Source organism: Erinaceus europaeus, chromosome 4, assembly GCF_950295315.1.
Source record: "Erinaceus europaeus chromosome 4, mEriEur2.1, whole genome shotgun sequence".
Classification (NCBI taxonomy): Eukaryota; Metazoa; Chordata; class Mammalia; order Eulipotyphla; family Erinaceidae; genus Erinaceus; species Erinaceus europaeus.
Genome location: NC_080165.1, coordinates 151,246,179 through 151,318,267, shown reverse-complemented (window position 1 = coordinate 151,318,267; position 72,089 = coordinate 151,246,179).

Sequence of the window (72,089 nt, the reverse complement as noted above, 5' to 3'; positions counted from 1 at the left end):
CAAGAAATGCAGGGGACCTGGCGTAATGACCAACAGTGAAAAATATAATAAGTTTTAGAGAAAATAACGAAAGGAGGACTGCAGGTCCTACCTGGTACAATGGCACTGAAACTTCAGTAGTGGGCAGGATAATGTATAAGTAAGTGTGTGTATGTGTGTGTGTGTAAGTGTGTGTGTGTGTGTGTGTGTGTGTGTGTGTGTGTGTGTGTGTGTGTGATCATACTTACCAAATCACAACACCAAATATCCTGAACCAATGTTAAATCCATTGCAAATTTTGAAAAGAAGAGCCTAGTGTGGACTTGAATCAATAGGAAAGTTAACTTTTTTAGAACTTGGGCTCCTGCTGAGGCAGAGATTCAAAATGTACCTCTGACTTTAACATTCCTTGGTGGTATGGAATAAGTAATGTGATAGCTCTGTGTCTAATTCAAAAAGCAAGAAGTATTTTGGGCCCTTAGAGAAACTTATCTCTCATGCTCAACTATTAAAAACTGAGCGTGTTTGGTTTAAAAACCTAAGATTTCATTTCCCTTGAATGTGTAAAATAAAACTTAATACAGAAACCACAGACAGAGCAGCAAAAGGACAGACAATAAATTCTGTCAGATTGAGGGCTGAATACCAATTCTACTGCTTGATAACTGCATGTGTCCTCATAAGGTCTAGCTGCTTACACCCTCCAAAAGGACACGAATTACACCTGTTTTGTAGCATTGGCCTAAAATTTGAGATGATACAGGTGGAGTGCCTGGTACCTTACAAAGGCTATTTTATTTTGCTTATAATTTATTTATTATTTTTCTTTATTGGGAGGATTAATGGTTTACATCTGACAGTTAAATATAGTGTTGGTACATGTGTAACATTTCTCAGTTTTCCATATAACACTCCAACCTCCCCCAACCTAGGTCCTCCTCCACCATCGTGTTCCAAGACCTGAACACTCCTCAAAGGCTAGCTCTTAGTGTTAGTTAGATACATATGGATTTTAAATGTCATGAAAAAGGCCTAATACTTGTGTAGTCTTATAAATCTTCCCTGCATAATTGTTTGAAATCTATAATCATTCACAAATACCCATTTCACCAAATGCATATTATGGTGCAGTATGTAGTGTTAGATCACAAAGAATTATTACCTTAAATCAGACTTTTCAGGGGTTTTACCTAAACGTGTGCTTTCTGCAAATGTTACAATGTGCGAGGACACATATGCAAGCCTCACAATGTGCAAGTCCCCACCTGCAAGAGGAAATCTTTGAGAGTGGCTAAGTAGGGCTGCAGGTATCTCTCTCTCTCTCTATATATATATATATCACCTCCTTCCCTCTCAATTTCTGGCTAACCAATAATAAATAAATATAATTTAAAAATATAAAGAAAATATGTGCTCTCCACATTCTCTGATACCCAACCCCTCCCCAGAATAGTCACAAAAAATAATCTGTCATGCATGATGGTACATGCAGAAGTGATTGCCACCTTCATCCGTTCTAGGGAATGTTTGTAGACTCGACTACTTAGGTGAGAACCAAAACCAGCCAGAACATCATCTGTGGAGAAAGCACAATATCAGAAAGTAACTGTGCACAAACTGAGTCATCATGTGAGCAAATTGCTCCTGACTAGGTGTTTCCAGGAAAAAACATCACACCACTGATTTCTCTTGAGGTTTGGCACTCAGAAAGTTGGTTTGTCTTAATAAACTTCACTCAAAGCTAAATTACCATGCTAACTCTGAGTATGGTTTTAACTAGAGGCTGTAACATAATTCTATCAGCCATTTTATTTAACTGGGGTGGGGGGATTTGGAATATTTTAAATCACAAGCAATTTTCAAACAGCCTACAAAAGTATTTCCTGCGAGCAATTCTAGAGTAAGTTCACATGATTCCCCATCTATCCTGAGTGTGTTAGACCATCACTGCAGCACAGACTTGGAGCCTCAGACTTAGACGACGCCTACAGTCCCTGGTTCCCTGCTTTCTAGAACTGGGAAATGCTCTGTGCTCTCTCTCTTTCATAAAAATAAAATAAGATAAAGTAAATAAAACTTAAGAAATAAATATTTTAAAAAAGAGACTAAAACTATCAGAATCACATAACTACATCAGCAAGTGACTTGTTCAAGTTTGCAGAGCTAGTAAGTGAGAGAACAAAGATTTGAAAACAGGCCAGAAAGTGTTCTCAGTTACTGTTCTGTGATGCTAAAGGATCCAGAGATGATGTAACGAAAGGCAGATTCCCTTTTCTCCTGTCCTGGCCATTGTGGTGATTTTCAATTTGGGCATCCTTCTACACATTCTGTTTGTTGTTATGATTCTATCATTTCTTCCACCCTTTTAAGGTGGAAAATGCTTTTTCACCATTTACTCATGAACATGCTTATCTGTGCATTGCTTATTTTGAAGTCAGATTATTCCATAGTTGGCTCAGACGATCTTAGTGACATGTCTGCCGGGCTAGCTTCACGGGTGAGAGACCAGGAACTCATGGCAGCTTGGTAATATAATTCTTTATTAATGCAGGAGCCCCAAAGTTGGGTGTGAGCACAGCAGGTTAAGCCACGTGGTGCCAAACCGCAATGGCCGCCTCCCACTCTGCACACCAGCCCTTCTCCAGGTCACGACACGGGAGAGAAAAGAGAGTGAAACCAGGAACAGAAGTGGGTTTTATGGGATAAAAACCAGAAGTGGCAAGTCGGGAATGGTAAGGGCTAGAAAAGGGGGTGGAGAGAGGCAAAAGGCATGCTGGGAAGGTGGAAGCATCCTTAGCAACTGTTGTGATGGTTTTAACTGGTGGGAATTAGCAATACCCTCAGGGGATAATGTGGTGGGGATCTTTCAGGCAAAACAATGACTATGTAAATAGACCATAGCATCAGCAATGGATCATGGAGCAGAGCAGGGGGGCTGGCTTTAAGGCCTGGCACATGTCCATAACATTCTTTGAACAATCCCTTCCTTGACATCACCATATCCCAGTGTTCCTGCCCAGTGTAGAGGTGGTTCCTTTGTTTGATGAACTATAGTCAAGAAACCTACATGACGCCATTAAACCTACTCCTTCCTACTGATGTCATTGCTTCCACACCTGGGTGCATGTGGGTCCAGTAACAGAGATCATTCTGACAGATGCCCCTTTAGATTGTTTAACTCCATCAGGGGCTGGGGGTGTTCACCCAATAGAGTGCACATATTATCATGCATAAGGACCCTGGTTCAAGTCACCTACCCCCACCCGCCAGGGTAGAGCTCTGTGAGCTGTGTAGCAGTACTGTGGGTCACCTTCCTTTTCCCCCTGCCCTACCCTCTCTGTCTGCCTAAAGGAAAGAAAAAAATGGCCCCTTGGAACAGTGGAATCATACAGGCCCTGAGTTCTATGGATAACCCTGGTGGGGATAAAAACAAGCAAACAAATACAAACTTAACCTTCCAATTACAACTTAAAAAAAAACAAACTAGGTTGTCTTACCTTTGTTATATTAACCTCTATAACTATTTTTAAGTAGAAGAGTGGCAGAGAGGAAGGTACAGGGAGAGATCAGAGCACTGCTCAGCGCTGGCTTACAATGGTCCTGGGAACTGAACCTGGCACTGAAGGTCCACATGGATGGGGTCTTTTGCATAACCATCCTGCTGTCTCCTCAGCTCATAACTGATGTGTTTTGCCACCACGCTTATTACTGTGTTCTCTCCAGTATCCAGGCATCTCCTCCCACTTCCCAACACATCCACCACAAATTCATGGATAAAAGGTTGAAAGGAAAATATATTCTTCACTCTCCATCATTAAGTTGTGTGATTCTCGGAATGTGGTCCAGTGCCAGCCAGCTCTGTCCAGTGCCAGCCATCCCCGTCCAGTGCTAACCAGCCCCGTCCAGTGCCAACCAGCCCAGGTGCCACAAGACTGAGGGCCAGGGCTTTCGGCTGTCAGGGCTGGTCGATTCAGCAGGTGGGCCGTTAATAGATTCTTAGCACATTCGTCACTTTACTGAGATGACACTGGTTTGCAAGATAGTATATTTTATTTTATTTCCTCATGTCACAGTGCCGGAGAGCAAATCAAGGTCTCAGCTGTACGTGGCCACTAGGGTGCATTCGCAGCAAGACTGTGCTCTCCCATGGAACGTCTCCTAGACCCATACACGTATTTTGACATTTCGAGAGGTCTCCATTCTGTTTTCCATAGGGGATGAAGCAAATCACAGCAGTTTAAGTATTTTGTCGTCTCCACACTTTCACCAGCACTAACTACAAACCCACTGCTCCTGGAGGCCATTTTCCTATTTTTGTTGCCATCATTGCTGTTATTATTGTTATTGCTGTTACCGTTATTGTCATTGGATAGGACAGAGAGAAATCGAGAGAGGACAGGAAAACGGAGAGGTGGGAAAGAGAGAGAGACATCTGCACACCTGCTTCACCACCTGTGAAGCGACTCCCCCGCAGGTGGGGAACCGAAGGCTCAAACCGCGATCCTTACACCAGTCCTTGCGCTTTGCACCATGTGTGCTTAACCCGCTGCACTACTGCCCGACCCCCCTCCAAATTATTTTGATTTGCATTTTCCTGGTAATAAATGATAATGGGTTTCTTTCCTCATGTGCCAATTTGGCACCTGCTTATCTTCATAATAGATTGGCACAGATTTTTGCTCAATTTTTTTATTGGGATATAACTGACATAGAACATTATTTTCAGGTGTAATAAAACTAATAACTTAATTATAAAAAAACTAGACAGCTCAGTTTAAAGAAAAAGACTAGAATCTTTCCCCAAACACAGAGATGACCTCTAAGGACATGAGATCACTTAGCCTAACCTAACATCAAATGGAAGTTTTCTCACCAGCTACGATGAGCATTTACAGTAACTAGAAAATTGGTTTTCAATAAAAGTAGTGTGATTTGAACCTAGAAAATCGAGAGGGGGCAGGCAGTGATGCACCTGGCTAAATGCACACACTACAGTGTGCAAGGACCCGGGTTCAAGTCCCTGGTTCCCAACCTGCAGGGGGAAAGCTTCAAGAGTGGTCAGGCAGGGCTGCAGGAGTCTCTCTGTCTCTCTCCCTCTCTATCTATCCCCTGCCCCTTTCAATTTCTGTCTCTACCCAATAATATATATATATATATGTGTGTGTGTGTGTGTGTGTGTGTATGTATATATATATATATTTATTTATTTATTTAAGGGGCCAGGTGGTGATGCACCTGGTTGAGCACACATATTACATGTGCACAGGACCCAGGTTCAAGCCCCCAGTCCCCACCTGTAGGGGGGAAAACTTTGCATGTGGTAAAACAGGGCTGCAGGTGTCTCTCTGTCTCTTCCCCTCTTTATTTCCCCTTTACCTTTTGATTTCTGCCTTTATCCAATGAATAAATAAAGATAATAAAACAAAATTTAAAAAGAAAGAAATACTCAAAAATGCCAGACTAGCTTCGCAGGTGGAGACAGACGACCAGGGACTCATGGCTTAGCTGTACTCAGTATCTCTTTATTCATGCAGGACACAGTACAGTCTAAACCAAGCTAAGCTAAACTAAAGTAACCTAAAACTCACAATCTGTATATACTAACCAAGTAGGGCGGAAACAGGATGTGACGTAGAGAGAGTGGAGCGAAAAGTGGTGCAAATCAGGGTGTACTACGAGACGGGGTGGAGCAAAAACACATCATGAACCAGTGGGATTAAACCAATGCCCTGCAGGCAGGGCGGTGCTTAGTTAACAGTGGTTATGTAAATAGAATACAGTGTTAAGCAGGGGGGCTTAAACCAATGAAACAGAAGGAGTTTTAGAAGCATACCAACACAAAAAGAAAGAAAATCAAGAGGAATTTCCCCAATTACGTAAACCAGAGGATTTAATTGGTTTCATTGCCACTGAGATGTAGAACTGGAAGTAAAACAAACTATTAGTCACTCAGCAAACAAGCGCAGGGATCTAGCTGAGAACACAGTGCTTACACTCACCCACAGAAAGCCAGTTAGAAGTGGGGCTGTCAGTGGCACAGCCTGGAAAGCACACAGGTTATCAAGCTCCAGGTGACCACGGTCCCCAGCTACAAGGGAGGGGGGAAGCTTCACTAGTGGTGGTGCAGACATCTCTCTTCTCTCCCACCTCCCCATTTCTCTCTGTCTCTATCATTAAAAATCACCATCGGGAGTGGTAGAATTTACACCTATCAGTAAGCCCCTCAATGCTAACACTGGTGGCAAATAAATAAATAAATACAGGGGGAAGCAACCGATTCAAATAATTTATCAGTCCATTGTCAAGATTACTGTTAAAATCAGAAAGAGCGCATTGTGTGAAATGGAAGTTCCCGTGCAAGGATCTGGGTTCTAGCCCCCCACCCACCGCTCCCCACCTGCTGGGGGAAGTTTCACAAGCAGTAAAGCAGGTCTACAGGAGTCTCTTTTTCTCTCTACCTCCCCCCCTTCTTTCAATTTCTCTCTGTCCTGTCCAACAACATAATAAAAATGATAAAAATGGCTGCCAGGAGCAGTGAATTCATAGCACTAGAACTGAACCCCAGCGATAACCCTGGAGGCAAAAAAAAAAAATCAGGAAAGGTGTACAACTAAGTGTGACTTGGTAGCTAAAATATTAAAATACTATGGCAAACATGGTCGTCTTAGAATTTCACAGCTACGGTGAAGCCCAGGGAAGCCGGAGCAGGACTAGGATCAGCACCCATCACCTGGCTTCTGATGTTTAGCCAGGTGGTGTGTAGCACCCTGCAGGTGAGAAAGAACTAAGGGTCTAACCAAAGGCTGCCTAGTGATATTCATAGTTATTCATGGGAATATGGAGCGTGTCCTCAGAGAAACATCAGAACGCAATGTTCAACTCAGTGCAGTTAGAGGCAAAAAAAATTTCAGGTAAAATTTTTAATCTATTTCATAAAGGATAACCACTTTGGGGGAATCTCAGACCATAACTTTGGGAGACAGAGAGTTAAAATGCCTCCTGATGTCACGTGGGCCCTCATATCTCAACTGCCTAATTCACAGCTTGGGGAGCCATGACTTGCAAACCCAGGTACCTGGAGACATGCTCTACCATTAAGCTGGGAGTTGTATTCCCTCTGCAGTGAGTAGGGAATCTAAAGGAGAAATGAATGGCAGGGCACGGCCTTTACTCAGGAGAACAGAAACTAAAGTGGCATGCGGTGTAAGGAAGAGACAGTTAATCGTGGCAACACTGTCTGTGCCAAACTCCCAGGCCTGACCACAGGATGTCTTATTCACTTAGAGGCATCAGAAGCAGCAAGTGAGACTTAAGAAATAAAAGAAGGAAGCATGAGGGAAACTTCCTTCCGGTGTATTGCACAGGTCATAGGGCTCTTGGGGGGGTGGTGACAAATCTGGTCAGCACACACGTTACGGTGAACAAGGACCCAGGTTCCAGCACCGAGTTCCTCCTGGCAGGGGACATCTTCACGAGTGGTGAAGCAGAGCTGCAGGTGTCTCTCTGCCTCTCTCATTCACTATCTCCCCCTCTCAACTTTCTCTGTCTCTATCCAATAATAAACACAAATAAAAAGATCACAAAGATAAATTGTACGTGTGAATGGGGCCGGGCTGTGGCGTACCTGATAGAGAGTACACATTACAGTGAGCAAAGACCCAGGTTCGAGCCCAGTCCCCACCTGCAGGAGAGAAGCTTTGTGAGTGGTGAAGCAGGGCTGCAGGTGTCTCTCTGTCTCTCTCACTCTCTATCTCCCCCTTCCCTCTCAATTTCTGGCTGTCTCTATTCAATAAATAAATAAAGATAATAATTGTTTTTTTTTAAGTTGTACACGGGAAAATAACCATTTTGTAAGTCATTATTTCTCCAATAAAGAAATTCATGAAAAACAAAATACAGCTGGAGGAAAGCCACCTTCCTAAAGCCTCCTTCACGACTAAAGAGCCCAGCTAGCTGTGGAGCAAAACGCCTTTACGAGACTGTGGATATACAGTGGTCTCGAGCCAGGCTGGCCAGCGCTTCCCTCTGCCTGTCAACACCAGGGGCTAAGCACAGTTCTGGACTCATTTTCCCTTCCATTGGAGAAACTGGTCAGCAGCAGAGTTCCTGTGGAATCAGTAAGAGAAAGATACCACAGGCAGCTGCAAAAATGCCTACTGCTCTGAAGAAGTATCTGAGGAATCCACTTAGAGACTTTTCCCCACTTGTTCATGCAATGACAACCTCAATTTTGTGTGCTCACTTTTACAAAGGAGGGGGAAAAAACAGCTGAACCTATCTCCTCTAATCACTTCTTACCATGTGCTGTATCACGGACTTTCCCAGGTGCCGGGTTAGCTTCTAGGGCGGGAGACAGATGACCAGGGACTCATGGTTGAGCTTGGCAGCAGTAGCTCTTTATTGATGTGGAACACAGTATAATCTAAGCCATTCTATCTAAACTAAACTAAACTAACTATATTCACAATCCTGTCCAAGTAGGGTGTAAACCGGATGTGATGTAGAGAGGGTGGAGCGAAAAGAGATTGGTGCAAATCAGGGGACGGAGCAAAAAGACATCATGAACCAGTGGGGATTAAACCAGTGTCCTGCAGGCAGGTCAGTGCTTAGTTAACAGTGGTTATGTAAATAGAATACAGTGTTAAGAAGGGGAGATTAAACCAATGAAACAAAAGAGGTTTTTAGAAGCAGAATTAGAAGCACACCAACACCCAGGAAGATTCCCCTAAGGAATGTCTACATAAGAGGTGCTGAACACCCAAGGTCCAAACCAGGAAATCAGAGACGGGCTCTCTCTGTGCCTGTCTCCATTCTGTTCAGACAGGCAAGATGATGACCCCCACATTGCCTGGCTACCAGTGTCTGAGTGGTCTCAATGATAGCCCCTTTACAAGTGTTCCCCTAGTGCTATTTACCCAACAGAAGCTGAAGCTGACCTAGAGTTCTCAAAGCTACTGAAGTAGACCACCTTGTTTCCCTTCTGACTCTTTGGTTTTGCTTTGCCAGCTGACTGTTCCTGGAATGTCATGGAGCTTCAACCCAAAGTGCTGGGGTAGAGTGCTTCAAACTGGGTTTCCCTCAGAATCTGTGCCCCTCAGTTTCAGTTCATTTTCACCCAACTTCTCTAATGTCTCTGGTCAATCGAGCTGATCTCAGTATTCACAGGAAACTTGCTTAGGAAACTCGGGGAAAACATAAAAGAAAAAAAAAGAGTATGTCTTTGCTTGCCTTTGCTAGCGTCTGTGTAAGGGGCCCTCATGCTCTTCAGAAGGAAGGCTGGACCCTTGCAGACATGTTGGCACTGACACAGCTTAGGACTAAATGAGAAGCTTTCACTTTTTTCTTTCCTTTTTTCCCCTTTTATTTTTTTTAATGTTTTATTATCTTTTTTTATTTATTGGATAGAGACAGTCAGAAATCAGAGGGGAAGGAGAGAAAGAGAGAGAGAGTGAGAGAGAGAGAGAGACCTGCAGCCCTGCTTCACCACTCAAGAAGCTTTCCCCTGCAGGTGGGGACTGGGGGCTTAAACTCAGGTCCTCGTGCACCATAGCATGTGTGCTCAAACTAGCTGCACCACCACTTGCCCCCTCCCCTGCCTCCTATCTGTCTCCCTCCTAAAATTAGCTAAAACATATTGGCTCTGCCTCGGGTTACCTAAGTTATTTACATTCTATCATCTAAAATTTAAAAACACATTATGTTTCTGTGTCCAACAGCAAGGGAAGAAAGAGCAACAGAAAGACATGATAGGGGCCAGGTGGTGGGACACCTGGTTGAGTACAAATGTTACTATGTGCAAAGACTCCAGGTTCGAGCCCCCGGTCCCTACCTGCAGGGGCAAAGCTTTGTAAGTGGTGAAGCAGGGCTGCAGGTGTCTCTCTGTCTCTCTCCCTCTCTATCTTCCCCTTTCCTCTTGATTCCTGAATGTCTCTGTCAAAGATAATAAAATAAAATTCAAAACAAAAGAACACTATAAACTGGAGTTGGCATCTTGCACCAAAGTGAAAGTCTCTGGGGTGGGTGGGGGGAGAGCACAGGTCCTGGAAAAGGATGACAGAGGACCTAGTGGGGGCTGTATTGTTACGTGGGGAAACTGAGGAATGTTATGTATGTACAAACTATTGTATCTATTGTCAACTGTAAAACATTAATCCCCTAATAAAGGAAAAAAAAGAAAAAAAGAAAAAAAAAACCTGACATAAGAAACCAAACATGGTTATCAAAATGGTGGCAAAAGCCCTCAGTTTGCCATCAGGTAACTTGGATATAAATCCAGGCTCCATACCTTGGTTAGTTCTTGTCTGTAACTTTTGTTTCTTCCCTTAAAATGTAGTGATTTGACTTAACACTTGGGATTACTAATTTTACTGGGAAAAAATATGTGAAAATGTTTTGTAAATAGTTGAGCAATACACAAATATTATCTTGGTGTTTAGGGATTTCTCAATACTATTCTTATTAAAATGTAGACCCATAAAGTCTTAAGATACCAAGCAAAAATATTCCTTGTTGATTGCTATGCTTAAATTTAATTGTCTGCAGATGAAAAGAAGCCCCACTGCTCTAGCACATCCTTTACTGAGCTTCCCTGTGAGCTGGTCACCAGGAATCCCTCCAGCAGCCAGGAGTGCTCCTTATGATTCCAGACAGGATGCATTTGCCCAGAGATTTTGCAGCCAGTGGCTCAAGAACTGAGACTAAAATCAATAGATTCCTCCTCTCTTGAGCTTCTCTGCTCAGGGCAGTTTGCATTCACCACCTCTGCATTAAGACTTTAATACCTGCCTCATTTCACAGAAATTCAAGATCTCTTAACAATTTAAATATACCAAGTGGTGCTCCTTTAGACAAATGTCACTTTGTGCATCAATTAATCTGTTTGATTCAGATTACTTTGAAGAAGGCAAAAGCCTGATTGCTTACTAGAGACACCAACACATCCTCTGGCCCTTCCCAGCCCTTGCTTTCCCCTGGAATGCTTTTTCAGAAACACTAAAGTGACTCAGGCTCACACCCACACACAGATGTCCTTGCAGGGCACTTCCAAGTCACAGGCCACTTCAGGATATGTCATTAGAGTTCGGAGCTCTAGTAGGCTGGGTTTGCTTCACAGCGGTAGACAGAGACTCGAGGACACACAGCTTGGTAGAGAAGCTGTATTTCTTTATTCAGGAACAACGATTAAAAAACTAACCCAAACCAATCACCACACAGATCTGTCCTGCATCCTTCTCCTCCAGCAGCAGCGGCAAAAACTCAGGAAGTCCGTAGGGGCAGGGGGCAGGGGGCAGGGGCAAGGGGGCATGTGAAACTAGCAGGGGCCAAACCACCACCTCCCAGAGGCGGGGGTGGGGGGACCAAACCAATGTGAAGCATAGCAACAATTCCCCCTTTTCTTTTTAACTAAATGACCATAGTATCAGGAGTGTGGGGTGAACAGAAACCTATATCATGCAGGCATTTTCAAAAAAGAAACTGGCACAAACATGGAGGATCATGTAAGCGAGCAACAAGAACCAGTGTGCTGCCAAGGGAGGCCTGAGGGGGGCCATTTTTTGCCTCTGTGGGCAAAGCTTTATCAGCTAAAGAACCTTTGCTGTCTCTGTGGGCTTTTGCCTCGATGGGAATTTTTTTTCTCTGTGGGCATTACCTAGCATGGGTGGCGGGGTATGGCCTAGAGTCCCAAGGCAGCTGGCTGCAGTCAGTCTTTGTGTACCAGTAAGTTCGATAGAAGTGCCAGTCCAAAGCAGATGTCCACTGAAGAATTGCCAGGGGGTGAATTGTTGTACGTCTGTCTTGATGGGGAATGTCAGCCATTGGAATTCTGCTTTTCTGTAGAGAACTTGACCGCTGCAATTAACTTACTTATGAAATAAAACTTGTAGCAGGTTAGTTTACCATGATTGATAACTCTATTACAATTGGAAGTCTTTTTTTAGTATGATTTTAAGGTTGTTTAAAGTTTATACAATAAAATGTGGAAAGGTAAACAGAAGAACCATGGGGAAAAAAAAGCCTCAGGCATGAGAATCATTAGCATAACCATTGTGTACTCTACCATTTCTAATTGAGAGGGTAATCGAGAGTTTTACATATCAACAAGTCTATTTAACCTTTTGTTACACCCATTTAAGATGGAGACACACCCTAGGTGTGTGCAGGTTTTTTTTTTTTGACCAATTTAGTTAAAATATATTGATTTTTAACAAATTTTTACCTCAGACTTTAAATGTAAGTTAATTTTACCTTTATGAGAACTATGTTGAAAACCTTTTTCACTTAACTCTGTCTGGTAAGAATATAGCCTTAAAGTTACATTTTTAACCTTAAAATTAATGTTTACCAAACTTTAAACACACGTAAACATGGTCTTCAATACACAAGGAGAGAAACCTTTGTTACGAAGACATGTCATTTTAAACACAAATTTAGATCTGTACTGTCTTAGCCGTTTGGGGAGTGCGTTGTCTAGCGGTGACCTCTTGCACAACTTCAGCTCAAGGAATTGTAGGTTGCAATCTCTGGATGAATTTCTGCATATTCTAGCTTGTCTGCCTTCAGACCAGAGCTGGGGATCTCGGCCAGGGGGCCCAGTTTCGTCAGGGAACCCGCGGTCTCCAGGTGGTCCAGGATCTGCCCAGACTTCATAGCAGGAGTGCGGGAGGGCCAGCCGTGCAGAAGGCACAGGCCAAGGTGCCCCCAGGTGGTGGCCAGGATGAGATGCAGCCCTGTCCGCCATGTATGCTGCCCTGCTCCCAGCGGCCGAGCAGTGTGGAGGGAGCCCGCGCCTAATGCCCTGTGCCATGTGGCCGGCCAGCTGGCTCTTGCAGGTGGGCGTCGGGCGGAAACCACAGTGTGGCACAGAATGAAATGTTCCAGAAACAGAGAAACAGTCTCTTGAAGAAAGGGCAGAGGCCTTTGGAAACCTCTTCACAAGCAGAAAGGAAGGCCATTGTAGATAGGTAGGCAAAGTCTTCACTTATCTGGGGGGATGCGCAGGTCAGGTTCACGTGGGCGACATTTGCCGTTAGAGTTCGGGGCTCCAGTAGGCTGGGCTAGCTTCGAGGTGGTAGACAGAGACTCAGGGACACACGGCTGGGCAGAAAAGCTGTATTTCTTTATTCAGGAACAAGGATTCAAAAACTAACCCAAACCAATCACCACACAGATCTGTCCTGCATCCTTCTTCTCTGGTGGCAGCGGCAAGAACTCAGGAAGTCCGTATGGGCAGGGGGCGGGGGCAAGGGGGTGCAAAACTAGCAGGGACCAAACCACCACCTCCCAGAGGCGGGGGGGGGGGACCAAACCAATGTGAAGCATAGCAACAAGGATCCATGACATTCCGCTATGGGTTTGCACAGACTGCCTAACCCCTGTTCTGCCTTTCTCCTCTTCTCCATGTGTCCACTTCTTCATTTCTAAAAAATTAGATCTATGATCAGCTCTCCCAGGGTGCTTTTCCCATACCCAGGAAAAACCCAGGTTCAGCACATCAGAGGACTTTGTGAACTTGCTTTCCGTAACATTCAGCAGGGTGTATCATGACTGTTTTATTATGTCTGTCTTGATCATAGTCTGCTGGTATAATCGGTACCAAAGTTCCCCTTTTGTGTCAATCGTTGCATTGGATTCAAACAATTAAAAAAAAACTGATTAAAATAAAGGTCCTTGGTGCATCGCACCAAAGAATAAGACTTTGGGGTAGAGGTAGGGAGTGGGTCAGGTCCTGGAACACAAAGGGAAAGGACCCAGTGAGGGTTGCATTGTTTTGTGGAAAATTAGGAAATGTTGTGCATGTGCAATCTACTGTATTTTGCTGTCAACTGTAAACCATTAATTCCCCCAATAAAGAAAACAGAAAACAAGGTTCTTGTCTTTGAGAAATTTACAGTTTAATTCCTGAAGAAGCACGCAGATAGCATGGGTGTGAATATCTTAGTACACTGGTGTATATTCTGGTAAGCTAGAAAACTGAGCAGGCTGCAGGCTGGAGAAAAAGAAACGTTAAGCTCTCACACACATATATTAAATGCTCATAAGTGCATAATTATCATTTCTGTAGGAGATAAATTATAAAACTGTCATCCCCAGTCCACTTCTTCTTTTTTTAATTTTTATTTATTCCCCTTTGTTGCCCTTGTTGTTTTTTATTGTTGTAGTTATTGATGTTGTCGTTATTGGAAAGGACAGAGAGAAATGGAGAGAGGAGGGGAAGACAGAGAGGGGAGAGAAAGACAGACACCTGCAGACCTGCTTCACTGCTTGTGAAGCGACTCCCCTGCAGGTGGGGAGTCTGGGGACTCGAACCAGGATCCTTAAGCCGGACCTTGCGCTTTGTGTCACTTGTGCTTAATCCGCTGCGCTACTGCCCGACTACCCCCCCACACACACATCTACTTCTTCCTTGAGCTCCAGAGCTGTGCACCTAGCTACTGCCCAAGCACCTACACTTGCAAAGTCTCATCATATATTAAACTTAAAATAGACATATCTGGAATTCAGCCCCATACCTTTTCCTGATCATACCTTTTCCTGTTCTCTTTCATGCCTTATTACTTCTTCAGTTTCTACCTCAACTAATGATACCACTTTAGATCCAGTTTCACACAGCCATTTGTTCTATGAACCCATTACTGTGACTTTAATCAGACTCACAATATTTCTTCACAGATCAGTGGATAGTCACTCATTTAACCCTATCTTAATTTCCCTCAGCCTAACCTACATATGACAAAACAGAGACTTGCTGAAAATAAAGTTATGCCACTCAACTGCTAAATGAAAAAAAAAAAAGATTTTCATTGACTACCACTCACTTTCAAAATAAGTTTTTAAAATTCACTGTCAGAATCCTCCCATTTATTTTTTAAATTATTCTTATTAGTAATTTAGTAATGATTAACAAGATTGTGGTAAAAATACAATTCCATACAGTTCCCACCACCAGAATTCTATATCCCATCCCCTTCATTGGAAGCTTCCCTATTCTTTGTCCCACTGGGAATATGGACCAAAATTCTTTATGGGGAGCAGGAGATGAGAGTTCTGGCTTCTGTCATGGCTTCCCCACTGGACATGGGTGTTGGCAGGTGGATCCACACCCCCAGCCTGTGTCTGTCTGTCCCTAGTGGGGCAGGGCTCTGGGGAGGGGAGGCTCCAGGACACATGGGTGAGGGCGTCTGCCCAGGGAAGTCAGGATGGCATCATGGTAGCGTCTGCAACTTGGTGGCTGAAAAGCATTAAGATATAAAGCAGAACAATTTAATAATCGGAAGTGTAAAGTTAAGAGTATAGCAGATGTAATTTGGTGTCTTCGTGTTGGAAGGAGCTAGAAAGTCTATTATAGGTATATGCCAAGGAGGACTATGACCTTACTAATTTTTGATTGAACTCAACAGCTTACATGCAGGTGGGCTAAGAGTCTTGTCTGGGGAGATGGTGTCAGAGTTAGAAATAGGACTAGAAAGCTGGATCAGGGCAGGGAGCAGCTCCCAAGTACGGGGAAAGTATGTAAATATCAATAACTGTACCCCCCGTCTAGCTGACCTAGGGCCCATATAAATCCATACTTATCACAGGAGCCTATGTAACCTCTGCATTCCTGTCACTCTGAACTGGCAGTCCTTGGTCACAGCTGGGAATATTCTAGGCTGCACTCATTTCAGGACCCATCTTCTTCAAGTGGTAGAGTAGGTTGGCCAAGACTCCCTCTGGAGAGCAGGACAGTTTCTACCACTGCTGCTCTGCCTTAAAAGCAAGGCCCTGTAGAGGCCCACAAGAGGGTTTATGATATTGTTCCTGATGTTGGTGACCAGTGATGGTGGAGACAGACATCGGTTAGAGGTCTAGGCCCACCATATTTATGTGAGAATCCCAGGATTCCCTGACTAGGGTCCCAGATGATGGGGTGGCCTGGTAGTGACCAAAAGCCATCATTAAAGGATGCCTGTCTCTTGTCCTTCACCAGCGTTTGTAATTCTTACTTTATCTGACAAGTTTAGCCTTGGAGTGACTGAGGGAAGAGAAATAGGAAGTAGGTGAGAAGGGTGTCTAGGTCTAAGCAGACAGTATTTGATGAAGTCCTTTATGGTGTCTTTCCGGGTCTTTCTCCTTGCTCGCTGCACGTACTGACTCCCTGCAGACTATTGTGACCTTTTTCTTCAAGGTGTATATTTCCCCAGCTTATGGACACCTGTGCACATGTGCCCTGTCTCATGGCCCTGCTCTAGTGAGCCCTCCAATTCAAGCCATCTCCATTATCTTCTAGTCAAATGCAGTTACTTAGATACCCTCCTTCCAAAAAACAAAGAAACCTTTTGAACACAGTGTTTGCAAGCATTGTAACTTCAACCTTGATCGTAAAGTCATATTCACTTCAGTTCAATTTAAATTTCCAACCGGAGAGGTTTATGTATTTCTTGTTAGATATTCCTTTGCATTGTGTGTTTGCATGTGATGATATTAGCATCATGTCTCAAAATCATTGAAGTTTCTGTGTCCAGGCAAGTCTACGTGTCCTTTCTCTCTGTCTTACCTCACCCTTTTCGTTCCCTCGCTTCATTACAAGTCCAAGTACATTGTAGGTGTAAGTATGTGTTGAAGGGATGAACAAGAGTGACTGCTGTGTGAACATATCAATGTGACATAGTTAATGTTTCCAATCAGTTAAAAGGATCACATTCACTAAGCTAATACATTGTGCCAATCCCGACGCCTGCATTATCTAATTGGTTTAATTATAGAAACAAACGGAAACATTACTCATTTCTTCAGAAGGTAAAAGTGGAGTAAGAGTATAATACTTCAAATATAAACCAAGATAAAAATAAAACAAAAAGTGGAAATAGATGATCAAATATGAATTAAAGCAAACTCTTATTTGGCTCTTGTCTCATGAAAAATAGCATTGTGGTGAATGAGTTTCACATTTGAGGTCTGTAAATTTCTCTAAGTTTTCTAGAAGATAAAATATACTTTGGGTTACATAGTATTCCTTAGTTTATTTTTCTTTATGACTCTTTAAATAAAAATATTTTCTTAGATCAAAATCCAGGCTTTTGCTGTGGGTCATAGTTTGTAACTCTATTCTATTTGGTTATATTTGAGTTACAAGTAGAAAATTTACTGTGACCAAAAATCACTTTAAGGTCTGACTTTAGGGGGTCGGGCAGTGGCGCAGAGGATTAAGCACACATGGCGCAAAGCTCAAGGACCGGCTTAAGGATCTAGGTTCAAGCCCCTGGCTCCCCACCTGCAGAAAGGTCGCTTCACAGGCAGTGAAGCAGGTCTGCAGGTGTCTGTCTTTCTCTCCCCCTCTCTGTCTTCCCCTCCTCTCTCCATTTCTCTCTGTCCTACCTAACAACATCAATGATAACAATAACAACAACAACAAGGGCAACAAAATGGGAAAGGATGGCCTCCAGGAGCAGTGGATTCATTGTGCAAGTACTGAGCCCCAGCAATAACTCTGGAGGCAAAAAAAAAAAAATCTGACTTTAGATGAGCTTAGAGTCATAAATTCTCTAAGTGGCTACCAGTAGTAAATTCAATAATAAATTTAGTCAAAAGCAGTCCTGAATCCAAAAATTTAAGCATATTTTTCTTTCTCTTTCTTTGCTTCTTTCTTTCTCCCCAATTTTCTCATCGCCAGGAGGGCCTCAGCACACCAAGTCTACTTCTTCAGACAGAGAGAAAAAGGCACCAGGGCACGAAACCTTCCCCCAGTGCAGGTGGTCAGGGCTTTAACCAGCGTCGAGAGTGTGAAAAGGCAGGTGTGCTATTCATATGAGTAATTTTTCTGGTCCCCAAATACTTCATCCCTCAAGAAAAATATGTCTGGATAGTATAGTTGAGGTCTTAAAGGTTATCGAATCTACCTATCAAATGTTGTGTCCAAGAATTATTTAGCAAACTAATTTCAAAATCTGTTTTCATGTGGGGCCCTTTTCTGTGTCAATTTGACCCTTAACAAGTCATGAATTAATAGTCTCCTTTAACCTTTGACACTCTGCTAGTAGCCTTGTCTTCAGCCTACATTCTAATGTCCCTATGTTCTTTCCCAAGCACTTTGGTTGAAGCACACCACAGCCACAGCTTCTGAAAGCACTAGGGAAGGACCGCTGAGGGCCTTAGTGCTGTGGATTCCAGAGAATACATGATCCTCACTGCTCTAAGAGCATCTGAAATGATGCAGGACCTCACAGTATAATGCAGATTTATAAATCATAAAAGAGGTTGTATAAATAGAAGAAAGTGTTAATTTATTGTAAGAACTTTTGGAAGAATTTTTGGTTAATAGAATAAGATATGGACTAAAGACTGAGAATTCTGGAAACATACTACTGAAAAAAATATGCTAGCTGAGCAACCAAAAGAAGGACATATCTAAGCTGAAGCCCTGCCCCCAACCCTTCCCCACTAATGAAAGAGAGAGGCAGGCTGGGAGTGTGGATCCACCTGTCAACGCCCATGTTCAGCGGGGAAGCAATGACAGAAGCCAGACCTTCCACCTTCTGCATCCCACAGTGACCCTGGGTCCATACTCCCAGAGGGATAGAGAATAGGAAAGCTATCAGGGGAGGGGATGAGATGCGGAGTTCTGGTGGTGGGAATTGTGAGAAGTTATACCCCTCTTATCCTATGGTCTTGTCAATATTTCCATTTTATAAATAAAATTTTAAAAAAAGAATTTAGGTCCATACTCCCAGAGGGGTTTGAAAAAAAAAAAAAAGGAAACTCCTAGTGGAGAGGATAGGATACAGCAGAAGTCTAGTGGTGGGAATTATATGGAATTGTACCCCACTTATCCTACAATCTTGTTAATCATTATTACATCACTAATAAAATAATAAAAAATAGAAATAACACTGCTTTGCTACTACTACCACTACTACTACTACTGCTACTACTGCTACTACTGATAATAATAAACTTAAAGAATAGTTTGACTCAGTTCAGTCCTTCCCCTCAATTCCACGTGCAACAATCAGTGATACATAGTATTTAAAAGATGAGACAATTCAGTGCTATCAGGATGGTTTTCATATGTGAGATAAAGCAAATAAATCAGTACAACAAAAGTAACTCTTGTACTCTATCAAAAGTGTTATGGTTGTCACAGGAAAAGTGGCAGAGGGGAGAGGGATAAGTCACAGAGGGTGATTTCCACAGTATGGTGAACTTGGCATTTGCTGAGGGGTGCCATGGACCTTTATTCCCCACTTTCTGGGGGGAGGGGTTTGATGATTTACAATATAGTTGTTGAAAAACATGATAGGTGTCTGTGAGATATTCTCTCCCTAAACTCGAGTCTTTTACCATCATCAAGGTATTGGGAGGCATATACACATAGAAATGTAGGAGACGGTACTCTTGAAATTATATGGTATTGTAAATCAAATATAAGCTTCTTCTTCTTCTAGCATTTGCCAAATATAAGCTAATATAATTTATTTAAAATGAATATAATATTGTGGTTCTCATTTAGTAATTACACAGCCTTCTTAAGCTGGCATTACTAAAAATTATTAAGGTAACAGATTTAAGGGCACTTTGAAAGTCTACAGAAATGTGACCTTTAGACAACAGGATATAACCAAAGACCCAGCCCAAAGTAGCCTTCCACTAATGCCCCAACACTGAGTTCCTGACCCTCAGCTAGGCCGGCCCTCACCCACATCCACGTGGCCACCCTCTCACCCCCATTTCTTAATCTTTCTCATAGACATATTACAAGAAACATCAAATGTCTTGAAGGAATCAGAATTCTTGTTACCATAGATTCTTGATTTTGATTTATAATTGAAATCGAGCCTGATACTCAGAAACCTTACGGAGACTTTGTGAATAAATCTGTTTATCATGCACCAGCTACTTATTTTATTTTATTTTATTATTTTATTTTATTTTATTTTATTTTTGCAGATGTTCAGGAACTGGCCACTCGAGCATTATCTGTGGGAAGCTGGCCAAGGCTGCCATTGTCTCACTGATGGAGACGTCCCTATAAGCTTACCACTTTCAGATTTTAAAATTCAGACTGGCACTCACCCCTCTTGGGCATTCTATCACCTCTCTGCTCCTTCCCCAAAGATTCCTTTTCAGAAGCTCTCCAAATCCTGTGACCTCGGTCCTCCGCTTGACTAGCTGACTAGCTCAGGAGAGCAGCCGGACCCTGGCCCGCCTTCTCACTCTCGTCACTGCTCATCATCCTCAGTCACAGTCATCCCACCCCTGCAAAGCTCTGTTAGGGCAGAGGAGCAGGAGACCATGTTGTGTTGAAGAAGCTTTGCCTTCACTCTTATTTGTTCAACTGCTACTACCAATCCCAAACAATGGTTCTCATTTCTTGTCCTCTTTACTAAATTTTTTAGAATATGCGTTTTTTTTTCCTCCAGTGAACTTTTCTCTATTATTTTAATTAAACAATAAAAAATTTCATAGAACAGCTTGGTACAGTTTTAAACAATAGAGAGGTTTATTGCAGCAGTAAAGAACGCTATGATTTAAGTACAGCAAGATGGGCAAAGCGGCAAATATAAGACCAGGCCAGGCCATGAGTCTGTAAGTTAGTTACCAGCGTTCAGCCATACATGCACAGGTCCCAGGAAAATCGGCCATCGTGTATCCCTGGCATGGGAGCAGGCACCCAGCACCCACAGGAAGAGAGAGGCTGGAAAAGAGAGAGCCCGACTCCCAGCAGATTTGAACTTAAGTCCGGCAGCCTGACCTCAGCCATGTGCTAATCATGTTTATCAGCCTTAGCCATGTGATGATTACGTCCCAAATTCCAATTCTCGAGCTGTGTCACAACATTCTAATAAGATCAGATTTTATGTGCTTGTCTCTAGAAGTTTCCATCAGCAAAGCACTCCATGAACCATAGGAGCTGGATTCCTCAGACAGGCACCGACCTCCACTGAGAGGAGCCATCAAATGCACCCTGCTCCCTTCCTTCCCTCATCCTCTTTCTGCTCTACACTGAGATCAGAAGATCCCATGAGGCTCCTGAGGGCATGTTCAGCTGATTCTTCTATTTGGTTATTTCTGTTTCCCACCCAGACTCAGAGAAGAGGGGTCAAAAATAATCATTAAGAGTCATATTCACTTATAAGTCGGGCAGCGCACCTTACAGACCATATACAAAGGTCATCGTGAATAAGTATATAGTAATGACCAATCAAAGCTGTCGTCGTAACTGGATTTCTTTCCTGATTTTCCCTGTTGCTCGTTGTTCATAAACTCTGGGAAACAAAGTGAGTATTTGCACTAACGCATGTAAGACCAGAGAACGTCTCCAGAAGGGAGATATTGCCAGAAGACAGGTCTCCTATGACTTCTGTCCTCCGACTGGGCCTCAAGCACATGAGTACTGGGAGAGGGGCGGAGTAGGGCCTGGGATGGAACTGCTCTCCCAGTTAAGGTCCTACGCAAGAGTAAGTTCCCTCAGCCTGAAGGAGAAAGGCAGGGAAGCAGTGTGGAGGAGTATCCCCTGCCACAGCAGGGAGGGAGTGATGGCAGGGAAAATGTCTTCACTAGAACGCTAGTTCTAAACTGAGCCCGATACACTTTCCTTGTTAAGTTCATTTTCAATTTATGGTATGAACATTATTCCAAAGGTATTAAGGGGGGGTGGTTGGTGGTGGACCAAATAGAACACACTTTTTTATGTTTATTTTATTTATTTATTTCCTTTTGTTGCCCTTGTTGTGTTATTGTTGTAGTTATTATTGATGTTGTTGTTGTTGTTGTTGGATAAGACAGAAATGGAGAGAGGAGGGGGGAGAGAAAGACAGACATCTGCAGACCTGCTTCACCGCTTGTTGCCGGGATAGCCTGAGGGTGCTTCTTCCCGAGCAAGTGCTCTCTGGGTTGGAGAGAACTCAACTGGAGCCAACCTAGGCTGCTGCGTGGGAGAGGAATCAGGAGCTCGTGCTGAGCTAATGTCGCAGGAGATACACTCTGGGACTCTCGGAGCCGGAAAGCAATTCCAAGTGTTTTTACTCAGAAAAGCAGCTTGTATATATACTCGCCAAGTAGGGTGGAAACAGGGTGTGACATAGAGAGTGTGGAGAGAAAAGTGACTGGTGAAAATCAGGGTGTGACAAGGAGAGGGGGCAGAGCAGGTGAGAATTCTACCACTGAACCACCAATGCCCTGGAGGCAGGGTGGTGCTTGTTAACAGTGGTTCATGTAAATAGAATGCAGCTTTGAGTGGGATCAAACCAATGCCCTGCGGGCATACCGGTGCTTAGTTAAGCAGGATTAGAGACAGAAGCTTTAAACCGGGGGAGCTGGCATGCTACCCAGCAGCTTGTGAAGCAACTCCCCTGCAAGTGGGGAGCCAGGGATTGAACCAGAACACACTTGTTTACCAGGCTCTAGGACACAGGTTCAAGCCTCTGGTCCTCACCTGTCAAGGAGAAGCCTCACAAGTGGCAGAGCTCTCCTGCAAGCATTGCCCTTTCTCGCTGCATCTTTGCTTCTCCTCTCCATGTCTGAATCTAGCAAATACAAAAATAATCTTTAAAACATTTTTTAATTAGGAGCTTTTTCACATTTTAAGTGATGTGTGTGATGTGTGTAGTAGTACTAGTAGTAGTAGTAGCAGTAGTAGTAGTAGCAGTAGTAATAGTAGTAGTAGTAGCGGTAGTAGTAGTAGCAGTAGCAGTAGTAGTAGCAGCAGCAGCAGCAGTAGTAGTAGTAGTAGCAGTAGCAGTAGTAATAGCAGTAGTAGTATCAATAGTAGTAGTGGCAGTAGTAGTGGCAGTAGTAGTAGTACTAGTAGTAGCAGTAGTAGTACTAGTAGTAGCAGCAGCAGTAGTAGTAGTAGCAGTAGTAGTAGTAGCAGTAGTAGTAGTAGCAGTAGTAGTAATAGTACTAGTAGTAGTAGCAGCAGTAGTAGTAGCAATAGTAGTAGTAGCAGTAGTAGTAGCAGTGTCAGCAACAGCAGCAGTAGTAATAGTAGCAGTAATAGTAGCAGTAGTAGTAGCAGTAGCAGCAGCAGCAGTAGTAGTAATAGCAGTAGTAGTAGCAGTAGTAGTAGTACTAGTAGTAGTAGCAGCAGCAGTAGTAATAGTAGTAGTAGCAGTAGTAGTAGTAGTAATACTAGTAGTAGTAGCAGCAGTAGTAGTAGCAGTAATAGTAGTAGTAGCAGTAGCAGTAGCAGCAGTAGTAGTAATAGTAGCAGTAGTAGTAGCAGTAGCAGCAACAGCAGTAGTAGTAATAGTAGCAGTAGTAGTAGTAATAGCAGTAGAAGTATCAGTAGTAGTAGTACTACTAGTAGTAGTAGCAGCAGCAGTAGTAGTAGCAGTAGTAGTAATAGTAGTAGTAGCAGCAGTAGTAGTACTAGTAGTAGTAGCAGCAGTAGTAGTACTAGTAGTATTAGCAGTAGTAGTAGTACTAGTAGTAGTAGCAGCAGCAGTAGTAGCAGCAGCAGTAGTAGTAATAGTAGTAGCAGCAGTAGTAATAGTAGTAGAAGTAACAGTAGTAGTAGCAGCAGCAGTAGTAGTAATAGTAGTAGTAGCAGAAGTAATAGTAGTAGTAGTAACAGTAGTAGTAGCAGTAGTAGTAGCAGTAGTAGTAATAGTAGCAGTAGTAGTAGTAATAGCAGTAGCAGCAATAGCAGCAGTAGCAGCAGCAGCAGCAGTAGTAGTAGTAGCGGTAATAGTAGTAGTAGTAGTAGTAGTAGCAGTAGCAGTAGTAGCAGCAGTAGTAGCAGTAGTAGTAACAGCAGTAGCAGCAGTAGCAGAAGTAGCAGCAGTAGTAGTAGCGGTAGTAGCAGTAGTAGCAGCAGTAGTAGTAGTAGTAGTAGTAGCAGTAGTAGTAGTAATAGTAGTAGCAGCAATAGCAGCAGTAGCAGCAGCAGCAGCAGTAGCAGTAGCAGTAGCAGTAGTAGTAGTAATAGTAGTAGCAGCAGTAGCAGCAGCAGTAGTAGTAGCAGCAGTAGCAGCAGCAGCAGTAGCAGTAGTAGCAGCAGTAGTAGTAGTAGTAGTAGTAGCAGTAGTAGTAGTAATAGTAGTAGCAGCAATAGCAGCAGTAGCAGCAGCAGCAGTAGCAGTAGCAGTAGCAGTAGTAGTAGCAGTAGCAGCAGCAGCAGCAGTAGTAGTAATAGTAGCAGTAGTAGTAGTAATAGCAGTAGTAGTAGCAATAGTAGTAGTGGCAGTAGTAGTAGTAGTACTAGTAGTAGCAGTAGCAGTAGTAGTAGCAGTAGCAGTAGCAGTAGTAGTAGTATGTTGGTCTGCTTCTAATTCTGCTTCTAAAAACCCCTTCTGTTTCATTTGGTTTAATCCCCCTGCTTAACACTGAATTCTCTTTGCATAACCTCTGTTAACTAAGCACCACCCTCCCTCCAGGGCATTGGTGGTTCAGTGGTAGAATTCTCGCCTGCTCCGCCCTGGCTCCTTGTCACACCCTGATTTTCACCAGTCTCTTTTTGCTCCACCCTCTCTACGTCACATCCTGTTTCCACCCTACTTGACTAGTATATATAAGGACAGGATTGTGAGTTTTAGTTTAGTTTAGTTTAGTTTAGTTTAGCTCGGCTTAGATTGAGCTGCATTCTGCATGAATAAAGAAATACTGCGTACAGCTCAGCCATGAGTCCTTGGTCGTCTGTCTCCCTTCAGTGAAGCTCAGCACAGCAGCAATAGTAGTAGTAGCAGTAGTAGCAGTAGTAGCAGTAGTAGCAGTAGTAGCAGTAGTAGCAGTAGTAGCAGTAATAGTAGAACCAGAGATCGACTCAATCCAATCAGCAAGGTCTTCATTCTACCACTGGAACACTTTCCAGGCCATCCATTTTATTTTTTTTCATTTTTAATTTTAAAAAAGAATGGCACAAATTATAAGAACTTAATAACTACGTACAGAAATAAAATACCCATACCCAGAACTCTCAATGTTCCTTTTCTCAGAAGCCAAAATGCATGGCCACTTAACTCTGGTGCAAAAATTTCATATAAAAATAATGACCAAAAATAGCAATATATGGGTTTTCCTGCCATGGATGTTCTAAAGCAATTTTCAATTTTTCATAACTTCATTTTAATACATATATTTTCCCCCAAATTACCCAAGAGAGCTTTCTATACTATGCATAGGCACAAAGAAAGTTTAAATGCAAAGTTCACACATTTGGAGTCCAAGACTGGGGAGAGCTAGAGGATGTGGGGCTTTTGAAATTGCTTTTAAAGCAGGAAAAAAAGTGCATTTAAAAAAACTTCACTTGACTGTGTCTTTTATTTTCACTTGCCTGCTCACAGCCTCCCACTAAAGCTGAGTTCAGACCAATTATAGCATCTTGATGTGATTTTAAACCAACTAGAGACCATTTTTGAGAAGTAGCTGAGAGAAATTGAGGCCCCTTGCATATTGTGAGTCTGAAAAATTCCAGTAACCTTTAGGTACTCCTAGTTATCTCCAAGAACAAATTCTTTATTAAACGGAGAAGGGAAACACTCTGACTGTATATATTCCTCTGTCTCTCCTTTCCATTGCTTCCTATTCTCAGACTCTAACTGGAAATTCACCTAGAAAAATACTTTCTTCCAGAAACCACAGTATGATATTGAGTAGAAAAGCAGACCAGGAGAGTACTCAGTCTCCCTGAAGACGAGCATTCACACACTCACACATATACACCAAGGAGAACTCAGTCTCCCTGAAGATGAGCATTCAAACACTCACACACATAAACAAAGGAAAGTACTCAGTCTCCTTGAAGATGAGTGTTCACACACTCAAACACACACACCAAGGAGAGTACTCAGACTCCCTGAAGATGAGCGTTCACACACTCACACACACACACACCAAGGAGAGTACTCAGTCTCCCTGAAGATGAGTGTTCACACACTCTCACACACACACCAAGGAGAGTACTCAGTCTCCCTGAAAATGAGTGTTCATACACTCACACATACACCAAGGAGAATACTCAGTCTCCCTGAAGATGAGCGTTCACACACTCACACATATACACTAAGGAGAGTACTCAGTCTCCCTGAAGTTGAGTGTTCACACACTCACATACATACACCAAGGAGAGTACTCAGTCTCCTGAAGATGAGCAATCACACACTCACACACACACACCAAGGAGAGTACTCAGTCTCCCTGAAGATGAGTGTTCAGACACACACACACACACACACACACACACACACACCAAGGAGAGTACTCAGTCTCCCTGAAGATGAGTGTTCACACACTCACACACATACACCAAGGAGAGTACTCAGTCTCCTGAAGATGAGCAATCACACACTCACACACACACACCAAGGAGAGTACTCAGTCTCCCTGAAGATGAGTGTTCACACACTCACACATACACCAAGGAGAGTACTCAGTCTCCCTGAAGATGAGTGTTCACACACTCACACATACACTAAGGAGAGTACTCAGTCTCCCTGAAGATGAGTGTTCACACACTCACACACATACAGAAAGGAAAGTACTCAGTCTCCCTGAAGATGAGTGTTCACACACTCAAACACACACACCAAGGAGAGTACTCAATCTCCCTGAAGATGAGCGTTCACATACTCACACACATACACCAAGGAGAGTACTCAGTCTCCCTGAAGATGAGCGTTCACACACTCACACACATACACCAAAGAGAGTACTCAGTCTCCCTGAAGATGAGCGTTCACACACTCACACACACACACACACCATGGAGAGTACTCAGAATCCCTGAAGATGAGTGTTCACACACTCACACACACACCAAGGAGAGTACTCAGTCTCCCTGAAGATGAGCGTTCACACACTCACACACACACCAAGGAGAGTACTCAGTCTCCCTGAAGATGAGCGTTCACAAACTCACACACACACCAAGGAGAGTACTCAGTCTCCCTGAAGATGAGTGTTCACACACTCACACACACACCAAGGAGAGTACTCAGTCTCCCTGAAGATGAGCGTTCACACACTCACACACACACACACACCATGGAGAGTACTCAGAATCCCTGAAGATGAGTGTTCACACACTCACACACATACACCAAGGAGAGTACTCAATCTCTCTGAAGATGAGAATTCACACACTCACACACACACCAAGGAGAGTACTCAGTCTCCCTGAAGATGAATGTTCACACACACACACACACACACACACACACACGTACACACACATGCAAGTCTCATTTTGTTAGTATGGGCTGCCATAACAGAACTCCATAGAAATGGGTGGTTCAGACAGGTGTTTGTTCTCACAGGACTGTGGACTGAGAACTTCAGATGAGGATTTTGCCATGGTGAGCATAGGTTTAGCAAAGACTCTCCTCCTTGCTTGCAGAGAGACATCTGCATTTTTGCCATCTTCACCTGTGAGAGAGAGAGGGGGAGGAAAAAGAGAACTCTAGGGTTTTTGTTGTTGTTGTTGTTTGTTTGCTTGTTTTTTGTTGGGTATCATGCCAGCTCCCCGTCTTAAAGCCTCCGTCTCTAATCCTGCTTAACTAAGCACTGCCCTGCCTGCAGGGCATTGGTCTGATCCCACTTAAAGCTTCGGTCTATTTACATAACTACTGTTAACTAAGCACCGCCCTGCCTCCAGGGCACTGGTTTAATCCCGCTGGTTCATACTCTCTTTTTGCTCTGCCCCCTCTCCTAGACACACCCTGATTTCCACCAGTCTCTTTTTGCTCCACCGTCTCTACATCACATCCTGTTTCCACCCTACTTGTCCAGTATATACACAGCTGCTCTTCTGTTTGAAAACACTTGGAATTGCCTTCTGACTCCGAGAGTCTCTCCGGCAAATGGCACTCTGAACAGGGATTGGCAGTTTTTCTCCTTGTGAGTTTTATAATCTAAAGAAATCACTTCCATCATGGATCCCCTATGGCATCATTTAGACTGAATTACATCTCAAAGACTCCACCTCCTGATTCTATTACATGGGGGGGTTAGAACTTCAGCATGAGAGTTCTCCATTAGTCTGGGTATTGTTTTGATAATAAAAAGCCTGTGATAGTTATGATTCAAAGAGCTGAATGCCTCCATTCTCATTCCCCTTCTCCCCACCATTGCTTTGACAATGCTCAGCCTTCTGTGGTTTCAGGTAAACTGTTTAACACTTGTTCTGTTTCTTTAATGAAGTTTATAATACTGAATAGAAACTGCACTGAAACTGTTTTTGGAAAGAAGATAATTTTATTCATTATTTTTTAGCTTACTGGGTTTTTATTATGTAGTATATAGGGTTCATTTATTTGTTGATTTCTACTGGAGCATTGCTCAGCTCTGATTTACGGTGGCACATGGGAATTGTACCTGAGACCTCAGAGCACCAGGCATGAAGGTCTCTTTGCATAACCATTATGCTATCTTCTCCCACCCACGAGATCATTTTAATGATGTTGATTCTTCCAGTCTACAAATATGGGACATCTGTCCATTCCCTTCTATCTTCTATCTGTTTGTAATGATTTCTAGTTTTTAACTTGCAAGTATTTTGTCTCCTCTGTTAAATTTCTCCCCAAATTTCTGATTCTTTTTGATGCTGTTATATCAATAGACGGGATTGCTTTCTTGATATCTTATAGTTGATTATTTGCAAACAAAAGCACATGATTGGTCTCTAAGGGAGGAGATGGATACACATGTGCTTTGTGTTTTCTGGAAGCCAGTATGATGAGACTAGAGGTGCTGACAGCTTATGGGGAGAAAGACAAATTCCAGGTTACATCAGTAATATCTGCTTTAAATTTTGAGTATTTCACCTGCTAATTCTCCACCTGTCTTTGAGATTTAGGAAAACACTAGAAACATTAAATATTAACATGGGTTTTAAACGCGTGTGATATAAAGACAGCAACACTCTTCCATGTTAGGAGGTGTGCAGAACAATTTCAGATTACCTATTAAAACATATCTGTGTGGACCTGGCTCAGGAACTGTTATATATCTATCTATCTATCTATCTATCTATATATAGATAGATAGATAGATATAGATATATATAGCTATATATAGATATATATATACACACAATTACACATTTGCAATATATGTTGCAACAGATAATATGAGGTTACAATCTTGCAAAATATAGGTTATCTCTACCACCCCCATCTAGGCTTGTATAATTCTCAAATCCCTGCTTCGTCCACTCTGTACTGCTGCAAATTGTCTATGGTTGAAGGCAAAAGTGGGAGACTTTTCCTGTCTAAGCTTTTTGCAGTCTCTGTGGGTGACACACAGTATCTGTGTTCCGAGACTGGGGAGGTCGTCCTTGAGTGTGCTGATAAAGAATGGGGAAGAGAACAGGAGGGGCAAGGTGTGCAGGAATAGAAGAAGCACTAGCTGAAGTGGGGAGCAGGGGAGGGCTGAGGGTGAGTCCAAGCAAGAAAGGCAGGGAGGGTCGCAGGCCTCCTGTGCTCACAGAGTCTGGGGAAGGGCTGACAAAGTGTCGCACACTCCACTTGGACAGTGTGATGTTTTGCCCTGTGAGTGAAACAGGCTTCTGCAGCCAGACTGACAAGATCCTTGCTTCTGTGGTTTCTTTTCTTCTCTCTTTGACTCTGTCTAATAAAGTCAGCCTAGAGTGGTGAAGTTCTAGAGACAAAAACAACAAGATCTGAGAAAGAGTACAGTCCGACCCTTTGCAAGAAAACAGGTTAAAATTTCAAATTTTACACCAAGAATTTGGGCAAATGAATAAGATGGCAGGGTTTTATTTTACGAGACCTGATTGCACACACCATGATTTTTAAAGGAATAGTGAGCAAAAACTACTTAAACTGTGTTTCATTTAGGTGAAAACAGATTTGCATATTTGTACCCTAAAAATGACTGTCCCTTCTAAGAGTCATTGCTATAACCTAAAAGAAGTTTTTCTTTTTCTTTTTTTTCTTTTTACTTTGGAACTAATAAGTTATAATATGTATATTATCCAAGATACTTATAACAACTATAAGTGTGTCAGCCAAGGAATGACTTCAATCCAGAGTTACAAAGCAAATGGCTGGCAAGGTTAACTTAGTATTTGACACTGGAGAGGCTGAGTGGTGGCTCACCCAGTTGAGTACACATGTTACCATGCACAGGGTCCTAGGTTCTAGCCCCTGGACCCCCACCTGCAGGGGGGGAAGCTTCACAAGTGGTGAAAGTACTGCAGGTATGTCTCTCACTCTCTCTTTCTCCATTTCCATCTCCATTTCTTTCTGTTCTACAAAATAAAATAAATAATAAAAATAATAATAATGTGAAGTAGGCTGGGCTGGGCAAGGACTGTGGCAAGCTGGAGCATAGAGAAATGGCAGGGATGGGGGCCAGAAGGTGGCACACATTACAGTGCACAAGGATCCGGGTTCAAGGCTCCAGCCCTCCACCTGCTGGGGGGGAGCTTCACAAGTGGTGAAGTGCTGTTGTGGGTCTCTCTCCCTCTTTCTATCCTACTCTCCTCTCCATTCCTCTCTGTCTCTGTCCAAAGTACAGAAATACATAAATATCAAGAGGGAAGCTGTGGGGAGTGTCAGATTAAGCCAGTAACTACACCGTAGGAAAGGTGATCTAATATTGCTGACTCTCCTAGTTTTATAAATTAAAGGGAAAACATGGAAATTTACACTTAGGGAGAGGTTTTCTGATCTTACATACTGTGTGAGCATCTGTCTGACCTAGAGAAGATGAAGGTACTGGCCTCGTCTGGCAATGGACTGTGTCTGAGAAATCAGGCCGGAGAGGGCGCTCGGGGGCGGGCACGGGTGGCATGCTGAGGTCTCAGCTATCAGAAGACCTGGGAAGTGGCAATGGGGTTGTCACAGGCGGCAGTAGCACCCTGTCAAGTCTGGATGTTAAGGAAGAAAGAAGCTAAGGTCTCACATGTCTGTCCTCCTCCTAGAACTCTACCGATGGGACTGTACTTATTTTTTTTTAATCTTCTATAAATCTATCTTCTGAAGGTTTGAAAACTTCAGAAATCAAAGGGAAACCCAATGAGAGAAAAGACTGTGCCAGGGAATACAAAAGATACATTTTGGTCTACAGGTCTTTTGAGAAATATCTATGCAAACACCATCTCTCTGTCATAAAAGGGTTGTGTAATTAACATATGCAAAACACCACCACCATCCTGCTGGAAGCTAACTTCCCTCCCTGGAAATCTAGCCTCTATTTATTTACAACAAAATAAAGTGGACCCTTCTGGAAAGAAACACGGCTCCTGGCGGCCCGAGCTCTGTTGCACTGATGCTTTAAATCTTTTATATCTCCCATACCTCCGGGGGCTGGTGCTGGATGTTATTGAACCAGGGCCCATAAATAATTTATGCTAAGTAGCAATTTAGTTGTTTGGCTTGAGGTAAAGAAATCCAAGAAATTCATAAATAAAGTTCCCATTTTTGCTTGTGTTCCCAAGTTAATTTATGTTACTCTGCAATTAACTAACATAAAGGTGAAAAAATATGACAGGCCTCAGGTAGGAGCTCACACTCATGAATCTGCTCTAGCTTAACTAGTGGTGCTCTCCTGATAGTCACCTAGTTGGCTCTGTCTTGAGCTGTTGAACAGAAACTTTCCCTTGATTTGATTCCCAGCTACCTTGTCTATCTATCTATAAGAGTATCTGTTACCTTGGTTTGGTAGGTGTCCTGGGGCAGGGAGAAGGAAAGAAGATGGGGATGGGGACCGCTACACATGGAGTATCTGACACGTCTGAAATACCTGATTTCTTTAGAAAAAGATTTGAATTCAATATAACAAATGCAAATAGTTGTGCGTTCAAAGAAGAGAGCTGGAGTACCTGAGAGGTATCAAGAGAAGAGGGCAGCCAGTCACTGCTGACCTTGCAGAAGCCGGGAAGCCAGGGTGTGAGTGGCAGGTGGGGCAGGAAACCTGGCAACTCAGAAGTTCTCGAGGCCGTGAAAGGCAAACCACCACCGTGCAAATCTGAGTATGGAGGCGCACAGCCAGGCACGGGCTCGCACAAGTCAGACACCAGCTGGACTCCTGAGCGTGCGGCCCTGCCTCCCACCAACACTAAAATGTCTTTTCAGCTTCTCGCTGACAACCGGAATGCTCTTCCATCTGAGCAATGAAAAACTTGCAAATGGTGACGATGTTTTTTTCTTCCTCTTTGAACTGCGTCACTAACGGCCTGGAATTCGATCATCCACCACAGATCTCTTTGATCCAGTCTTTTGACGTATCACACTCCTAGTTTACCCTGTTCGAATGGGGCTGTCAAACTTAATAGAAGGTCAGTGAAATATTTTTAATTAATCTATCAATATATGGGTAACTTCTGGTTACGTATCTTCGATTTCTTTTCTGAAACATTAGAGAACAGGAGTAAACACAGACATGTGGGCTTACAAAAAAAAAGAGGATAGTGAGAAAGAGAAGCAAGAGGAAACTACAAACCAACAAATTTTGGAAAATGGAAAGCAGGCAACAGAGTGCAACATTTTAACTGAGTTGAGGAGCTGTGAGCTGAAGAAGAAAATGCCTATAAGAAGCAGGATCTTTCTCATTAAACGCAGATAATCTGGGGACATTTGAAGTAGCAGATACTGTAGCAAAGTGTGGCTAGAGTGACGCACAGGCATATGAGGAACAGGCAGCCCTCAGAATCCAAGAGCCAGAGACTTCTCCTGCCTTGCACAGGAGACGGGTGTCATCTGGGGAAGCTGCATCTCAGCTCATCTGGGTCTGTATGTGCCAAACAGAGTTGTAGACAGATAGGAAACATCATACAGCATAGGGGTTTGCAAATACCCCAAAAGGCAAAGATGCAGCTTGATCTCTTTCCATTACCTGTAAGGAACTAGGAATTTATAATCGTCTATCTGGAAATCAAATCAATTTTCTCTGAAAGAAACTGAAAATGAAAAACTGGAGACTAAAAGTCTATAGATTTATCTTTGATATATATATATATATATATATATATATATAACTGGCTAATCATACAACATCAAAAATATTATCACCTAAAGATCTAAAACTTCTTATCAATTTTTTTAGATACTTAAGAAAGTCAAGGATAACCAAACATTCAAGAAATCCTTCAAAATGAAATAAAAGGGCAAAAAACAGATTAACAGGTGAAAGGATTCCAAAGAATCAGAGAGTACAGGAAATAAAGAGAACAATTTTAAATCTATAATTGATGTGTATAAATAAAACAAAATAAACATGCATTTGTGAAGTAAGAGTTTACTAGGGGGAAAAAAAAAGAAACATGGATGTGACCTTGAAAGTCAAATATACAGAAGAGATTAGGAATTTGATTAAATGAGTACGGTATAAAAATATGCTAAATATAAAAGCAAAAATCACTGTGTAATCATAGAGGGAATATAAATGAATTAAAAAGTCAGACTACAACATTACTCGTTAGAAACAGAATTCTAGACAGAGGAAACACTGGCCAGAAGACTCATGGGAGAAGCTGCCCAGTGGGAAGGTCTGGGCTTCAGGACTCTCCCCAGCTTCCAGTTCTCTGGGGCACCGGGACCCACACTGTGGCATATCATCTTAGAATTTCAAAGAGATGAAAAGAAAGATCTTACAATCTTGAGCAGAGATAGAAATGGGCTTTTATAAAGGAGAAGTCATCTAACTCACATCTGACTAGAAGGCAAGGATATAATGAAGCATTGTCTTTAAGATTCTGAGTTTAATTATTTTAATTTTAGAATCGCATTCCTATTTGAACAACTAAGTAAGACTATAGACACAGACAACTTGGAACATGGAAGCTCTGAGAAGCTCTGAGAAGGGCTGACTGACGGGCATTATGAAGATGAGCCGTACTCTCAGAAAGGGTCACAGAAAAGCCAAAGAGAGGGTGGTATCACGGGAGAAGAGTGAAGAGAGCAACCCGCATAGTGGAGAGCCAGAAGTTGCCAGTAAAATTGACAAATAAAGTAAATAAGGTGGGAGAAAGACAGTGTAATTAGTTAATAATACATCTGCGCACTTTGGAAAGTTGCCAGGCTTCCAATTAAATCAATCAGATCAATGGGGAAAACAGATATGTAGATTTTCTTTGATCTTTGAAAATCAAATAATTATTGACTCCAGGAAAAACAAGTTGTCAAGTGAGGGGATAAAACGGTCCTAACTCTCTATATTTATGTGGTCATTGCTACCTAAACATGAGCTTCGATTTAAAAAAAAAATTGGAATATAAATAACTACGCTAGAGAAAGGTATAAGAGTATCATGACAAAAGTCAGGAAGTGAAGGGACCAGCGCACCTGGCTGAACGCACATGTTAAAGTGCGCGAGGACCCAGGTTCGAGCCCCTGGTCCCCATCTGCAGGGGGAAGGCTTTGTGAGTGGTGAAGCAGGGTTGCAGGGGTCTCTCTCCCTCTCTATCTCCCCCTATCCTTTGAATTTCTGGTGGTCTTTATCCAACAAATAAAGATAGCAATTTTTTTAAAGATTAATTATTAAAGAGTAGGGAAGAGAAAAGTTAAATCAGGAAAAGTCTCCACTGAAAAAGCAAGAAATGCATAATGTCTGAAGTCAGGAAAGCAGCTTCGATGCATGCACATAAATATTAGAATGAGCATCAGGAAGGTTTACAGTGAATGTTTTTATCTTGAGTGAAATGAGTAATATCGTATCCAGTTACTTACTGCTTTACTTTACCTTAAAATACAGAAATACATTAAGATAGAAGAAGTAGCTATGTACTATGAATGCATAGGAATATTTTGTTCTGGTTTTATTTGGGGGAGATGAGGTGGTGAGTCAAAAGGGAAAAAAATCCTCCTGTGATGATCAGGCCTGCAAGACAGACTGCCAGGATAGTGTGCCCGCCTTGTCGCGTGAATCTAGGGCTCAAACAACACCAGACAACACCAGAGGAAGCTTCATGCTCAGGGGCTTTTCTCTCTGCCTCTGTCTCTGCTTCTATTTTTCTATCTGAAAAAGAAATGTTGGTTGTAAGTGATGAAACCTCAGCAATGACAAAAAATGATGATCATGTGAAAGTAATTAAGCAGCACAGAAATGAATGCAGAGGTTAATAAAAGAGTCACTTTCAAATTCCAGTCATCCAGTTATTATTGCCATTAGCACTAGAGGAGTATAATTTCAGATTTTGTTTTATAGCTATAAAAGATAAGGATGGAACTAATAGCTAGATGATGATGATGATGATGAAGGCAGACAGACATACAGGATAAATTTTATTAAAACACAGTCATAAAGAACTAGGGAAACAGCATAGCTTCATAGTGCAGGACTACAGTGCCTGAAGGCTCCAGAGATCCCAAGTTTGCCACCATATTACAGGGAGCTGAGCACTACCCTTGGGTCTGTCTCTCCTGCTGTGTACACACACACACACACACACACACACACACACACACACACACACAGAGAGAGAGAGAGAGAGAGACTTAAATGGGATTATACAGAGTAGAGATGTGATTTTGATTTAATTTCTATATTGGGGAATTAATGTTTTACATTTGACAGTAAATAGTTTGTACATGCATAGCATTTCCCAGTTTTCCATATAACAATACAACCCCCACTAGGTCCTCTGTCATCTTTTTTGGATCTGTATTCTCCCCCACACCCACCCCAGAGTCTTTTACTTTGGTGCAATATGCCAATTGCACTTCAGGTTCTACTTATGTTTTTCCTTCTGATCTTGTTTTTCAACTTCTGCCTGAGTGAGATCATCCCATATTCATCCTTCTGTTTCTAACTTATTTCACTTAACATGATTTTTTCAAAGTCCATCCAAGCTGAGTAGTTTTCCATTGTGTATATAGACCATAACTAGCTCAGCCACTCATCTGTTGTTGGACACCTGGGTTGCTTCTAGGTTTTGGCTATTACAAATTGTGCTGCTAAGAACATATCTTTTTGGATGGGTGTGTTGAGTTCCTTAGGATCTATCCCCAGGAGAGGAATTGCAGGGTGATAGGGTAGGTCCATTTCTAGCCTTCTGAGAGTTCTCCAGACTGCTCTCCACAGAGGTTGGACCAATTTACATTCCCACCAGCAGTGCATCTTTTCTGATGTCTGACATTCTCACAGGAATAAAGTGGTATCTCATTGTTGTTTTTATTTGCATTTCTCTGACAATCAAAGACTTGGAGCATTTTTTCATTTGTTTCTCAGCCTTTTGGATCGCTTCTCTGGTGAATATTCTGTCCATGTACTTTCCCCATTTTTGGGTGGGGTCATTTGTTTTCTTGTGGTTGAGTTTGGCAAGCTCTTTACATATTTTGGTTATTAGCCTCTTGTCTGATGTATGGCATGTAAAGATCTTCTCCCATTCTGTAAGGGGTCTCTTGGTTTCAGTAGTGGTTTCTTTTGCTATGCAAAAGTTTTTTAATTTGATGTAGTCCCAGAGGTTTATACTTGCCTTAGTCTTCTTTGTAATTGGATTCTTTTCATTGATGATGTCTTTAAAATTTATGCGGAAAAGAGTTCTGCCAATATTTTCCTCTAAGTATCTGATAGTTCCTGATCTAACATTCAAGTCCTTGATCCACTTGGAATTTACATTTGTGTTTGGTGAAATATAGTGGTTCAGTTTCATTCTTCTGCATGTTTCAACCCATTGTTTCCAACACCATTTGTTGAGGAGACTCTGCTTTCCCCATTTAATAGTCTGGGCCCCTTTGTCAAAGATTAGATGTCCATACGTGTGGGGCCTCATTTCTGGGCTCTCAATTCTATTCCACTGGTCAGTGTGTCTACTCATGTTCCAGTACCAAGCAGTTTTAATTACAATAGCCCTATAATGTAATTTGAGTTCTGGGAGTGTGATGCCTCCAGTTCTGTTCTTTCTTCCCAAGACTGTTTTGGCAATTCTAGGTCTTTTCTGGTTCCAGATAAACATTTGTAGCATTTGTTCAATTCTCCAAAAAAATGTGGTTGGGATATTGATGGGGATAGCATTAAATTTGTATATGGCTCTGAGTAGGATATTCATTTTGATAATGTTATTTCTTCCAACCCGTGAACATGAAATATCTTTCCACTTCTTTGTGTCTGTTTCAGTTTTCTTGAGTAGTGACTCATTATTATCAGTATATAAGTCTTTTACTTCTTTCATTAGCTTTACTCCTAGATATTTTATTGTTTTTGTTGCTATAGTAAAAGGAATTGATTTCTGGATTTCATGTTCTTCTAACTTAGTGTTTGCATAGAGGAATGCCACTGAGTTTTGAATGTTAATTTTGTAGCCTGACACCTTACTGTATTGCCTGATGATTTCCAAAAGCTTCTTGCTGGATTCCTTAAGTGTTTCTATGTATACTAACATGTCATTTGCAAATAGGAAGTTTGACTTCTTCTCTTCCAATCTGTATGCCTTGAACTCCTTGCTCCTGCCTGATTGCTATGGCAAGAACTTCCAACACTATGTTGAATAGTAATGGTGATAGTGGGCAGCCCTGTCTAGTACCTGATCTGAGTGGAAATGCTTCCAGTTTTTCACCATTGAGTATGATGTCGGCTGTAGGTTTACTATATATAGACTTCACTATCTTCAGGAATTTTCCATCTATTCCCATTTTTGTAGTGTTTTGATCATAAAGGGATGTTGGATTTTGTTAAAGGCTTTCTCTGCATCTATTGATATGACCATGTGGTCTTTGGTCTTGCTTTTGTTGACGTGGTGGATCATGTTGATTGATTTACATATATTAAATCAACCTTGAATCCCGGGGATAAACCCCACTAGGTCATGATGAACAATCTTTTTAATATACTGCTGTATCCAGTTGGCTAGAAGTTTGTTCAGTATTTTAGCATCTATGTTCATCAGAAATATTGGTCTGTAGTTTTCTTTTTGGTCGTGTCCCTGTCTGCTTTTGGTATCAAAGTGATGTTGGCTTCATAGAAGCTGGAAGGGAGTATTCCAGTGTCTTCAATCTTCTGGAAGACTTTTAAAGTAGAAGTATTAGTTCTTCTTTGAAGCTTCTGTAGAATTCATTTGTAAAACCATTTGGTCTCGGGGAGTCGGGTGTTAGCACAGCAGGTTAAGTGCACTTGGCACGAGGTGCAAGGACCAGCTTAAGGATCCCGGTTTGAGCCCCCCGGGTCCCCACCAGCCCCGAGTTGCTTCACAGGCGGTGAAGCAGGTCTGCAGGTGTCTTTCTCTCCCCCTCTCTGTCTTCTCCTCCTCTCTCCATTTATCTCTGTCCTATCCAACAATGACAACATAAATAACAACAACAATTGTTGGTATGCATGAGACCCCTTCTGTTTCATTTGGTTTAAATCCCCCCTGCTTAACACTATTCTATTTACATAACCACTGTTAACAAGTACCACCCTCCCTCCAGGGCATTGGTGGTTCAGTGATAGGATTCTCACCTGCTCCACCCCCTCCTTGTCACACTCTGATTTTCACCAGTCACTTTTCTCTCCACCCTCTCTATGTCACATCCTGTTTCCACCCTACTTGGCAAGTATATATAAAGACAGCATTGTGAGTTTTGCAGTACCTTTAGTTTAGCTTAGCTCGGCTTAGATTGTGCTGCGTCCTGCATGAATAAAGAGATACTGCCTACAGCTCAACCATGAGTCCCTGGTCGTCTGTTACTCGCCGGTGAAGCCAGCCCGGCGAAAACGACATAGCCCGAATGAAAACAACAAACAATAATAACAACAATAATAAAAAACACGGGCAACAATAGGAAATAAATTAATTAATTTAAAAAAACTATCTGGTCAAGGACTTTTATTCTTGGGAAGGTTTTTTTGATAACTATTTCAATTTCATTAGATCTGATGGGCTTGTTCATGTTATCTAGTTCCTCTTTACTTAATTTTGGAAGTTCATAGGTATCTAGGAAATTGTCCATTTCTTCCAGGTTTTCTAGAGATGTGATTATTTCATAGTCCCCGTACAGGCCTCACTGCTCTAAGCTCTTTTTTTTTTTTTTTTCAGACAGGAAGAAAGAAAGAGAGACAAAGATTAGAAGAAGAGAGGGAGACAATGCAGCCTTGAAATTCCCTCCACAGTAGTATGGGCCAGGTGGGACATGAGTCATGGGTATGACAAAGCAGGCACTCTGTCCAGATGAGGGAGCTTTCTAGTACTAGACAGACATTACTTTAATCACAAAGTATCAGATTTATTTCACTTTCATAGTAAAAGTAGAATGAAAATGAAACTGCAGAAATCGATGATTTTCAAGTAAATGCTTTCTCTCCATAAGATTTAAAGCTTCTTACGCCTGAAGGGGTGAAAAGCAGTCATGAGTTGGAATCACTAATATTTTTATTATTTCAGTACTGGACACTATAGGACTCTTATTGCTTAGAAATATGAGGATGTCTCCGGTCCTCACACTTTCTAATTATCTTATTACTACTCGTTTATATTACTCGGATTAAGAACATTCACATTTTCTTTTGTAGCAATAATTCCCTCAGTTGTTTAGTCTTTAATTCTATATTTAAATACATTCAAACACCATCACTCCTTTTTTTTTAATCAGTTTCTCAATTCCCAAAGCTCTTTACTTTGATTTATCTCTTAATTAACTAGAATTCATTTTCAAGTATTTTTAATGTAGAATTCAGAAGTGTCCTATTTCATGAGTTCCTTCATATTTAAGAATGTCTTCATACTGTCTTTTTATCTATCATCATCTGAGATTTCTTTAATTCCTTCAGAACTTTATAGAAATCAGTGTAAATCACTTAGAATGAATGTAGGTGTGAAGAGCCTGATATCTGGATCCTTTCTAAACCACAGGAGATGACTTGTTCTATTAACCTGAATAGCTAACGATCTTTCTTTCTTAATTATTGACATTCAATATCTTCACTAAGATAGGTTTTCTTGTTGAATACCCAGTTAGCAGATTTACTTACTATATTCATTTTATTCAACAACTGCTTATTTAAAATCCAGATGATAGACACTAGGCTGTAAGATATAGCTCTAAATAAAACAGTCCAAAAAAGTCTATGGAGTTGGTTTGAAGTATACTGAAGTGATGGAGGAGGAGGAAACATATTAAACAGTAATATTATAGTAGTGATAATAGTAATAGTATAAAAGAAGATGACAAATGCTATGGGCAGGGGAGGCAGTGACTAGAGCAGAATAAGAAAGACGAAGAGATGGAAGAGTGAGGCAGTCAAATCTCGGTGTCAGCCATGCTAGAGGACCTGACTGGCATTGTGGTACTTTTGCAATGAGTTGAACCTTGTGTAGCTCTGGGAACATCGTGAGAGGGAGAAGGCTCAGCAGAGGGCTGAGCTGAGAGCACATCAGGTGTGCTTGGCAAAGCAGCTGCTCAGCACCCAACAGGTATATGTTTGGACAGCAGCTAGGGAGAGAGCGCGGCTGGGGCAGAGGCCAGGAAGCCAGCAGCAGGCTACACAGACACATTTTATGGGACACTAGAAAGCATTTACTCTGTGTTTTATGGTTTAGTGGAGTGTCATGATCTAACCTTTTAATAGGATTATTTTGGCTGTTGAGAGCAGAATACAGGTGAACAAGGGCAAAAAAAAAATTTAATTTAATTTTTAAAAAGGAGACCTGTTAGAAATGCATTGCAGTGATGCAGAAGGGAGGCTCTGATGATGTAATCATGTCATTTCTTAGGCATAATTAAGGAGTTTCTGTTTGAAAAAGTTCAAATCTGTCATGCAAACACAGCAGTATATTTTATTTTTAAGTAAGTGTGTATGTCCCTCTGTTAAAATTTTACAATTCACAATCTTATTTAAAAAAAAAAAAAGATGGATAAGGTGGCGGACCTGGTTAAGTTGGTTAAGTGCTCACACCACAGTGCACAAGGACCCAGGTTCTAGCCTCTGGTCCCCACCTGCAAGGGAAAAGCTTCACAAGTGGTGACGCAGGGCTGCAGGTGTCTCTCTGCCCGCCTCTCTATATTCTTTCTCAATTTCTCTCTGTCTCTATTCAATGAAAAATAAATAAGATTTTTTAAAAGATGGACAAAAACGTTATTTCAGTGTGAAGCCCATTTTCTGTGGGATGACATCCAGTGCGAGAAAGGAAATAACTGAGCCATCCCTACACCAAAGACAGCAGAGAGATAAACTCCACACTTCCGAGTAAAGGTTCTCACTAGGGACAGGGACTATTTGAAGAGATTTCTTTTCCTTTTTTTCTTGTATTAATATTGGCAGACTTCCATATATGATTTTGTCATCTCTAATCAAGTGTCAGTGATCATTTCTCAGACAGAAGTCCTCTTCAGTTCTTTCAGACTTCTTGGGCAAATGCCACTAGAGTTAAAAAGAATTTTCGTTCATCTGATTTGACCATCACACAGAGAATTTCTTGTGTACTTATCATTATTTGATCAAATAGTCTTATTTGGCTTTCTAGAAAGACAATTTTAAATAGAAGTTGTCCTTCTCTCTTTCTTAATAATAAAAAAAAAAAGATGGGGGAGTCGGGCTGTAGCGCAGCGGGTTAAGCGCAGGTGGCGCAAAGCACAAGGACCGACATAAGGATCCCGGTTTGAACCCCGGCTCCCCACCTGCAGGGGAGTCGCTTCACAGGCGGTGAAGCAGGTCTGCAGGTGTCTGTCTTTCTCTCCTCTCTGTCTTCCCCTCCTCTCTCCATTTCTCTCTGTCCTATCCAACAACGACAACAACAATAATAACTACAACAATAAAACAAGGGCAACAAAAGGGAATAAATAAATAAAATAAATATTTAAAAAAAAACATTAAAAAAAAAAAGATGGATAAGGTGGTATACCTGGTCAAGTGCTCACATCACAGTGCACAAGGACCCAGGTTCAAGCCTCTGGTCCCCACCTGCAGGGGAGAAGCTTCACAAGTGGTAAAGCAGGGCTGCAGGACCACAGATAAGACCACAGATACCTTACTTGGATTTGTGTGCAAGTCTCATGGAATAGATTTAACTTGTCTTCTAACTTTCTAGGCCAGTAGAAAAATCCAGTGTTGATAGAATGATAAGGAGGAATCTAGCAAATTTAGACCTTTAACAAGTAGCAAAGCCAACTAGAACTCTTTTCAGGAAAGCAGAAACTGCCAGGGTAGATATTCATAGTAGAAGGTTTCTGCTCCATGTGTATTCTTTTCAGATATAACGTGAACTAAGGCAACATCAGTGTTATCTGAAAAGTTAAATCTAACTTATGTAGCAAGTCCCGGTTACTAACAGTAACATAAAGGAGTAGGAGGAATAACTATTTTGCCACCAGGGGGAAGCTGACGTATTTAAGCAACTAGTTGAGGAGAAAGACCTTGAATCAGAGTTTACTGTTGTGAAATCCCTTTCATCAAAAAGTGTTAAGTGTGGCAGTATGAAATTGTCTAGGAATTGAGAAAAAAATAGAGAGGACTAAGATAATAAAGATCTGTAAGACAGAATTCATCGTTTTCCTTGGAGGGTGCACAGAAAGCCCTGCACACATTGAACCCCCATACGATTGGAGTCCGGGATACGTATTTTGGGGAGAGAGATACACCTGAGGTTTACTCGAAGCCCAGGTTCGGAGGCCAAAATTTGATAATAAAGAGAAGTGAGAGAACAAAAATAAGAAAAACAGGCTGACATTGATCATCAGTTCCCACAATTTCAAACATCCCATGAGACAAAGTATATACCTTCTTTATTCCCCTGCGGTTATCTTCAGTGACTGTGATCATTCTGATTTCACCAGCCATTTACGACTTTCTGAAAAAGCACCTTCCAGAGGACATAGCTGCCACCGCAATGCATGGACCATTCTTTAGAGAACTATATCGTCTTCTTCAGGATGACCCACTTCCAGGCAAAAGAAATTGCCTAGATATTAATTAGCATTACCTAATAAAATGTCAAAAGGATAAAGGCGTAAAGTAAAAATAACCGAATATCACAGTTGCTGGTCAAGAGCTAAACTCCCAGCTTGGTTTTTATAATCATGAGCTCCAATCTCAGGCCAGTCTTACTTCTCCAGGAGAGTCTCATGTGGGATATTCCCAGCTTCATTTAATTCCTTGGGAGCAAGCTTTCTAATCTGCAAAATAAAGATGAAAACGAGAAACCACTACCCATGCAGACTCATCTATCATGAACTATTGACTACAAAAAACATATGAAATGTAAACCTCTCGTATACTGACAAATGTTATAAAAGACTATTCTGTGTTTAGTTTAGTTTATATGGATTGAAAACCAAACATGCAAGTGGAAACTCTTCCTAAGTGTCATTAAGCTGCCTAGTGACAGTTTCAGATCACTTAACTAAATTCAGTCCTTTTTTAAAATACCTTATAATATTTCAGGAACCTGAACTAGTCTAGTCCATGCATCCCCTTCAATGTGAATTCCTACAGACCATGTCACACACATCTGACCCACGCTTTGTAAGTTTCCATATACCAGGGAGATGGCGTCCACCCATCACTGTCATTGTCAGCTGAAAGCTCTTATTAAGCAGAGGACCAGAAGCAGTACTCTCCTAGGTCTTGTACCAAGTGGGGGAATATCCATTTCTTGACTCCCAGAAGCCTTCATACCAAGGTCAATAACAGGTTCTAGATGCCAGCATGATGCCAACCAGACTTCCCTGGACAGACAACCCCACCCATGTGTCCTGGAGCTCCAATTCCCCAGAGCCCTGCCCCACTAGGGAAAGAGAGACAGGCTGGGAGTATGGATCCACCTGTCAACGCCCATGTTCAGTGGGGAAGCAATTACAGAAGCCAGACCTTCCACCTTCTGCATCCCACAGTGACCCTGGGTCCATACTCCCAGAGGGATAAAGACTAGGAAAGCTATAAGGGGAGGGGATGGGATACGGAGTTCTGGTGGTGGTAATTGTGTGGAGTTGTACCCCTGTTATCCAATGGTTTTGTCAGTGTCTCCTTTTTATAAATAAATGAATAAATAAATAAGAACAGGAGAAGTAGTAGCGAGCAGGTAGATGCAGGCAGCTAGAGGAGCCTGCAAGCACAAGGTGAATCAAGAAATGGATAAACGTGTGCTTTTGCCAAACTAGACGATAAGTAAGCAGAAACAAAGACACGCAAGAGGCCTGCTGGTGTCCTCTGTGCCTTTCAACCAAGGGCAGATGTCGGATGGGCAGCAGAATAATAACCAGATCTCGCTTTTGACACTTGACTCCCTACTGGCAGCACTCAGACTGGGTAAGTGGAAAGTAGATGCAGAAATATATTCCACTCTTTAAGTAGAAAATAGAAAAAAATAATCTTAGGCTTTAGCTCAAGTAATTCAGTAAACCTTGTGAACTTACAGAACTGTGCATTCGCTGGGAACTAGTCCACAGGAGGGAAGCTCCTACACGGAGACGCAGAAGCTACTGAGTCACATGAAGCCGCTCTGAAAGGGGCTTATTTAATGAAGCTTGTTTTAAACTGTCCAGCTCCTGTTAGGATGTTTGCACTTCTCAGAAGCCTTCTGTGACTGCGTTTTGTTTTTGTGAACTTTGTGAATAGGATTTAAACTTCTTGGCTTTTTATCTTTTTTTTTTTTTAACTACAAACGCAATTGGTTTGAGTAGAAGCCATTCAATTGCCCTCTGCATTCTGAATGCAAGAAAGAAGCTACTTTTCCTCCCCCTTCGTTTCATTCCAGCTGAGCACAGGGCTGCAAACATCTCATGCTGGAATCAGTGTTTTTCTGAAGCTTCAAGGGGCTTGAAAGCTCCAAAGCTGTTCAGAGGTGAAGTGGCCCCTAGGCACCCCATTTGCACCTCCCTCTGCTGTAAAGGATCTCAGTTCTTTATCCACAGGCCTCATTATGGAAGTTCTCTCACTATGAATGCCGGACCAGGGCAGGTCTCCTCTTTGGTGCTGTAGCACCACTCTCTGTTTCACTCACTCTGAAGAATCCTGGCCACTGGCGGAAGTCTGCTGTGAGATGAAGAGAAACCAGGTTCTCGACATTTGAGGAAGAGAGTTAATTGCTCTCCCCTCCTCAGTGCCCCCTTCACAAACCCAACTGCTCTGGCTTCTTTCTCTTTTCCCCAACTCTCAGGGAAGAAGAGGATCTACTTCTGCAGAACTGCCCGGCTGAGTTCAGAATCTAAGAGCAAAACCCTAACAATCATCTTAAGCTCCTCAAAAGCAGAAGCGGCAGCGTTTCTGACATTATCCTGCTGGAAGCCCAAGGCTGGGCATCGGCTTCTCTCCTTCTTTAAAAGTACAGGTAGTTCATACAGCAACAGATATTGAGAAGAGAGAATAAAGTGAAAAAAAAAGTTTTATGTACAGTGTTGAACACACCTTGCAATTAATTGCAATGCAAGTTACATGCACCCTGCCTGAAAACATCTAACTCTTCTCAGGATAATTCCTGGTACTGGATGTTACTAGACTCTTAATTCTAGTCTCCTTATTGAGTACACTTTATATATAATTTATTTAATAGGTTATAACTAGTTTTACTTATGTAGCCATCTACTGCCTAAAAAAGCCTTAAACCAAGCAGAATATATACACATACATACATAGTATCTATGTACAGAAGTAACTACATGTGTGTGATATGTGCCATATAATCACTGGGGCTTCACCATTCCAGGCTTACATTTCAGACAGCAATAGAGAGAAATCAATATTTATACACCTTTCCCATATTAGGGAGCTACTTTCTTCCCTGATCCAGCTTTCTAGCCCTTTATCCAGCTATGACATCATCTCCCCAGACAATAACTTGGATCCACCTGCATATCAGATGTCAGGTTCAGAAAAAAAAATAGTATAGTCATGGACCCTTTGGAATATAACTAGAATAGGCCTACTAGCTTTCTACAAAATGGAGACCCAAAATCTTCATCTGCAATATTCTAGCCTTTAGGTTCGTGGTTAGCCAACAATTTGTTTGGCTTTATATGTTAATTCTTTTTTCAGCCACCAGGTTCTAGATGGTACTGTGATGCCAGCCAGACTTTCAGGATCAGACAACCCCACCAATGTGTCCTGGAGCCTAACTTCCCCAGAGCCCTGCCCCACTAGGGAAAGAGAGAGACAAGCTGGGAGTATGGATCCACCAGCCAACACCCATGTTCAGTGGGGAAGCAATTACAGAAGCCAGAACTCCCACCTTCTGCACCCCAGATTGACCCTGGGACCATCCTCCCAGAGGGATAAAGAATAGGAAAGCTATAGGGAATGGATGGGATATAGACTTCTGGTGGTGGGAGTTGTACCCCTCTTATCCTATGGTCTTGTCAATGTTTCCTTTTTATAAATAAAATTTAAAAAAGAAAGAAAGAAATAGGAGAGAGAGAGAGAGAGAGATTGATTACAGGGCTGAAGCTTCCTTCCATGTGCTGGGCATCAGGCTCAAACCTGCGTCTCACATATGGTAAACCAGGTCCACTACTGAGGTGATTTATTTTGTCTGTTTTCAATAAATATTGGCATAAACAGTGTGAGGGTAACCAATGTGAATCCATCTAAGTCTGCTGCTCCCATACTGATGTCTCTGTGCTTAAGAGATACTTTAGGAAAAGCCCACAGGAGAGCCATCTCCAGCACGTACCCCAATTACCTGATCCACAGAAGGGCGTCCTTTAGTTCAAGTGCCAGATGTGTGAGGAACTGGCCTCCTTTCCGCTCCACTCGGGGTGCTTTGGACCCAAGCCTGTGTGACACCAGGTGAAAAGTTGATTTTGGCTGCATGCCCAAACTGAGAGACATGCAAAGAAGTACATATTTTTCTTAACACACCAACTCAAGGCCTCTTAGCTGGAGATGAAGAGGTTTGAGTGTTAGGAGTAATAAATGAAGTCTTAAATCTTTACTAAGGGCAAGGATGTTTGTCGTAACAAGAATCCTGTGTTAGATTCAGCTTGCAGGCATTTAGATACTGTAAGAACCTGAGTTAGATCCTGTATTCCAACACTAACTGCAATGAAAACACCGATGGCCCTGTTGTTTGTTTGGCTGTGGCTTATCAACGCATGGGTATCCTTGCTGTAGAAGACTGATGGCTTTGCACTGGAAAACTGTAAGACAAAGCTCTGACGGTCCTCTCTCATATCCAACTTTGAGACTAGGTTCAAGTTATTTCAGTAGGAAAGGGAAACAGCTTGTGAGAGGTACAAACTCTGATAATCTCCAGTCTGAAACACTCAAGTCATTAAGAACAGAGAGACCCAAGTTGTTTGCCAGCTAACATCCACTATCAATTTGCATGAGATACCAGCTACTCTTTCTGCCTCTTAAATCCACCTTCAATGAAGATATGCAATGATATTAAGTATGTAAGAAGTAAACATACACACACACACACACACACACACACACACACACACACACACTGAGGAGAGATAATATTCATTGAAACACAACCACTCTAGAAATCTGATGTTGGCTATTCCTCAGAGAATGTAACCTCTGGATCATTCACAACCTCTGCTTTTCTTTCCCAATGATAAAGTCTGGTTACTATCTTGGTTATCAAAGAAGAACAAGTAATTCTAATATTAAAAGAGTCCAAATTTCCCTGGGGCTGGGTGGTGGTGCACCTGGTTAAGTGACACATTACAGGATATAAGGACCCAGGTTCAAGCCTCTGGTCCCCACCTGCAGGGGTAAGACTTCAAGAGTGGTGAATCAGTGCTGCAGGTGGTTTTCTGCTTCTTCCCCCCCTTTCTCCCTGCCCTCTTAATTTCTCTCTGTCTCTATCCAATAATAAATAAATAAATAACAATAAAATGACAAAAGAGTATAAATTCCATATTGAACATACAGCGTGGAGAAGAAACATATTAAAATCTTTTGATAGAGGGGCTGAGCAGTGGTGAACCTAGTTGAGTGCAGATAGTGCCATACATAAGGACCTGGGTTCAAGTCCCCACTCTCCACCTGCAGGGGAGATACCTTTCAAGTAGTGAAGCAAAGCTGTAAGTTATCTCCTTGTCTCTGTCTTCCTCTCAGCCCCTCTTCTCTCATAATTTCACACTCTTTATCTCCCTGTATCTCTTTCTCTTTAAAGCCTCCAGGAGTACTGGATTCTCAAATTTGTTGTGTAGTCACCAAGCCTCAATGGTAGCGATAAAAAGTAGCATTAAAAAAGTTTGATAGTCCTTAAATGCTGCTGTTTTTAAGAGGCATTTATAAGTGTTCATTTAAAGGAGAGTCTGCTATATTTTAAATGAAATTAGAGACTCTGTGAGTGACAACAACACTCACATGAATGAAAACAATTCTGGTGTGTGTGCGAGCCCAGTGGTGATAGTGGAAGTCCCAGTGGAAGCACCGTCCCCTGCCCTGCACTGTAGACTTCCCTGTGGTTTGAGAACCGCACCAGAGGAACAGATAGCTGCTTTGTCAGGCATTCCTCCTGATGGATGTTATGCTTACCAACCAAAGAATTCATGTGACCCCTTGAGTTGTAAACTGGGCAGTGGACTGATCTGAGACCCCCAAAAGAGAATGCACAAAGTGTACTGGGTAATGCGAGTGCTTTCTTCCCTAAGACTTTGCAGATTGTACCCTCATCTAGAGACAGCTTAGCACTGCTCTAGTGACTGAATAAGGAGAGAATAAAAACATCCCCATTGCCTTCCTAGCTTCTTCCCATACCACAAAGACCCTTACTTCCACCTGTTCTATTCTTATATTTAGGTCCCTGATTATTAAACATTTTTTCCTGCTTTTTACCTTTACTGCCTTTCAGCCACCAAGTTGCAGATGCTACCATGATTCTATTCTGACTTTCCTGGACAAAGGACCTCACCAATGTGTCCTGGAACCTCACCTCTCCAGAGCCCTGCCCTACCAGGGAAAGACAGAAGCAGGCTGGGTGGGGGCAGGCGGTGATGGCAAGGATCCAGGTTTGAGCTCCCAGTCCCCACCTGCAGGGGTAAAGCTTTGTAGTGATGAAGCAGGGTTGCAGGTGTCTTTTTGTCTGTCCTCCTCTCTATCAGCCCCCTAGCTCTTGATTTCTGGATGTCTCTATCCAATAAATAAAGATAGTAAAAAGAAAAAAGAAACAGACTGGGGATATGGATCAACTTGTCAATGCCCATGTCCAGTGGAGAAGCCAATTATAGAAGTCAGTACTTCCACCTTCTGCACCCCAAAAATAATTTTAGTCCATATTCCCAGAGGGATAAAGAATAGGTTTCCAGTGGAGAAGATTGGACATGGAGCATGTGGAACTGACTCACACACACACACACAGAGAGAGAGAGAGAGAGAGACATTAAAACACCCAGTAACCCAGTACCAAGACTTATTCTCAGAAGGGTAAGATGCTCTGAGACTCCAGTTGTATCTCAGGGAACTAACCAGTCAGACCACATGTAAGTTGCTCTGCAGTTAGCTGCAGGGTGTGTTCAACACCCTACATGGAGAGCTACACTGAACAGTCATTGCAACTGAGATAACTTGGGATAATTGTAACATTTATTGATCTAAGCTGGATGTTATACAATATAAGCATTTCGGAGAAATATCATGAAAACTTTTTCTACAAAAAGGAATGTTTCATTACTTTAGTTATCAAGTATTAAGTGATCACTTTATCTTTTATCAATCTTTTTATTTTTTATTAAATTTATTTATTTATTTATTGAATAGAGAAGTCAAGAGGAAGGGGGAGACAGAGAGACAGCTGCAGACCAGCTTCACCACTGGCAAAGCTTTCTCCCTGCAGGTGTGGACCAGGGGCTGGAACTGAGGCTTCTCCTTGAGCACTGTGACATGTGTGCTCAGCCCAGTGGGCCGCCGTCCAGCCCCTCCATCTTTTTACTTTGTTTAGAATGTGTAGGCTACAAGGAGCATGTGTGAAGTCAGCTCCGCCACATGTCAGTAATTTCTTTGGAACCTTTTGTATTTGGGGGCAGGTCACTAGCACTTATCCCAGATTGCAGGCAGGAAACAGTGGAAACAAATTCCTGGAAGTGGGGTATTGTAAAAGATCCTATGGTGAGACTTGGCAGAGTTCAGAAAGAATTCCAAATTCTTCGGAGAGAGAGAGTCGACTCATCTATGTTCCTCAAACAGTTGATTAAAACCACCCATTGAAACCTGGGGCTCAAACAGTTGATTAAAACCACCCATTGCAACCTGGGGCTCAGAAGTTTTAATAATTCAGATATAAAATGTTATGTGTGCCAACATTCATGGAGATTGGATGAGATGATGTTGAAAGTCTCGTCGGGGTCAGACACCTAGTGAAACGCACCTAGTGAAACACACATGTTGCCATGGGCAAGGACCCCCGTTCTTCAAGCCCGGCTAGCCACCCGCAGGAAAGGAGGATCCATAGCGGTGAGGCAGGGCTGCCGGTGTCCTGTTCTCTCCCCTTTCCTGTTTCCTACTTCACGCTCAACTTCTCTCTATCCAAAAGGGGGGGGAAAAAAACATTGCATAACCTTGAATCAAAACACAACTGAGAATGTCTCTGGTTCAGGGCTGCTAATTTGTTCATTTCATTTCTAGCTCTGTTGCTATTAAATTTCCTTGGAAACATATGTGTTTGTTTGTTTTGCCTGCTTTCAGAAAGTAGTAACAGACTTTAAATGCTGCTTGAAGTCAAGAGAAATACTGAGACTTTAAGGAGGGGTTCCTTCAGCATGATACAGCCAGAGCACAAACAGGAATCTCAAATGCAGAGTCTCTGGAATGAAAAAATAAAAAATAAATAAATAAATAAAACCTTAGAGGTACTCTGTTTCAGATTCCCAAACATTCTGCCCCTTCTGGGACTTGTGCTAAATACTTCTCTGAACAGAGAGCTTATTAGTACACCAGAGCTTCTATTATGAAAAAATCCTTTCTACAGAGGCACAATATGCCTCCCATAACCAGAACAACTAGGATATCTCTGTTTCAGAACACCATCAACTCTGTTCCAAACCGAACTTTGCTGTTCACGCACCTTCAGCACTTGTGTTTTCTTTAGGACTTAAGCATCTTCAGTGCAAGTTTGACTGAAATGTCTTGAGCTGTCAGATACAAGTTCATTGAGAATATGAATCCTGAGGCAGACACTGGATAAGCAGAGGTATGGGTCTCAAACACTGCTCCGCAAGGAACAAGGATTCAAATATTCATTAGTTGATATGGATGGTATCCTGTAGCAGTTAATACAGGGCTCTATTCCACAGTACTGAGTTAATGCAGTTACCTGGCAGCAAAGCATCTCCAAAAAACGCCAGCCTTTCATCTCATTGACTATTGATGACTGCAGCCCAGAGGGGAATGGCACATTCATAAACATCAGTCAGGGCAGGGAAGTCGCCTGCCAGTCTCTTTGAGCGGAGATAATGTATGTGAAAGCTCTTTGTCAACTGCAAAGCAGTATACAAATGGGAAGAATTTTTGTCATTGTTTTAAAAGGAAGTTGGAATGAAATTACGGTTGTTTGTTTCTTAGGTTTCCTATGTGGACCACTCCAAAGAAACCTAACAAGAGAACACCGCCTCTTTTTCTAGGTAGATATTCAACAGAATTATTTTAAAATAGTCTGAGGCCTGTTACTTTTCTATGTAAGTTATGTTTCTGTTTCCAAGTTTTGAAAAGCAACCTCCTTTGGTATTTCTTCAATGCATATTTTATTTGGAAATCAAAGAGACTTCTAAAACACTTACTGAGGACTATGAGACAAAATCCATCTGATTTAGGATAAACCCCTAATCCTGTCAGAGACAAAGACCTACCATTTGTAGAGTAACTGCAGTATTATGGGGAATATGAGAAGAGGTCTGAATATCAACATAATTGGTCAGCCCTCATAACAATTTCTATCCTGACTTACAGATGAGAATTTCTTTCTCAAAGCATCCCAAGGTTGAAACACTAACAAGAGGACTCAAACCTACTTTTCTTTTCCCAAATATTTTCTTCTGCATCAATCAAGAAGAGATATTGGAAAGATATGGATGAGAACTAGCCTGTCCTTTCTGCACTCATTGTCATACTTTCCTAAAAACAAAACGATGGAGCCTGTCTACTTCACAGAACATCATCACCATAGCCCCTTCATCTTTCAAAGCATGCGGAATATGTTGCCTCTGTTGTCTGTTCTTAATCTGATAATAAAACTTTTTCTATTCATTATGAAAATTAAGAGCAAAACCTCACTCGCTGTTTGCAGAGACATAAAATCGTGAAACCAGGGAGTCGGGCTGTAGCGCAGCGGGTTAAGCGCAGGTGGCGCAAAGCACAAGGACTGGCGTAAGGATCCCGGTTCGAACCCCGGCTCCCCACGTGCAGGGGAGTCGCTTCACAGGTGGTGAAGCAGGTCTGCAGGTGTCTATCTTTCTCACCTCCTCTCTGTCTTCCCCTCCTCTCTCTGTTTCTCTCTGTCTTATCCAACAACGACAACAACAACAATAACTACAACAATAAAACAACAAGGGCAACAAAAGGGAATAAATAAATAAAATAAAATAAAATAAAATCGTGAAACCATTCTGAAAAATAATTTGATGGCAGAGAAATGGCATCAAAAGGAGGCCTATGTAAGTAGAGCTGTTCTGTATCTAGACTGAATCAATGTCAGTGTCTTTATCACAATTTTCACATCATGTTCTAGGTTTGCAAGATGCCACTGTTTTGCAAATGCATGTAAATGGACCCAACTATGTCTTTTTATTTTTCACAACTTCACACGAATATATAACTATCTCAAATTTGTAATCTTCATTCAAACATAAAGAAAATGAAAAAATAACCACAGGAATGGTAAATAATGCTGAAATCATTATAATTAAATAATGCAGAAATCAGCTCACAGTTATAAGCCTGGTGGCAAGAAAGAAGGAAGGAAAAAAAGAAAGAAGGAAGGAAGAAAGAATGAAAGAGGAAGGAAGGAAGGGGTTTCATGGTGGTGAAGCAGGGCCACAGGCCTCTCTCTCTCTCTCTTTCCTCTCCCCTACTCAATTACTTTCTGTCTCTATTCAAAATTAAATTATATTTTAAAAGAGAAGAAGTCAAAGGTCACCAGCAAACTACCAAGAGCTAGAACAGAAGCATGAAAAAAATTCTCCCTCAAGGTCCTCAGACTGAAGCAATATCTGCGTCAGGCTAGTCACATGAGAGAGAGAGAGATGACCCAGGAGTCAAGCTAGTGGCAGTGAGGCAATTCAAATCTTTATTCATCCAAAAGCCCCAGAGTTGGGTGGTAGCACACCTGATTAAGCCACATGGTGCAAACTGCAATGGCCGGTGTCTGCCTCCCAGTCTGTCCACACTTCTCCAGGCTGGAACACAGAAAAGGCAAGTTAGAAACAGAAGTGGCTTGACAATACCATACATGGTTAGGAAAGGGGCGGAGAAAGGTGAAAGGGGGGTGGGAAAGATAGGGACTTCCTTAGCAACTGTTGCTAGGAGTTTAACTGGTAGGATTAATAATACTCTGAGGTCTTGAGGGTAGAAAAGGAATATATTAAATGAGCAGAATGAGATAGATAGACACCTACAGCTCTGCTTCACTATTTGTAAAGATTTCCCCCTGCAGTTGGGACAGCACACAGGGAACAGTGGGCACAGTGGGCACAGTGTATTGTGCACAAGCAAAGAGCACAGTACACTGAGGGGGGTGGGGAGGTAGAGAGAACCTTGGGTTCTGGTCATAATATAATCATACACACATTTCAATGACTGCACTGTAAAACATTATCTCCCTTGATAAAAAAATAAAAGTTAAAAAATAAAAAATTAGGGAGAGATAGCATCATGGTTATGCAAAGAGGCTCTCATGCCTGAGGCTCCAAAGTCTAGGGTTCAATCCCCAGTACCACCATAAGCCAGAGCTATGCAGTGCTCTGATAAGTAATTAAAAATAGAAATAAAATAGAAAATAATTAATTAATTTGAAAAACAAAGAAAATATCAGTCCAGTGGCATGCTATACTAATTAGCACCAGCTAAATGGAAACATGTGTTGTTATTATTATTATCATTATGTATTTTACTCGCTGATTGATGAAGTCATCATCTGAAGTAAAATTGTAATTCAATAAGCAATACGTATAGGCAATGCTCAATATCATCACGTTAATCATTTTACGTCTTACTGAAATGAATGTATGTTTCTTAGGCTATTGGCATCTATGGTGAGAACACTAATGCTATGTTTGACCATCAGGAACATCAGGCTGGTAGCTTGAAATCAGTCCTGGTGGAATCGTTTGCACCCACTAAAATCCCCCAGTGCTATCTATCTGGGCCTCGATCCCCTGGAGAGATGGGTGTTAAACATGTAGCAACCACTTGTCCAGGGAATTGGTGCCACATCCTCATCTGTTTCTTTCTTTTTATTTTTATTTATTAGATAGAGACAGCCAGAAATTGAGAGGGAAGGGGGGTGATAGGAAGGGAGAGAGACAGAGACACCTGCAGCCCTGCTTCACCACTCGCAAAGCTTTCCCCTGCAGGTGGGAGAGGGGGAGGTAGAGATAGAGAGGGACAGAGACAGAGGGACACCTGCAGCCCTGCTTCACCACTCACAAAGCTTTCCTCTGCAGGTGGGAGAGGGGGAGGTAGAGATAGAGAGGGACAGAGACAGAGGGACACCTGCAGCCCTGCTTCATCACTTGGAAGCTTTCCCTTTGCAGGTGGGGCCTGGATGCTCTAACTCAAGTCCCTGTTCACTGTAAGTGTGCAATTAACCAGGTGTACCTATTTTCATTGATTTCATAAATGTTTTTTTTTTTAATTCTTTCTCAAACTAAGTCCATCTGCCCTGGCCCCTGGATAATTCTGGAAAAATTTTATTTTTAACTTTTTCATAAAAGACAACTTTGCCCTGAGTAAATTCCAGTACATATTTCTCATCACTGACAGTGTGATAGAATGAGTGAGTGAGTGAGTGAGTGAATGAATGAATGAATGATTTTTCAGAGAGTATCTTTAAACTCTGATATAAAGCTCTTTAAATTTCAAAGCAAAGACAGACAGAAAGCTACAGTAACTTCTAAGTTCCTGCTCTGTTCCCAATACTCTGATTATGGCACGTGTCTTCCAATTCTATGTTCTAGTTAAAAATCTTTTACCAATCCCCTTTCCTTAGTAACAACACAGAATAGCATGAAACTTTATCTTTGTGATGGCACTTTGGGAATAAGATCAGCTCTGTAAACATATGGCAGTACTGCCCTCACCACAGCAAGCTTCAAATCCTTCAATGCACAACTCAGCCTGTTCCTAGGAACTAGAGATCGGCCTATGCTAAGTTACATTGGAAATTAGTATAGAAATAGAAAGCCGTAATGTGAATTATCTATATGTTCTTATGTAGAGCTGATTCATTTTTAAACACTGACTTAAAATGATCTTATTATACCCCCGAATGGGTGAAGCTATTAAATAACAACATAGGTATACACTAAACGCAAAATAATTGCGTGGTTGTTGTAGCGTTGAAATGTAAACTCTAGGACTCAGAGAACAAGCTTTGTGGTGGTCATACTTGCTGCAGAATGAAAGCCTCCAATTGGTTTCTAATTTCCAGGCTACAAATAAGCGTGCAACACTGCAGACCTCCTCTAATTACATGGCTGTTTGTCCCCCATAAAAGTAAGAAGACGAACTACAAGCAGCATTGCCAAGTCCAGGGAAGAATTTTATTCCAACTCTCATGAGAGATGCCAGATGAAGCCCACAGCTTAGGGTCCTCTTTATTAATCTTCAGACTCAGTGATTCCACTTAATTCCAGACATCAACATCTGTATTATGACATTATTGTCATTCTTTGACATTGTTGTTGTCAATGGAAACCAACCTAACATTCTACTGGAGATTTAATTTAACAAATCTCATTTCAGAAATTGAAGCAGAACACCAATTTTATAGAGTTCTGGGAAAGAAACACGCCTGTTTTCCCTCTCCTGTTTTGAATCTTGGGAAACAACTTTGTTTTTCAATCCTTCTACTTAGGCTTTTGTCAGAAGCCATGATCCATCTTACACTAATAGTCAGCATCAACATAAAAAACCATCTTCTAGTTCAACTGTGTTCAGTGTCTAGGTCGTACCTGGTACAGAATGTCTCAGTAATTTTAACGAATAGATTAATAGTTGAATAGTAATCTTCAACTTAATTTATTTCAATGTATTTCCCACAAGAATATAAATTCAAATACATTTGTCTATTTTTTTAATTAAACTAGCTGGTCTCTTTTCTGTATAGATTAAATGTGCTATATTCTGAAAACCTAAGACACTAAATGAGTAAAATATTACAATTTCATGTCTACATCTCAATAAAGAACGCTAATTCTTATTACTTTATACCAGTATATATTTCTGTAATCCTCAGTAAGTGAGAGGACACAAACAAACAAACAAAATACTAACATTAAGTTAGTAGAGCTGGGTACACCTGGTTAAGTGCACACATTACAGTGCCCATGGACCCAGGTTCAAGCCCCTGGTTCCCAGCTGCAGGGGGAAATCTTCACAAATAGTGAAGCAGAGCTGTAGGTGTCTATCTCTTTTTGTCTCTATCTCCCCTGCCCTCTCAATTTTTCTTTGTCTTTATCCAACAATAAATAAATTCATATATAAATCTATATATGTTTTTTAAAAATAAGTCAAGGAATGAGCAGAGAAGAAATATTCAGGCTTGTTAATTTATGGCCATAGACACTTAAGTTTTATATTTGTCTCCATTCTTCTATAGGAAAAAAAAAGAATCTGAAGTCAATTGCAATCACTCTATACCACACTTTCAGTTTATTGAGATTAAAGATGATTTCTAATGCAATAGCAGCTAATAATTTTGAGCATGTATTTCTGACTGTCTCTCCTGCGTGTCTATGTGTATGAAATCATTCTCCCAACGTTGAATAGCTGGAGCAGAAACTTGAACCCAGGACCAGTATGAAGGAGGCATGCACTGAATACCTTTCACTTCAGTTTCAAACTATCCCATGTGAATCTCTTCCAGACAGAACTGTGTAAGAGAGAGCTCTTACACCCCTGAGACTCATGTCTCACTGTTTAGGACACTGAACAGGTCATCATAAAATGCTTATCCTTCCTGTATATACAACATGGAAAAAAAAAAAAAAAAAAAAGAAGTCTATGCCCTCTGCGTAATACCACTTAGCTAGTGCTGTTGAGTTTTTCATGTTGGTGGGTCCAAATGCACCACCACCCTAGGGAAGTGACCCCCACCCCCACCCCACCCCCTGAATGCTGCAGGAAGAAAAGTACTTGTGTTTGGGACAGTCCGGGTCTGTCAGGAAATTGTGAGGAGCTCTCAAAGCATTAAGCCAGCTCCCCCTGCTCCACCTGCATTCCTGATGCTATGGCCTATCTGCAGAATCATTGTCTTGCCTGGGAGGTCTCCACCCATTCTGTTCCTTTGATCTGCCTTCTTTCTGCCCTCTGGACCCTAGCAACAGTTGCTGGGGGCGGGGGGTGGCTACCATTTCCAGCCCTTCCCACCTTTCTAGCCATGTATGGTATTGTCAAGCCACTTCCATTTCTGTCTCCTCTCTTCCGTGTCCCCACCTGGAGGAGGGCGGGCATGCAGACAAGAGAGGCTGATGATGGCCATTGTGGTTGGCGCCACATGGCTTAACCAGATGCGCTACCACCTGAGTCTGGGAAGCTCAGATGAATAAAGATTTGAATTTTCCTGTGGCCACAAACTTAGTCCCTGGGTTCTCTCTCTCTCTCTCTCTCTCTGTCTCTCTCTCTCTCTCTCTACGATAGCCCGACACAGGTCTTGACCACTGTATCTCTTATTTTGGTTGTCATTTCTTTCTTCTAATTTTCTTTGTAGTATTCTAATAATCAAGTAATGAAAAAAATCTCTAAAATAAAAATTGTGGAGCTGGGTAGTGGTGCAGCTGGTTGAGTACACATGTTACAATGCTCAAAGTCCAGGTTTCAAGCCTCCGGTTGCCAGCTGCAGGAGAAAAGCTTCAGAAGGTGGGTGGGTTAAACACATGTGGCGCAAAGCACAAGGACCCACCTAAAGATCCCCATTCGAGCCCCTGGCTCCCCACCTGTAGGTGAGTCGCTTCACAAGTGGCGAAGCAGGTCTGCATGTTTCTGTCTTTCTCTCCCCCTCTCTGTCTTCCCCTCCTCTCTCCATTTCTCTCTGTCCTATCCAACAACAATGACATCAATAACAATAATAATAACTACAACAATAAACAACAAGGGCAACAAAAGGGAAAATAAAAAAAGAAAAGATAAACTTCATAAGTAGTGAAACAGGACTGCAGATCTCTTTCTCTCCCCTCATTATTCCCTCTCAATTTCTAGCTGTCTGTATCCAATAAATAAATAAAGATGATAAAAATTTTTGAATGAATAGTACTCTGTTCAATTATTTGCTTTTTAAAGGAAGATTTTTTTCTGAGTTTTCTCCTTTCCCATCCCCATGTCTCTGCCTCACACCCCCAACACCTACCACAATCAGATCTTTTTAAAAGTTATTTGTTGATAGAATTTCTTTGAAATTCTTACATGAACTCAAAAAGAATCATTATACTTTCAGTACTAAATACTGTGTTTTGTAGTTGTTAACAGAAGCAGATTAAATCTACATTTCATAGCCTATACACTAGCTAAAATGTGACTTATCAGAGAAAAACCCAGATACCAAAGGGTTTGCGTGAAGATATGATCCACTTGACCCTCAGATTCTGGCTTTCGCTATACTCTGTCCTGGAAGATAAGTGACTGAAATGCAATGTCCATTACCTGGGACAGTCCCCTCATCTTGTGGTGCTGAGGCAAGACATGACATGACTGTTCTGTTTCTAGGGCACTGTAAACTACAGGTGGGATTCTTACCAGATAAAGTACCCTGGGGTAACCAATCTTTGACAAAAAAAAAGTTTGTCTTCAATCTATGCATATATGTGGACAAAATATATGCATGTCTGTATATTATAATAGCACTTGATGTGTCTATAGAGACATATATGTATATACAAATAGCTCTGTTCTCTGTTACATTATAGAGACACTTAAGCGAGCTGCGGCAGGTTCTTACAAAGTATCTCCAGTTTCCAGCTAGTGACAAAATGAAAATCAAACATTTTTAAAAAAGAAAACACTTGATGTGTCATGAGATTTGTAAAATACAAAGATTAGGTAAAACAAAGTACCTAGATTTGCACCTTGCAGAAATGTTCAAACAGGATAATAAAAAAAAAAGTTCTTCTCCTGTTGCTTCCTCTCTCACACACGTCTGGACCAGGAACCATCATTTTACATCCTGCTTGGTTTTCTTGTTGTTCCGCAGCAAACTCTGAAATTGTCTCACAGTAGAAAGCTTGAGTGCTTCCCCTCCCTGCCCTTAGAAGGTGCATCACGGTTAGTTTGTGCATTTACTCACACAAATTCTGGACTGTGTCCTGGTTATCTCTTCCTCCTCTCTTGCATATATCATCATTTTCTGCTTTTGTATCTGTCCATTAGTCTTTCTTTCTTTAATCTCTGTTCCATGGTCCCCAGATAGAAAATGAAATATTAGCTTTGTCAAGTGCATATCATTGTTAAAATGCCTGGAGATGATGGGTTAAACAGACCAATCAATGAAACAAAGCCCCAGTGCATTGCAGGGGCTGCAAGGGATGTTCCCCTCGGCTCTTAAGACCTAACAAGTCAATAACCTATTAATATCATATTCTGCCAGTCATCTCTGCACAATTCACATGTGGCTTTTTAGGACCGAACTTTACAGCTTGTGGTGAATTAAGCAGAACAAAAAGGAAAGGAATAAAAAAAAAAGAAAAGGAAATGTAGCAAGATATAAACTAGAAACAGGACTGTAAATTAACCTTAAAAGTTAGATGGAAATAATAATCACATGGTTATAACTAGAAGATACACCATAATTGCTACAGCTATGATGTGAATACTATTACTATAAGTGTGTAAGGTGATCTCATTTTTTCTTTCTTTCTTTATTACTTTATTGTCACCAGTGTTATGACTGAGGCTTGGTGATTGTTCAGTGAATTCACTATTCCTGGCTGCCATTTTTCCTTTTTTAATTTTTTGTTTCTGTTTGTTGGATAAAACAGAGAGAACTTGAAAGATGAGAGCAAAGCAGAGGACGAGAGAGAAAGAGAGAGACCTACAAACCTGCCTCAGCACTCATGAAACTTCCCACAGTGGCTTGAACCCAGGCTCTTGGGCATAGTGACGTGCACACTCAACCAGGTGTACTACCACCTATGCCCAGATAATCTGTATTTTTAAGCAATTAATTCTGTCATGTTATTCTTCACCATATTATTACATACATTACCAAAAGGGTTAAAATCCTAACAAATAAAAAGGTAGGGACCTAGCAATTTAGAGAGTTCACATGAAATAAAATGATTAAAAAAAATAGTCAGCCCATATCTGTGACCTTGAGGAAACCACTATAATTTTCCAGTGGAGGGATAGGGACACAGAACTCTGGCGGTGGGAACAGAGTGGATTTATACCTCTGTCATCTTGTGATTTTGTAAATCAGTATTGTCACAAATAAAATAAAATTAAATAATGCATTTTGAACCTCACTTGTTTGTTCTTTTGACAGAAGTAAAAAAAAATGCTAAATATTTTTATATTTCTTACTTGAAAAATTTCACAAATATTAATTCTTAACTTTCAGAATTTATTTAACATAATTTTTATCTAAGGTGGGAATCAATGAGTCATTCTATTCCTTTGTTTGTTTGTTTCTTTGCTTTTGATTTTGGCATGCCGGGATAGCCTGAGGGTGCTTCTTCCCGAGCAAGTGCTCTCTGGGTTGGAGAGAGCTCAACTGGAGCCAACCTAGGCTGCTGCGTGGGAGAGGGATCAGGAGCTTGTGCCGGGCTAGTGTCACAGGAGAGAGACTCTGGGACTCTGGGAGCTGGAAGGCAATCCCCGGTGTGTTCAAACAGAAGAGCAGCTGTATATATACTCGCCAAGTAGGGTGGAAACAGGATGTGATGTAGAGAGGGTGGAGCGAAAAGAGATTGGTGGAAATCAGGGTGTGTCTAGGAGAGGGGGCGGAGCAAAAAGGGAGTATGAACCAGTGGGGATTAAACCAGTGACCTGCAGGCAGGGAGGTTCTAGTGATTATGTAAATAGACTGCAGGGTTAAGTAGGGGGAAGCTGGCTTACTGCCCAACATGGGCGTAAGAAAGAAATTGAATGAGGAGGGAGAGATAGAAAAGAAAAGAGACTGAGAGACAATTGCAGCATTCTTCATGACTTATGAAGCTGACATTTGCTGGTGGAGAGAGAGAGTCTTGGACCCAGATTTTTGCCCACAGTGAGGTTAGCTTTGCTATCTGTGCCACCACTCAGCCCACAAAGTCCATCTATTTCTCAGAAATAAAAGTGTTAGTGGTAGTGTAGTTAAGGATGGGATATATTCTGTTATGTTGGATGAATTTCTTAGGAATACTCTTCCCAGAAGAATTACTCCTAAAATAAGCCTACTTTTTGATTAGGACATTTCTTTCCACACCCTGGCTGCATTACCAAGCAGTGATATGACGTGGTTTTTTATCTCATGAGCTCATTAAATGTAAATATTAGCCTCCACCTCAATGGATCTTATGGAAAGTAAAGAGTACTGTACCACAGCGAATGCAGCACATGTTGCAAGTACCGGGTATAGAGAAAACATTTAGTAAATGGAAGAGAATAGAACTTATGCAGATAACATATAGTTAATAACTAGTCTCTCAAGGACTCTGGGAATAGTTTACTCAAATACCCTTCCAGGATCTGCTTTATATACCTTGAGCTTGTCTAGCTGTCTCATTTCAGGGTTGCCTTTTGAGGCTACCGTTATATAGCTATGAAAGAACACAAGATCTACTTTCATTTACTTTTTTGTTGGCCCTATCAGTCATCTCAAGCATGTAGTAAATAAAATGAAGGCTTTCCAAGTCCAGATGACAGCAATGAGGCAAGCAGTGGGAATATAAGTCCTCTTTGTGAAAAGTACTGGATGTCACAGGTACAATCACCCAGACTACCAGGTATCCTGCAGCCTTTTCAGCCTGGATATACTACTTATAGCTTCTCTACTCTGTCTCCTAGGTCACTGTTCCAGTTCCTCAAATATTTATAAAGCATCAACTGTGTTGAATATATTGAAATTTTATTTTAAAGATTGCAATCATTTGCTAGTGTTTATCTTACCATTTGCTAATATACACAACACACCCATGATTTCCAAGCTGAGTAAGTTTCTACCCAAGGATTTTATCAATAACATCAGCTATGTCTTTTTTTTTTAATTTTTTAAGTTCACTCTCTGATAATGACTTTTCTACTTTGTAAACAGCTTCCCATTTCACACTAGTTCTTGGAGCTACTTGCAGTGCCACAGTTCTCATTCCAAAACTAAAACAGTACTCAGCTTTATTTACACTTTAGAATTGCCTGTGTATTTCAAAAACATGAAGCTCATGTTGCCACACACAACTGTATCTGAACTGTAAAGAGTGGGACCAAATCAAATGATATGTCTCACTCCTCAAATGATTCCGATGTGCAGATATGAGGCTGCCTGCTCTCAAGTCTTTGTCTACATATACTGTCCTTACTTCATAACTAACATCTTGCATCACTTCCATTTATCCAACAAGACACAGTTCAGCTATTCTTACTGTGAAGTTTTGTTCAGATCCAACCCACCTTCTTGACTAGTACAAGGCACATATTAGTTATGTAATGTTGCATAACAAATTGCCCCAAACTTAGCAACTTAAAACAACACTCATTCATAAGCCCAGTGTTTCATTGGCCAGAAGTTCAAACACAGCACTGCAGAATTCTATGCTCAGTGTCTTAGAAAGGACAAGCCAAGCTATCAGCCAGATCTGCCTTCATGTGGAGGTTCAGATAGCTAAAGATCCACATCTAGTTTTCCTATTGTTGGTAGAAAGTATTTATATATGTAAATATAGATAGCTATGGTCTTTTTTAACTTACTGGCTAGCAGTCATAGAAAGTTGTTAGCTTCTAGAGACTCAGCTTTGTCCCGTGGCGTCTCCTCACTCTTCCAGTATATCTGCCTTCAGAAAAGGACCAGTCCCTCTTGGAATTTCACTAGATTTTTAGATCAGTCTTATCTGGTGTTGTGACCTCAACAGGAGCTTGGGACTATTACCATACAAATGACATCACCCTAGGTGGGACATGCAGAGAAGGGGCTGTATAAAAGCACAGACTTGAACCAGGTTGCTCCTTTTGGCTGCTGCTTCTTCTCCTGGTCAGAAGCATCTCGACAGAGATGCACCAGGTAACCACCATGGCTACTTCTCCTGGGTACTGAACATGTGTGACTCTGCTATCCAGTAAACTTTTAAGGCCCCACTATGACCATGAGCAACTGATACTTCAGATGATAATTGTTTATCTTATGGGACTAAACTTTTGGTAACTATACTCAGACTTTATGGACCTAGTGTACTCTTAACCCCTGATGATAACTGCCTATTTTGCCTTTTACCTGTTTCACCCTAATAAACCTTGTATTGTTTAAACCTGTTCCCAGCTCCCCACTATGAATCCTTTTACACGCCTTTCCCACTAACCCTTTTAAGTTAAAGTTTCAACAATCTGGACTATGGTTTATTCAGTCTATCTAATTCACCTATCTATGGTTAGTTCAAATTCAACTAACTGGTAACCTCTATGAGTATGTCACTCTATCACATCTGTGGCTGTTCATCTATTCATAAGGAGGAACTTGGACAAAAGGAACTTACACACCAGAGAGTAAAAATAATGGGAGCTATTTTGGAACTCTGCCTAGCCAGTACTGCCCCCATGGTTCTAGAGCACAGGTGCTTACCATAATGCTTTCCACTACAAGACTTCCCACAATGACTTGTTTCTAATTTACCAGCCACTGAGTTGTAGAAAAAGCTAGGATTCATATTAGTCTTTTCACATCTAACTTCAGGCCTGAAATGAAGTAAGCATTCACCTAGGATTTACTAAGCATCCATGGAGTATATGTGCATGAATGTGCATGAGATAGACCTCATGCATATTACCACATGCACACATTTGAAAAAAAAAGTCTTATCTAGGGTCTTAAGGAAGATGCAACTAATTCAATAAATTCAAATAAAGGCTAACTTCAAAAGCTGACTAATAAACATAACAATATTTTTTCTTTGAAGATTTTTAATTAATTTCATTGTTTATAAAATCATCCCTGTTCCAAAATATGTCTGAATTTTTATTTTTGTATTTATTATCTTTGAACCCAAAGAGTCATTTTCCATTTCCCATTCTTATTTTGATGGTTTGAAGAGTCAGTTTTCCTCTATTGTCCAATGCTGGATAACTCTTCATATGATGCACACTATGCATGCAGATTAACTGTAATCTCTTTTAATGTTCATGGAGTAATGTCTGATAAATTATGAGCAGTGTCATGTCCTAATAGAGAGGATGTTGATGATATCCCAACAGTTCCTCAATCCCTCACCTAGCTAACACTGAGATTTTTCTGGGGCAAAAGAAAAATCAGGTAGTTATGTCTCCGCTTATGGCCACTAATTGGGATAAAAATATCTACCTACTTAAAATATTAGTCTGACCTAAAGTAGAGATAATCTTATTCTTTTGGTGATTTTTATTAGTGATTTAACAGTGGTTTGCAAAATTAGGATGTGAGGGAGATCTGGCTGCAACAACTGTCACCCCATTGATGGGCAGGGTTGATTGGCCTGATCTGGCTGGCTGGCAGGGTGGCCCCTTCCTCCTTCACCACTCCATGTGCATCCCTCCAGCAGCAGTACACTCACACCTGGCAGAAGAGGACGGTCTTCCCCAGTAGAGACTGGTTAGTCTTTGATCGAGGGTGTACAAGTAGCTGTGCTCCCCTGCTAGAACCACCAAACAAGTTCTCAACATTATAAGATTTCAGGGTTATAATTTCATGTGTGTGTGTGTGTGTGTCTGTGTGTGTGTGTGTGTGTGTGTGTGTGTGTAACTTAACACACACACAACCAAAGTTCTGTGCCTCCAGCCACCACTGATATGATAACCACCATCATTCTCACAAAGTCTGAGACTATTTTGGTTACTGTTTCTTCTTTGTTGCTCACAAGTTCATTTGCTCAAGGCATATTTTTAGGCCAAGTTCTGAAAATGGAGATAGGCAAGACAGCTCAGTGGTAGGAACTTGTTTTCCCAGTCACAGTACCCAGGTTCCAGCCCACAGGACACCACGCAGGAGTGCTGTGGCCCTGTGCAGAGCTTCTGGGAGAGGATGGCTCCTCTTCTTGCTTTTGCTGTCTGAAATCAGCAGACTGAAGCAATGAAGTCTTACTGGCATAAAAAAGCTAAAATCAAATTCTGACAGAAGCAGAATGAGAATGGCAAAAATAAAGAGAGAGAGAGATTTTTTCCCAATCATATTGTTATTATGAGTATCTTGCTCTTCCGTACCATAACTGCAGACCATACAACTGATCCAAGCCAAGTGTGTGATCTTGGATAGTCTACAAGTCACATTAATAACACTGAAGTTAGTGAAATTAATCTTAAAATATATTATACGGCTTGATATTGTCAAGGTTATTCCAACATACAAAATAAAATGTTATTTATAACATACCAATTAGTGTTGAGTGCTCAAAGTCTCACGTTTTCACACTTTTCTCAACTCAAAGTAGCTGCAATTTACATATTCAATAACCATGTGACTTATTTGTGTGTTTGTGAATAACTATCTCTATGTGTATGTATGTGCTTGTTTCAACTAGAGACTCATAAACCACAGGAATATCATGGATCTGTTTTCCTTTCACATAAAAGATCTGGGGGAGAAAAGCAGTGGAGGAGACAGGGGTCCTCATGCATGGCAGCAGGAAAGCTTCAAGTTGAGGATGAGGGTGTTTCACAGCACCCACCACAAGGAAGAGAGAAATTGTACCCATGTGTCAACAACTGAACCCAGGTTCAAGACCCCAGGGGGAAAGCTGTCTCTCTTCCTCTCTTTCCCTCCCACCCCCACCTCCTTTCTTGATTCCAGGCTTTCTCTCTCCAATAAATAAATATAATTTAAAAATTTTAAAAATGGGAGCCGGGCAGTAGTGTCTTCCCCCTTTTCTTATGATTCATTGATACAAGCTTTCAATGCAGGTTAGTAATAAAAATGTCAAGTACAGGAGGAATCAGAATAAATAATTATTGCTGGGGTGGGGATAAGTAGCATGATGGGTATGCAAAGATGTGGGGAGCCACATGTGCCCTCAAGGTTGCTATTGGCATGGCCATAGAATTTATGTTAAAAGATAGTTCCTGGGAATTGGGCGGTGGCGCAGTGGGTTTAGCGCAGGTGGCGCTAAGTGCAAGAACTGGCTTGAGGATCCCAGTTTGAGCCCCTGGCTCCTCACCTGCAGGGGAATCACTTTACAGGCGGTGAAGCAGGTCTACAGGTATTTTTCTCTCCCTCTGTCTTTCCCTCCTCTCTCCATTTCTCTCTGTTCTATCCAACAACCACAATATCAGCAATAACAACAATATAATTATAACAAGAACAACTAGGGCAACAAAAGGCAAGATACAGAAAAAAAAAAAGGGATAAGATGGTTCCCGCTTCCCTACACCTTAGAGTCTTTGTTAAAAGATAAGGTCTTTTTCCCCATGAATCACCCAGGACCTTCCAGATAAACGGCTGACTACTATGACAAATAATATAAAATATAATCATAAATGAATAGGAAAGATACATCCCCCAATACTCAGTTGGTCAAGGCACCAAACCTCTTTTTCTATAAAGCATTCAAATCAGATGCCCTGCTAACCACGAGAAGCAGATTGTTTATGTTTCTTCCACAGGAATCCCAGAAAAAAAACATCTGGACCCCTGCACACCCTGACATCACCCACTAGATGGCACGACTATAGTGGCACACCCCCCAAAACCCTAGATGTCACCTGACGCGATCTGAAGAATCTGATTCGCAGACTCCAAGAACAGAACCTTTTTACTGCCTGTCTGCCTTTCCTGCTTTTGCTTTGACCTGTCACGTTTTGGCGGTTCCAGCTCACAATCTACAGAAAAGCAGAATTCCAGAGGCCGACCTTCCTCATGCAGCATTTCATCCCCTGCCATTTCTCCCCCTAGTCGCCTACTTTGGACTGAGACTTCTATCGGACTTGCTGGTGTACCCTTTGGACACTTTAGACAATTTTACAGCAGCTTCCTTCCCTTCACGTTGCTGGTTTTTCATAGACTGACCCTGAGTAGTTCATAGACTTTACACACTGTTGCCCTGGGCATTAGATAAAAGGAAAGGGGGAGATGCTGGGAAATTGTGCCAATGCAGTCACATCTGCCATGTTGTCCCCTCATGCTACTGCTAGTTCCCTGGAGAGTTGGGACATTCTCGGAGTGCCTGTTCAGCCATGTTGTGCCCTCAGGACATTGTCTATATCCCCGCGATATCTGGAGTGCTCTGGTTACTCCTCCCCCCTCCCATTCTCATGAGAGTTATCATCCTATCCTGGAGTGCTATGGTTACTCCTCCCCCTTCCCATTCTCGCGAAAGCTACTCCTATAAAAACCCTTCGTTTTCCCCACCTCGCTCTCTTGCTGGCACTCCACTCTGGTATTCAGACGCAGGAAAGGTTACTGCGTGAGGCGGCCATTTTCTCTACCTCCACATGGCCCAACCTGCTTCTCTAACACCCAACTCTGAGGTGCCAGCGCGAATAAAGATTTGTGTTTCCTCTTCGCTCCGGACCCCCTCTCTCTCTTCTCTGTGGCCCGCGCACTACATCTGGCTCTACAACACAAAGAGACTCATGCCTGAGGCTCCGAAGTCCCAGGTTCAATCACCTGCACCACCATAAACTGTTGAGCCTTAAAGCTAACCTATCCTGCTCTGCTCCACACTCCATTGCTGACACAATGATCGATTTACATAATCATTGTTTTACCTGAAAGATCCCCACCATGTTATCCCCTCGGGGTATTGCTAATTCCCGCCAGTTAAAAACCATCGCAATAGTTGGTAAGGACGCTTCCACCTACCCAGCATGCTTTTTGCCTCTTTCCACCCCTTTTCCTAGCCATTTCTGTTTTTAACTTACCACTTCTGGTTTTATTCCATAAAACCCTCTTCTGTTCCTGGTTTCACTCTCTTTTCTCTCCAGCATCCCGACCTGGAGAAGGACTGGCATGCAGAACGAGAGGCAGCCATTGCAGTTTGGTGCCACGTGGCCTAAACCGCTGAGCTCACACCCAACTCTGGGACGTTCCCGTGTGAATAAAGAATTGTATTACTAGGGCGCCACGAGTCTCTGGATCCTCTATCCCACCCAAAACACTAGCCCAGCAATAGACCAGAGCCGAGCAGTGCTCTGTTAAAAAAGAAAAAGAAAAGCAAAAGAAATGGAAAAAGAAAGAATGATTGCTGGGAGTCACTCCTCTCCTGTCAGAGGAACTGCACTGCCAAAAGACACAACTGATTTAGAAGAATGCTTCCAAATTTCTAAACAATATTTTTTTTATTTATAAAAAGGAAACGTTGACAAAACCATAGGATAAGAGGGGTATAGCTTCGTACAATTCCCACCACCAGAACTCCAAATACCATCCCCTCCACTGATAGCTTCCCTATTCTTTAACCCACCAGGTTCCAGATGCTAGCAGGATGAGACAAAATAATATTTTTAATGAAGAATTATAGTATATTGCCAACTGTGAATTTCTCCAAATAATGCCGTTAAGACCAAAAATAGCTGCATCAAGAATGGTCGTCCTTTCATTTCAAGAGGTATGAATCCTGGGGTGTATTTGTGGCCTTCTTTCCCACCAGAAGATTTCAGCAAAGACAAATTCAATCCATGAACCAGTCATTGGTGACCACTAACCTGAAAACAAGAGAGGTAGAGGAAAACCCCAGGTCTCAGAAATGCTCCCAGCTCAGGGACACCCAGGAGAACACACATGTCCTCATGCAAAAGGACCCAGGTTCAAGCCCCCAGTCCTCACCGGCCAGGGAGGAAGCTTTATAAGTGGTGAAGCAGGGCTGCAGGTGTCTCTCTTTCTCTCTGACTCTCTCCTCTTTCCTTTTCAATTTCTTTTCCTAGCCAATAAAGTGAACAAATAAATTCTCAGTGTTAAAAAAAAATTGGAAAAACTCCCACTTCATTCAGGAAATAAGAGGTAGCAGGAGAGCATTGGTCTCATGGAGAACAAATCCTGATTTGGTAGACAGGAAAGGAAGAAGGCCAGCAATCTGCATGATTTTAAAATATGTTTATTTCCGGGAGTCAGGTGGTAGCACAGTAGGTTAAGTGCACGTGGTGCAAAGCACAAGGATCGGTGTAAGGATCCCGGTTCGAGCCCCCGGCTCCCCACCTGCAGGGGAGTCGCTTCACAGGCGGTGAAGCTGGTGTGTAGGTGTCTGTCTTTCTTTCCCCCCTCTGTCTTTCCTCTCCTCTCTCCATTTCTCTCTGTCCTATCTAACAACAATGACATATCAATAACAGCAATAACTACAACAACAATAAAACAAAGGCAACAAAAGGGAATATATATATATATATATATATATATATATATATATATATATATATATATATATAAGTTTCTTTCCATAATGCTTGGCTCACACACAGAAATATCTGTGTCAGAGTCCAGGCAGTGGCACACCAGGTAGATTGCTCACCTCCTGTGCAAAGACTTGAGTCCAAACTCCTGGTCCCCCCCTGCAGGGAGATAGCCTCATGAGTGGAGCAGTAGGACTGCAGGCCTCCCTCTTTTTCTCCCCTCCCTCTCTCTCTCTCTCTCTCTCTCTCCTTGTCTCTATCTTTATAATAAAAGTAATGAGGGAGAAAAAAGACTATCAGGAGCAGTGAAGTAGTTGCAAAAATAAAACAAGTAAACTAAAATAAGGCTGGGGAGAAGAAACAATGATTATACAAAACACTCTCCTGCTCGAGGCTCCAATTTCCCAACTTCAGTCCCCAGCACCACCACAAGCCAGAGCTGAGTACACACTAACAGTCAGTATTACCTGCACGACACTGCCCACACCCGTGCCGGGCAAGCCACTACTTATGAAGGAAGTCAACAAACACAGTAGCAAGTAATGAGGAGGCGGGGGACTGAAGAAATCAGTAAAGAAATCAGCTCCCCGAACCAATGGACTGAGAACAAGGGAGGAAAGGACCCAGAAATGGATGGGTGAAGAGAACTGTGTTCCTCACCTACAAGCCCCACTCTCCTTCGTGTGACCTGGTGTAGGTGGCTTGTGCCGGAGAGTCTGGAGCAGACGAGTTTCCCCGAGCCTGTGCCTTCTGAGGATAGCCAGGCCTTGCTAAGTGAAGGGTCCTGAGAGCGAGGCGGCCAGGACAGACAGAACGTCTGTACAGCTGGGCCTGGGTGTGAGCAGGGGACTCACAGCTTACTATGTGAGGAGCCATGCAGAACACACATGCTCCTTGAACAGTTTATACTTGAGAACTCGCTCTGGACGTGTGCTTTTTTTTGGTCACTAAGCACCAATAACAGGAGCCCAAACTATGGTTCAGGGCCACATTAGTAGACTTCCCTGTCTGGTGACAACTCTCCTGGACGCAGACTCTGACATGCGTCTGGCACGCTGACTGCGTCATGGGTGTGAGTCTCTCGTGTCCCTTCAGCTGGGTACGGAGCCCCGGGGGCCAAGCACTGAGCAGCCGCCTTCTTTCTGGGTGTGGTGAGCAGCTAGAAGCCCACCCTCCCTGAAGATAGCGAGGAGAGGACTTGCTAAGTTATCTTTGTCTATTCATTCTCTGAAATGTTTGTGAGCGAATCACTCACCTTTCATGCTTCTAATAAATGTCCTTAACTTACTGTTTTCTATGCTTACTGGCCACCCTTGTGTTTGATTAAAGCTTTGCCTGAGAAAAGAGGAGTTAATTTCCCAAAAGGGAGTTGTAAACTATCTGATAACAGTCAGGAAAAGTCAGCCTGCAGTGGGGAGACCCAGGCGATCACAACAATAAAAAAAAATTAGAAAAATGACTATCATGTTTCTTCATTATTGCACAGAAAGAACAATTAGAATACCTGCTCCCTGATCACATTTATAGCCATTAAGAGGCAGTAAGGGGGAATCCCTGAGAAAGACATTCACTGATCTAACCAAAGACAAGACTGAACTCTGACCTTCATAGACCGATACCCAACTGAATACCATCAGTTCATAATCTATTAGCCGCTGCTTACTTTGCTACACTTAAGAGATTCTAGCAGGCACATAACACAAACTAAAGATGTACCTCCCTTTGCCTTCAATCTCTTGTTCTCCTGAATCAATTATATTCTCAAAAGCACTTCTGGCGGTTATGAAGACAGCTCATCTGGAAAGACACCTGATTCACCTTACACATGGCCAAGGTGCGAGCCCTGCTCATCTCACACTGGAGGAAACTTTGATCCTGTGGTCTCGGTCTCTCTCTCTCTCTCTCTCTCAGTCTATTTCTGTCTATCTGAAAAAGTTGACCAGGAGTCATGAAGCTTCTTCAGTCATGACAAAAAACACAATCAAATAAAAGTACTTTCAGAACTGTCTATTTATGGAAGCCACTGGATGACAAGTTCTTCTTCTTCTAGCGTTTGCCCTTCTTCCGTAGCCAGTCAACAGCATCAGGTTGAGCCTGATGTCAAGTTTCGAGACCTCCTTTGAATCTGGAGAGGTGGCAGTCGTTGACTATGTGGGTCATAGTCTGTCTGGAGCCGCAGGGGCAGTTCGGGTCGTCTCTGGCTCCCCAGCGATGGAACATAGCGGCTCACCCGCCATGGCCTGTTCGATAGCGATTGAGGAGGGCCCAATCATAACGTGCTAGGTCAAAGCCGGGTTGACGCTCGCAGGGGTCTGTGATGAGGTGTTTGTTCTTTACTGATTCAGCTGACTGCCAACTCTGTTTCCAAGAGTCTGGAACAGAGAAGTTCAGTGTAGGCATAGGGGACCAGATTGGGTGACGAGACGTCAAGCTTTGGACAGGGTGGGCGAAGATCTCCGCGTAGATTGGCAGGTCCGCTCGAGCGTAGACGTGGGAAATGAACTTAGATGATGCCGCATCCCGACGAATATCTGGCGGGGCGATGTTGCTAAGAACTGGCAGCCATGGAACCGGGGTGGAACGGATGGTTCCAGAAATGATCCTCATGGAGGAGTATAATTTGGAATCGACCAAGTGGACATGGGGGCTACGGAGCCATACTGGGGCACAGCATGGATGACAAGTCAGGATGA